Genomic DNA, 52,126 nt, shown 5'->3' on the forward strand with positions numbered 1-52,126 from the left:
TTACTTTTTCTTTATTTCTCTACTTGCACAAATAAGATCACCATTGCACAGCAGCAATGTCACACCAAGATATGAACCAAGATGTGGATACGCGTACGCGTACATATACATTCTATCAAAACATTTCTACACTTTTACAGTACATCTTATGCGGGTTTACTACAAATGAAATGTATCACAAGATAGGTTACGGCGTAGATCGGATCGTCTTAAAGGCGTGGTAAGAGACGACAGCCGCGTAGAGTTCGTTCAGCATGGCCATGGGTCGAAGGAGAATACCAATTACTAAGCCAACCTTTTCTCGAAAGAACAACCTCTCCACGGGCCATGTATCCTTCTCAAGGCTATCCGCTACCCACTCTACCGCCGAGGCCATCCCGGTGTAGACCAAGAGCACCAGGGTCCAGCGAACCTGGGCGGGGCCGGTAATCACCTGCCTCTGAACCAGCAACAGGAATGACGTCATAAGCCACGCCCTCACCATTTCGTACAGAGAAAAGAATATGGCAAAGGAGGCAAGGGCGACGTCTTCCGCCAGGTTGGAAGATCGAAAAAGAATCCCGATCGCAGAGATGAGACGGAAGATGGCCAGGGCGAAGACTCCGAAGAGAGATATGAGTAGGACGATGTCGTCGCCACCCAGGAAGGACGAGAGCGTGGACGATCCCGACGGGGTGATGACGCTGTCACAGTCCCGTGTGAGGCGTTGCTGATGGAGACAGACTACGACCACGGGGAGATAGAAGAGCATAGTACAACACCACTGGATGTATACCAGCGACTCGTTACGTTGCTCGCCGGCACTTCCCCTGCCGCCTTCCTTCGCAGAACTATCCCTTAGGAGGACATAGGAACAGATGAAGTAAGCTAAACCTGCTACAAAGGATAGGGTGTAAGTGCGCTTGAGAACCACCGGTAAGAGTGTATCCATGTCCCGCTGGTCACGGGAAAGAAGTCGAGTATGCTCATCGGGATCTGCATCACTCTTCATGAACCAGCCTGTGAATATTCCTCTCAGACTCTTCTTGATGGACAGGCTCTTCGGTGACCCGGAAGTAATAAAAGACTGAAACTCCGGGCAACCCTGGTCGAAGCGAACGAGGTGACTGGGTACTATGGATGTCCAGATAGTCCACATAATGGCCGCTCCGATTATACCACACTCCACGTAGAAATGAGTCATCGAGGAATCTGTAAGAAACAAGTATTAAGAATATTATCTTAAATCCTTTTTGTTCCAGGGATGTTGGATATTGTCCTGCTGGAGAAAATACAGTGTCGCACAGTGTTTTCACAATGTGTTCACATAGTCGTGAAAATGCTGGAATGCAACAGTGTGACGATGATTTTCACACTGTGATGTAGGCTTTCACAGAGAGTTCGCACAGCAATGCTCTGTTGCACATTGTAAATTAGTGATTTACAACGTGTTCAAAATGTTAAAACGCTCGAATTTAACAGTGTGAAGAAATTTCACTAAGTGTGCACAGTGTGTCCACACTGTTTTTTCACGTTGTCACGTTGTGGGACGCTGTGGTCTTTCCTGCACTGTGTGCACACATTTTTTTGTTTGTTTGTTTGTTTGTTTATTTATTTGTTTGAATTGTTTTGAGGGGGTTGTTTTGTTTAGTTTTTGTGTTGTTGGTTTTTTTTTTGGGGGGGTGCTAAAAGCTACTTAAAGCACAAAAAGGGAATAAAGACAAGGCGTGGGATACCATGCAATGAGAATGGTCAGACTTGGGTATGATATTCGAGAATAACTGTAGCTAATAGAGTCCACCTATGTCACTCTATGTAAGTACACACACAGCCCAAGAGTCTTAACTCAACTAGAGTGGAACCATATTATACCGACATTATCGAACTTATTGTTGGCAGGGATTTCTATCTTATAGCAGGTCTCTACAGGACATTAAGTACCTTGCTTTGATATCATTTATGACACCACTCATAACAAGCATCATTTTATTAATAGTATTGTCATCTCAAAGATACCTACCAGCACAACAAAATGAAAACGTCGTAGTCCATTAAAATATACAAGTCATAATTAAGCGGATAGGAGTCACATTTATGATTTATATAATGGATAAATTCCATAACAGGTATGATTCATATCATGTTTGCCCCTTTATGAATAAAGATCACAGGCATATTGTTAATATTTAATGGGTACGCATTTCAACAGCAAAGATAGATAGGCAGAAGTCATTTTCATCCCGGTGGCCCCCTAGAGACCTAATTGCGTGAGGATACCGAGGGAGTGGGAAAGGTTGACCTGGACCGGATAAATTCAAGAATCCCTTTTAGAGGGGAATACAGCTTAATCACTGATATTTGTCATATACACACAGGCGAATAACCTTGATTGGAGTTGTTCGATGAACGTACTCTTCAATACACATTTTCTTCGCTGACCGCTGCTATTCGTAGTTATTAATGTACCCAAGTGGGCAGCGTATGATTCTGACGATGACCATGAACCCCCACGCTATTTGGTCTTTAACGTGTTCCTATTAAAATAACATGAATTTGTCTGCGTGTTTGAGTATGTGTGTGTGTGTGTGAGAGAGAGAGAGAGAGTTTGTGTCTATGTGTATGTTTGCCTCTATAGACAACGTGCATTGGCTTAAATGTACAGTGTCTTCTTAAGAGTGGAGGTCGAAGAGATACCCATTGCATTTATCGTAACTCGACACCTCTAACAGAAGGTAAAAGTCAATGAGAATATTCCTCAAACTCATGAATAGAGCCCCCTGTGCCCAACACATTTGAAACATAATGAGGTAAACATATCGTACAAAACGTCAATATCAGAGTCAAAGCATTTACTGATTTTGAGATGATCTTACAGTATTTCACCTACACCTTACTTGTAGATCGCAGGAAATTCCCAAAAGTGCCATTAAGGTTGCAGGCTGTCCATGCAACGACGAAGTTATTTCCGAGGAGTTCACCAACCGGAAGTAAAACACGGAAGGTCGCCAACCAAATGTTTCCTCCGAGGAGAAAAGCTGATGCGTAGCAATTGAGAGCAGTGTCGACGAAAATTGCGTCGTGGTACAACGCAATGCAAGCAGTACCTGCTGGGAGCAATATGAGGAAACTTATGTCGAGGATCTCCTCGAAAATTAGACCGACGTTTTGAGATTTCATCATGAGACATTCCACCGATCCCGCCAATCGAATCGGAACCCCAATGATGGCGATTACACTAAAGACGTAGAATGCAATTGCTAAGGATTGGTGTCGCCTGGATAGCTGTGACTTGTTCAGGCCGGAGTCGGGGAAAGTGCGATACTCTGTCTGGATTGTTGGCCCCTCCTCGGGACCATCCTGTGGAGAGACGTTGATGCTCCCACAGGAAGTGAGCTGCTGGTTGTGGAAATCTATGGATGAGAGCTCTGATGTGGGTGAGAAGGGTCTTGCATTTTCCTGGTTTAGATTAGAGGAACTGGGTTTGCTGAGACGTCTTCTTTGTGAAAACGAACTGGTGTTGCAGTCTTCTTCCGGTGACTTAGACCTCTCCGAGGAACTCCTGAGGGTAAGTCTAGGAGACATCGAGTCAAGCGACCTGGACTGTGAGTTCCGCCGGGAGGAGGCGGCTTGGCCTTGTGCCGTCCCCGATCCTACTGTGGCACCGGTCATTAGAGTATTGTGCAGAGACGTCTCAGCTGACGATGACGATGACGGGAGCGACGATGAAGCAGCGTTGCTATCGGATTCGACGTCGAGTAGCCCCAGCGCCTTAGCACAGTGACGACACTGTCGTGGCCAAAAGACGGTCTGTCTTCGGTGATAGTTCTTCTTGTTGCACGCGAACCAGACAAGAATACAAAACATGACAATGTTAGCCGAGCTCAGCCCCGCATGACTAACGATGCCATGGTACTTCTCTCCCCCGGCGCGCTGGGTAAGCGGCGGAAGGAAGGACAGACTGAGAAGAAAGCTGAAGAGAAGGCAAAGAAAAATAGTGCTGCAGTACCGATGTGTGTTGATGGTCAAGTCATCGCCAGCCGCCATCTTGAGCCGTTGAAGCCTTGAGTCCGAGTATACACGGACAGGGTGCTTATGGGTAATGGCGTGTGTTATAGCAAAATCAGCTTGTCCTCAATGGGTTAAGCTCAGTTGTCTCTCCAAAATAAAATCTAGTAAGACATCCGTTGACTATTACGTAAGGGAGAGAAGTGACTGAATTGCATCTCTGGCTGTACCACTTTGTAATGTAGATCTCATTTTGTCTACATAGAGCTGCAATTTTTCTCTCACCAAGTTTCAGTTTTGCACTCATCAATAGGGGCGTCATCTAAACCGATTCATTAACATACACACCTAGATGGTCTACACAAGTGAGTGTCAAGAGCAGTGACCATTATATACTTAGTGCTTTAATGTTCTATAAACAGACTGTTTTTGGTTTCGCATGCATTATAAAGAGTAGGACAAGTGCTCACTGTACACACTAATAAGTGCATCGTGACAGACAGTGAATAATGCATTTTCAGTTTTCAATCATATTCAGGCCGTAGAAATTTTAATTGATTTGATCAGTGTTCTGTTTGTGAACAATTTGAAACGTAAATTTGTCTTACAGTGACTGTTAAGGAGCGTTTAAACGTTCAGTCAAAAAGCGCCTTTCTTGTAACATCACATATTATGTGATGCAGTGTGTGAGTGTGTGTGCTGGATGTGCCCATATATACATTTCGTGTTCAAGCTATGTAACAAAATTGTATTTAGAAACCTTATAAATTGTATTAGTTTTTTTAATATCTGCTGTATAATTCATGTGGCATATGTTTGTCATTATTATGCCTTAATATTGCCATGATAATCCATTGATTATGATAATACATTATATATATAATATATTATTTTCTATTTATATATATGCAAATATACATATAGGCATTGTATATACTAGTACCGTACAATTTGTGTCATTCAAAAAAGGGTGTATGCACGTGTTTAATGTTTTGTTTTTTTTATACAATCATCATGTTTCAATAAAACGACTGAATAAAAACTTCGTCGTATTTAGTTAACAGATTAAACCAGGGAGAGAAAATAAAAGAAAAAAACGTATGGGCGCTGTTTCTGGCAGAAAAATTGTAGTAACTCCCCCCACCCTCTGAAGGAAGTAGGATAATACAACCAGCATGGAAACAGCAGTACCTACATACAGCTTCAGGAAGTACGACGGAAGGCATAATAACCACCACGGAAGGGTGCAACATATACGATACGCATAACAACCATTCTATATCATATTGCTTTTCAAAGTAACACTTTCGGCTACAGAGCAATCATCCAAAAGAAAGTTCCTCCTAGAGTCTAGTTTACCTCCCAGGTTGGCTAAGTTGTTTATTTATGCTGCTTAACAACTAGTGTTAGTTCATTTGAGTATGACAGACAAATATACAAGCCTGGTAAACATCAACCGAATGGAGGTATACTAATGACTGCAGATTTTGCGCTGATGATGTTTTGAAGGTTAATTGAGTTCTACTTGCATTGGTTCATCACTATCACGTTTATACGAAGAAGCAATAAGACCAGTTCTAATACACTGACTGTGTGTACTGAAGCCTGTTATCGGTCAAAATGGTAAGAAAAGGGATACAAGAGGTGCTTTTCAGGGGCGGCGCAGCCGTGGGGGCCGTGGGGGCTCGGGCTCCCACACTTTTTGTGCACCATACAAAGGAATACATAAGGTGCCATCACTTTGGGCTCCCACACTTTTTTCAACCCGGAAGTACGTAAGTGGCACTAAAATGGGAGGGGAGAGAATGAGGTGAGGACCTTTTTTTTTTGTTGTTGTTGTTTTTTTTTGCTTGTTAGCTGAAGAAACCCGGAAGTGGACGGCGAGAGATGAGCTGAGGACTTTTTTTCTTTGCTTGTCAGCTGAAGAAACCCGGAAGTGGACGGGGAGAGATGAGCTGAGGACCTTTTTTTTTTTTTTTTTTTTTGCTTGTTAGCTCATGAAACCCGGAAGTGGGCCCCACACTTTTGAAAACACTGCGCCGGTCCTGCTTTTAGAACACAAAAATGCAATACAGGGAGAATTGACACTACAACAACCAGAAACCGTGTGAAAATATGCACATTGAATCATTACAGACAGATATTACGGCGGTTTTAAAGTTTACGTCCATTTTTAATTAACCTTATCAAAAAATGCGAAAAACAGTTTCTGATAGTAGCGAGACAGTGGAGCAGAACTGAGTCAAAGAAATGAGATTTGAGCTTCCCATTCTATCGCAGAATCTTGGTAAGAGATAATGACAAGCATAAAATTGTGGGATGGTATAACATTGTAATAATGTTATGATGCTATATTCTTATAATCATATATCTTTTATGTTTGCCATGATAATTGTTGCAAAATTCTGATAATATCGAAACTCTTGCCCTTTTTGAATCCATTTTAATTCCTTTTGACAGGGCTTTTAAGTTGTTGATTTGGTAACGTTTTCCAAAAATTTTCTTTAAAATTGTGTTAGGAATTGATCCATAATGACACTTCTTTTGGATAACTTATTTAAGATAGTGTGTGCTTTCTTTTAGTATCATACCTGGCTGTATAAGAATATGTACTCACTGAAAGACAATTAATGCTATATAACTTCCATGGTCTTACAAAATTAGATTACAAATCCTTTGTAGACTATGTCATATCAATATTTATTGTGACTTTGGTTTTGACTGTGCTAACTTAGTATTGTACACTGACTCGGGGCTCCCCTATAAAACAGGCCTTTACGGCTCTGAACTTGATTATTTTGCTAAAGAAATTAATGAAGAAATAAATTCAAACCTAAAAGTGGCGAAAAGGGGAAAATATACTTTAAGTATATATTTTAATGCTTATGTATCGCTGTAAAGTGTTTGCTTTGAAGAAGTGTATACCTCCCAAATGTTTATCAAACTAACTTTAGGAAAGATTCGGCAAGGTAACTTGCACTGAACAATAGAGGGCGTACGCATTTTGTCATTGTACCCGCAGATGGAGACTATGGATTATATGACGACTTTGGGGTATTGGAAGATAGTGATTCGTCATCTACCTTATCGAATAGCATTCATTTTCCTTTGCAAATATTTTCGCTTGACGATAGAGGGCGTACGTGTTTCAGCATTATTCTCGCAGATACGACGATCTGGGATCTTGAAAGATAATACTTCGTCATTTAGACCATCTGATCAAATTACGTTCATTTTTCTTTGCGAAATATTTTCACTAAGTTAGTGTAAATAAACTGATCAAAAGTGAATACCGTGTATTTTTTCCCTAATATTCATTAGATGAAAAGTCAGCATTTTTATAACCCTCATTAGCACCCTAATCAGTAATACATGACAACATCATCACTAACAGCCTCCAAACCAAAACATCAAAAGTGCGTTCACCCTGTCTGTGCCTGGGAATTTAGACAGTGTGTACATACAAACCTAATGGTTTCCTGACGTTGCCACGATGCATATGTACTGCCAATATAGGCCCGCAACGACCCACAAATCATTACATTCCACTGTACGGCTTCCATTGTTAATGCACCCCTACCATGTTTACACGTTAGGCCTATGAATTTCATGACTCTTTACACACAGAGACTCTATGAATGTATAATCAAAATGGCAAACCAATCAGCGGTAGATGATGTGTGCTTTTCTCTGTAATTGCATCAATATGAGCACTTGATGTTTTGAATTTAATCTGTGCTATACTGAGTTCTGAAATCCCCATAGGGCTAGGCTACATAGGCCTATATAAATTAACAGGATTCCGTATGAAACGGGTTAATAGAACAGTCCTTTTCTCCAACATGAATGTACCCGGTACATTTCATATGCCTATTATTGATTACACATGAATTAATTGGCCAGTTAACTGTATTATATCCTTTCTGTCATGAAATGACCTTTATATACATATATATTTTTTTTTTTTTTTTTTTTTTTGCTGTTACAAATGAAACGGCTGGTGCAGAGACTAACCAGCAAAAGAATGTGTTCGGGAAGTTTGGCAGTTCGCCAAGAGTGAACCCAGATTTCTTCTTGTTTTTGACCTTTTACAGCTATGAAGGTATGTTGAGATTTGTACCATCTAAGCTTTGTTAGATATAGAATATGTAAGATGACTGGCATTGCATAAATGTGGGTAGTATTCAAGACATTCTTTCCTAAACTGGTATTCACCTACAAGTTTGTACACTGTATCGTTACAGTTTGTGTCACACAGTTTGTGTATGTGAAAATGATTGAGAGTGGTTTGTTTTCACATGGGTTTCCAGAGACTCCAACTCTCCCGTTTTCGACGGGAGATCCCGCCGAAAACCCATTTTTGCAAAATCTCCCGTTCTCCCGTTTGAGATTTAATTTCTCCCGCCCTGGCTCTGTGTCTCCCGTTGGAAAGGATTTCTTACTTATTGCTATCGTATGTTAAAAAAATAAGCCTTAGATCGCACCAGAGAGCATCTAGAACCCTAGGAACTTCGCGCTTCGCACACATTAACTTGGAGTCTCCCGTTTGGTAGGGGTTTCAGGCGGGAGAATCTCCAGATCAGAAGGTGCTTGGGGTTGGAGTCTCTGGGTTTCGTGATCTGTATCGACATTATAACTCATTGTATTCCTTTGTTTAACCAAAAAAAAAAGGAATTGTGTAGAAATGTTGAGGAAAGTAATGATAATATAGTTAAAATGGTTGTTATAGTTCTGAAAGTGACTGAATTATCGATGATTTAACGAACTTGTTTTTAGTAGTAGCGTATGAATATTGTGTGGAAATGTTGGGGCCACACCACCGAACTAAAACATAGTGGAATGCGTGTCCCTATTCCCAACATACACGAGACCGTGCAGCCAAATTACCGTGTTGCGTCGCCATCTTGTTCGGTCAATTTTTCCTTATATGGAGTACATGCTTAGGCGCGGTCAGACTGGGCCACTGGTACGCGCGCAAGCAGGAGTACGCCGTCCAGTGGCTAGTGATTATGACGTAACAATGCACGTTTGTACATGACAATGGTATTGCGCTTCGGAGACACAGCCCGCACTCCATATAAGGAAAAATTGACCTAACAAAATGGCGGTGGTAGCAAGTTTTTGGTGGCTGCGTATTTCCTGGGTGCGTGTTTTTTTTAGACGGCACAGATTGGGGAAACTAAAAATCTATCGGGGACCCTATCCCTAAACCTAACCCTAATCCTAATCCTAACCCTAACCATCAAACCCTAACCCTAACCCTAACCCTAACCCTAACCCCAACCCTAACCCTAACCCTAACCATAACCATAACCAAAAACCCTAACCCAACGTTTTTCCCATAGGTTTAACACGCGCCATGCCCCAATCTGTGCCGTCTTAAAAAAAAAAACGCTTCCTGGGTGAACACGCATTCCACTATGTTTTAGTTTGGTGGGCCACACATGGGTGCATGTAAAACTCACAGGCGGATGGATATTTTAGTTTGAGTAGTGTGATAGGACTCGATCTGTTTGTGTGTTCGAACACTTTCTCATTACTCCTCTGTAGGGCTTTGTACGGTTGCTCATTATTGTAGGCAGGCTGTTACGTAAGACAAGACTACACACAGTTGTGGTCTGTTGATATATTATGTATGTATAATGTAATGAGAGTTGAAGTGTAAACTAGTGGGAATAGTATAGGGAAATTTCTGCACAGCCTACAGTTGAAGCAACAAAGGAGTAAGACATTTGTTTTTGTTATATTTGAGGAAATTTTGCGAAACAAAATACAACAAACAAGCTGATCTGTATTATTGTTAGGGATTATTACTCACCTGCATGTATTGCATTATAGGGAATACTATTGCTCTAATTGTTGTTGAGGAAGGAAACAAATATCACATTGTTGTTATAAATATAAAGTAAGGTTTAGGAAGGATTTTCCGAGAGTTGCGAATTACAACTGAGTTTTTCAATGAAACATTCATTTAGTTGTGTTTGCTATATCATATTTGTAGGGACACATAACTTCTAGTTCAAGTTCACGAATGATTATTTTCATCCAAGTAAATGTATGAATAACAAAATACAAAGTATACACATTGTGTTCTTTGATCAGAATGTATGTGAACTTCAATACTGATCATTGTGCTCCATTTTTGTTTTAATCGCATCCAGAAATCTCAACACTGTTGTTGAATCTACTCATGACCGGCACATCACTGTTATAGTAACCACAGAATAAACAGGAAACAATCAAAGTTTAAATACGCTTCCTTCTCCTGTGTTTGAACGGTGCGCTCGGTCTATTGCAGCAACGTGGAAATTAGTTACACTCCCGATCACACAACACTTTCATCGAATATAAACTACCGACTGAGCTTTGAAAAAGACAAGCACACACACACACACACACACACACACACACTGACACACAAACACATAATAACAACACCTAAATAAGGATAGGCTAGGATTATTAAGATTCAAAATCAATATTTTGAATAACGATACACAAGAACAACTTATTCTTCGCGACAGCAAGAAAGCGAATGTGCCTATACTGTAATGTTTGTCATTTCCTGCGTTATTCTTCCACAGGGCCTACTTCCTTCCCCTTTCAAAATACATCATAATATTCCTGCGATTTAAGCGAAGGAACCACACGTGTACGTCTACCTTTACGTCATTGATAGAAACGATTACAAATATTTTCCCCTTGTCAAAGGTTATCGGAAATCCTTGGTTGTTGTGCAAACGCGATTGAGCCTATAAGGTCGATAGTTCTCATTACAGAAACGCAAGGCGAACTGACACACACACACACACACACTCGGGCATCGCGTATCAATGATAACGGAATTCGCAATTTTATGCACGTCCTAAAATTACACCTCAATTTAGAAGGCCGTGTGGTGTCTCTCGTGTTTTGAAATATTAGCTGCCTCCGCAGGTATAGTTCGACAGTATGTAGCATGATACGTATTTACGACAACTTTGGCGCACACTAAACGTGGCTCAAGCGGGAGATCATTTTATTACAGCTTCTCTTTGCGGGTAGAAGCTGCAGCTGCATCCGTAGCCGCCGCTTGGTATACACAGAGTACGGTACGTAATCTTGTTTATGGCTAGGATGGATGGGTGTGTATCTGTGTGTGTACACAAAATCGTACACGTGACGCGTGTGTTGAAGATGTGTGAGCTGGCTAATTTACCGATGTATTATGTGTACAGGTACAGATGTATTATCAATTCATCGCAGCCTTATAATCTTGAAAATAATACTCTGCTAGAACACAGAAGATATGGAGAGGAAATTATGTTTATTTTCCTCATACGAGGCAAGCCTTCCATTGCTGAATTGCATTACAGACTGACAGACGTATCAAAGAATGATATTATTAAAGGATGTGTACAGTTCAGGTCGCGGTGAGGATTTAGCTTTGCGGGATATTTAGAAACCACTCTATGAGATGTCAAAGAGCATGCAATTCTAAAGGGGCATCAAAAGTTTATTTGATGAAAATCGGTTTTGAAATTACTGAGATCTCCATAAACAAGGTGAAACAAAGAGATCCTAATAAAAGGCGTAGCCTGTAGTCTTTTATTATTATCACGTTTTTTGATATCTCATCCATGTGAAAACCAATTTTCATCAAATAAACGTTGAATCCTTCTTAAAATTACATACTCTTTCATATTTCATAAGAGGTTTCTCGTTATCTCACTTTAATAGGAATGTAAAAAACATGAATCCCCACCTCAACCAGTACTGTACAGCCCCTTTAATGTAATAAGACGTATTGTGACAAAATTGGTATAGAGACACCCCTCTCAAGATAATGTACCAACCCAGGGTGTGCAGTGTGTGTGCACACGAAAGTGTGTACGGGGTATAGACGATGTCAAGGGACACACGCAGCGGGTACAAAGGTCTAAGTGCAAGAGGACCGGTGTAAAAGGACCCTGCTCGGAGAGGGAAGAGTTAGATAGATAGTTGGAGAGTTAGAGTTAGAGTAGTAGATAGTGAAAGTAGATAGCCAAAGAGCTGTAGGGAGAAGGGCTCTGCCCTGGGGTGTAGATAGAGCTGTTTGGGAGATATGTTTTCCAAACTTTCTGGTGGCTTGGCTTGCTATCGCACACATTGCTTGTATCTTTGCTTGTAATACCGCCTTCTCGGAGGACGACTGCACAGGCTCTGCTTAATAAACACACAGTAACGGTATGTTATTCTCCATGACTCAGTCTTTGATGTCAACTTTGTAGTTGTAAGCACTGTCGCTGATTGTCTGCTGTGCGATGTTTGTGATGGGTGTTTATGGTTAGTGATGTGCGGAGTGCAGAGTGAGGGTGTGATGGTAATGTGCAAGATCACAATATATTTTTGTGAAAACGAGCCTACAATCAACCCCGTAAGGCCAAAATTCGCTACAAATGGTGGCAGCGGTGGGATCTTGATACATTACTGATATACCTCAGCTCATCTCGACCAGGATATGATATGGAATTGGAAGTGCTCAGAAGTGAAGCAAAGTGCTCTGAAAGATGCCTATAGATGGCTCTAATTGATGCAATATCACAAGCGGTGTGTAGAGTGAGCTACCCCAGCGTCAGAGCTCGGTTTGTGAGCTAACTCATTTGAATAGCTCAAAGTGCAAGAGTGATAATTTGTGAGCTCATTTGGCAGCTCAATTTGTGAGCTGGAGGGATTAGCTCAAATGGTAAGCTCATTTCGCAGCTCCAATTGTGATCTCATTTTGCAGCTCAAACCGTGAGCTCATTTTGCAGCTCAAATTGTGAGCTCATTTCACAGCTCAAATTATGAGCTCATTTCGCAGCTCAAATTGTGAGTTCATTTTGCAGCTCAAATTGTGAGCAGGATCCTATAGCTCAAAATTTGAGCTGGCTCAATTTGTGAGCTGGATGGCAAAGCTCAATATGCAAGCTCAATTTGTCTGCTCGTTTTGACAAGCTCAATTTGTGAGCTCGATTTGTGAGCTTGATCAAGGAGTTCGACTTGCGAGCTCAATTTGCGAGCTCAATTTGCGAGCTCAATTTGCGAGCTCAATTTGTCAGCTTGATTTGCGAGCTGAAATAGGGAGCTGGAATTATGAGCTCGATTTGCTAGCTCATTGCGCAAGCTTGATTTTCAATTTTGGTTTACAGAATCTAATTACTGACAGCTTGTTATCTAGTGAGTAGTGTGCAAAGTGTGGTGCGCTAAATCCCCTCATGGACACCAATGAATTTGGAAGTGTTGATATATGTTTCGATTATTGGATGGATGCCAAAATGCGTTTATCAATGTAAGTCGGTAAAAGTGGACACTGTGTGATAGCCAATAATTTACTTGCTTGATGTGTTTCAAAGCTATACATGTTGTAAAGTTCATATGAATTGAAACAAACATTGACAAGAAAACGGGGCATATGGAGGAGCTTGAGAGGGAATTGGCTGAACTAAAAGAAAAGATCAGTGTCGACTTGAAAAAGAACTGCTGGAGTGGTAGAAAGTGCAAGCTCAGGAGGAGTTGGGAAGGAAAGGTGGTACTGAAATGAACCCAGAGTGTTCAGGAGGAACCGTGGGAAGTCCACGAAGGCCTGACACGTTGACACAGGTCCAGTGTCATGACACGGACTCTGAGGTTAGATTCAATGTACCTGGTACTCCCAATGCTCAAAGAGAAACTGTTGGACTTGATTCAAATGCGTCGACAGTTCCAATGGGTAGGAATGTTAATTTTGCACCACAGCAACAGCAGTTCCCTATTTCATCGACTCTCCAGGATTTGCATGTAGCGCAATTGGACCTGAACAAATCAATGCTACCAGAATTCAATCCGCACCCAATGTCGGCCATGATGTCACATGCTCCACATGGCATGCAAGGACATGTTAAACCACAGTGACCTCTCTTGGTACCAGATAGGTACAACGGAAAAGCGGCATGGATGGATTACCAACATCACTTCGAAGCGTAAAAGGAAGTGAATGGATGGAATGATTTCGAGGCAGCCTCATTTTTGATGGCAAGTCTGCAGGGCGAGGCTCTCCGATGTGTTAGTGGTGTGGACAGTAGAGTGAGATGTTCATACCATGAGTTGCTGCGAATACTGGGTCGCAGATTTGGCACAGGTCAGCAAGCCGAGAATTTCTTAGCCGAACTAAGACATCGAAGGCAAGGCGCAAGAGAAACCTTGCAAGAACTGGGATAGGCAATACATGAACTTGCCATAAAAGCATACCCAGAACTTCCAGCAAACTCGACAGAAAGGTTGGAGAGAAACCACTATATTGACGCGGTGGAAAGTCAAACAATCCGCGAAGGAATCCACAGAGCGCGACCATTCATTCATTCATTCATTCATTTATTTTTCATTTCCAACAAAAACATATAAATATATTACAAAAATTGAATACAGTGCATAAATTTCATCACACAAAGTAAAGGATAAATTTACAGAAAACTTGTAGGTATAGGAAAATGTTGGAAATGGGGAGGAATGCTAAAAAGCTGAGCTTGTAGGCTGCATTCCCCCCACACGTAATACAAGAAATTATATGATCGATAGACTGATAAGCATTGAAAATGGATGAAACAAAGAAACTAAGACAAAAAGACCTATAACCTAACTTATCCGAAACAAAAACCCTGAACAAATCCCTACACTAAGTCATCTAATTTAGATGAAGCCATCCAAGCAGCGCTTGAAACTGAGAATTTTGAAAGGATTGAAATGCAAAGGAGGAACGAGCGTCTCAGGTCTGGAAGATATACCCGAGGCCTGGGAAATGAGGAAGATGTACACCTTCAGCAATTGGAGGAGATGATGATGCAGCGGATGAATCGCATGCAAGATCAAATAATGGGATTGTTTGCCAATGTGAACTTGAACGCCCCACAGAAGAGGGCAGGAACCAAGCAGCCACCCTCCCCTTCTACTAAACGGAAAGTCGGATAACCTCCAGTGGGGAGAAGGGAGGAGATGCTTTAAGTGTGGAGAGATAGGGCATCTCATTTGCTACTGTCCTCATAAGAAAAGAATAGACAAGACACAGGGAAACGGAGAACAGCCCGCCGGGAGGCCCGATGGCAGGCTAGAAAACCCTCAGGGCCAGCAGAAAACAAACCCAACAAAGGAAAACAACCAATAAACAAAGATCCAAGTAACATGATCCCAAACATAGTGTCTGGTGCAAAGCAGGGATTGTATGTCAGCGGAACAATAAGGTCAACGAAATGCAGGTTCTTGATTGATACCGGTTCTACAGACACTATCATAAGTGCCTGCATTTACTATCAAATGGACAAGAAATGCCAGCCAGAGCTTTTTCCATTCACAGGAAGAATCCAGCAAGTGGATGGGAGTGCACTACATGTTTTGGGTTCTGCATGGGTAGATATCAGAATCGGAACAACGATCCAATCAGTCAAAGTGTTATTTGCAGACATTAAGAGCGAAGGAATCCTGGGGATGGATTTCCTCCTTCCATCTCAAGGTATCTTGGACTTCAATCGACGCATCCTTCAAATACACGGTGAAGAGATACAATGCACCACGCAGAGAGGCGAAACCTTTGTTGCACGAGTCAAAGTGGCAAGCACCACAACCATCCCTGCAGGACATGAGGCCATTGTCCCTGGACGGATAATTGATAAAGGTTTGAATATGGCAGGAACGGCTGTTATTGAACCATTGGAGAATGGTGGAGAAGTCGCATCGAAGGGAGTGATAATTGGCAGGACCCTGGTGGATGCAGGGAAAGATGTCATTCCGGTAAGAGTTTTCAATCCCGGGGACTCAACGTGTGAAGTCCAAGAAGGACTTACAGTTGGAATGATCTGCGGATGTGGAACATGTGCAAACCCAAGGCTGTGACTCTGATGAACTTCCTCCCCATGTACAGGACCTCTATGAGCGAAGTATCGAAAATTTAGATCCACAATACCATCAGCAAGTGAAAATGTGTCTTGTGGAGAATGCAGACGTGTTCTCAAAGAACAGTCAGGACATCGGTCGCACGGACATTGTGCAACACAGTATCAAAACGTGGGACGCAAAGCCAGTGAAACAGAAACCAAGGAGGTTCCCGCTGTGCAACCAGTAGGAAATAGAAAGACAAGTGCAAGACCTGTTAGACCGTGGCGTGATTGAGCCATCAGAGAGTCCTTGGGCAGCGAACATCGTACTAGTAAAGAAGAAGGATGGATCAAAAAGGTTGTGTGTCGACTACCGCGATTTGAACGAAGTGACGATCAAAGACGACTATCCTATACCCCGAATAGACGAAACATTGGATGCATTAGGCTCCGCCAAGTGGTTCTCTACACTTGACCTACCTGCAGGGTACTGGCAGGTAGCGCTAGACCCAGATGCACAAGACAAGACATCATTCATTGTACGAAATGGACTGTATAAGTGGAAGGTGATGTCGTTCGGGCTCACCGCACAACGGTGTATAACCCCAAATCTGATGGCATGATTGAACGCTTTAATCGCACTCTGGTCAACATGCTAGCAATCTCAATCGAGCAGACTACTCTCAGAGAACATGGGATGTGCAACTGCCTTATGCAACATCTGCGTACCGTTCTCGGCCTCATGAAACAACCGGTGAGAGCCCCAACATGATTATGTTGGGAAGGGAAGCAAGATTTCCCATCGACCTCACCACCATCACAGTGGGAGATGAGGATGAAGAGGAACCAGAGGATTATGCAGCTGCACTGCGCAGACGAATGAAGAGAGCTCATGACCGTGCAGAAGCATGCACGGGCAAAAGTGCAGTGCGTCAGAAAAGAAACTATGACCGAAGAACCAACTCCCCTGGACTAAAGGAGGGTGAATTTGTTTGGCTGTACGATCCTTCCAAAAGAAAAGGTGTTTCACCTAAGCTACAACTGCGCTGGAAAGGTCCATTTCTGATAATTACTCAGTTATCTGATGTAGTTTTTCGTATACAATCCTCCCCACGAGCAAAACCTTTAGTGGTTCACAGCGACCGACTCAAACCATATGAAGGTGAGAAACTGACTGCATGGACTTTGGAAAGGCCTCAATCCGCCACTGAAAGAGACGAAGACAGGTCAGCGTCATCACCCCAACATGAGCTGGACGCTGCCACTGAGATTCCAGAGGCCAATGAGATTCCAGAGGCCAATGAGATTCCAGAACTGTTGCCATCAAATACAGTCGACATTCCCTCTCACGCTCCTTCCCAACCGAACAATGGCAATGTTGATGAAAATCGTCGCTATCCAAAACGCCTCAGAAGAAGGCCGGAATATTTTAATACGAACGTAGACCAGTAATGTGAGCTATGTGCAAAATAGATTTTGTAAAATAGTAGGTTAAAGCCTTTGCAGTGACTGGCTAGTGACTGGAAGGAATTATTATTTCTTTATCCCTGTCAGATGGCTGACTATAATGATCGCCGCCACATCGGGAGGGTGATTACCTGTCGCAAATGCGATAAAGTGTGCCGGAACAGGGAGGATTTGTATCGTCATTTGCGGCAAAGCCACCATAATAAGGGTGGATATGACTGCCGTCAATGTAATTATTCATCAACTAAGTCCAGTAATCTAAGGAGGCACATCCACCATGTGCATGAAGGTCTCCACAGCCGAGGCAGGAGCAGGTCCCCCCAATCACCACGGCGGACGCAACGACCAACCACCACCAGATTGCCAAGTGAGAAACAGAACAGCCCGGTATCAATCTCTGTGGACTGCTCCCCCATTTCGACGTCGCCACCACTGACGGGAAAACCCCTAGCAATGATGCTTCACGAATTAAGTAGTGTGGAACCAGACTCAGGCAGCTCTTCCGATGAGGATGGTTCCCCACCACCAGCCCTACCCAAGCCCACCGTCGACGACTCAACCAGCAACCAAATACCAGGTACAGATTCCTCGCCAGAACTAGATGATCGCCATGACAACGGGAAAGCCGATGAAAATGCGTGTGAGAATAAAATTTTAGTATCCATTTTCGAACACAAAACGATCAAGTATTTTTCTGGCAATATTTGTATTAAGCGATTTGAAACAACTCATACATATCCAGTATATGTACCAGCCGACTGGGATAAGTCAGTCCCATGCAATTATGGAATGAAAGATTAAGGGAATATTTTCTTGTTTTCTTGGTTGCATATAGTGATAAGGTCAGCAATCAGTTGGTAATACATTTCTTAATATTTCAAGGAAGATAAGCACAAACAATGCTTGATGAGGTAGGTAAATTAATCAAGAGTGCTTTTGTTTCATTATCATTACATACGATCATGAAGAGAAAAAAAGAAGAAGAAGAAACAAATAAAATTGTATTCATGCGTATATGTTATATCAATATACTGGTACGACTATCCAAGTGTGATAGGTACTATATGAATGACTTTTGCCAAAGGAGGCTATAGTGACAAGGAAATAGACATTATCACTTATTTTGTATAAATTTTAGGTTAATGAATGAAGTATGTTAATGTATACTTCAGCATTTTGCTTGTTTTGATATGATTAAATTTATATGTGATTTCGCTTTAAAAACCTTGATGTTGTTTTCCGTGAAAGAGACCAAATATGATATTATACTGTGTTTTGATATATTTAAGATTAAGGTGTTATGCTGTTGGGACGCATTCCTCGACAGTAAACGCAGGCAATTCACCTTACTGACACAGTGTGTGATTCAAACCATGGTATTCAATTTACGCCATTATACAGTACACAAAACTCTATGACCAAAGTTCATTTGCAGCTTATGATGATTTAATTGTATTTTTCCGCTGTAAGACTGATAGACCGCTTGCGGTATATCTTTGCATGGAAAGTACGGCATTTTGCCTATTTTTATAACAAATTGAAGTGAAATATTTCATTTAGGTAATCTGTGAACTTGATCTTGCCTTTGGTTGTTATGACAATCGAAAAAAAATGCAATAACAGATGCTACTTGCCGTAAAGGTTTACTAAACATTCAACTTTGTAACCGCGACAGTATTAAGATTAAGAGACATGTTACTTCAGATGTTCATAATTGCTGTCTTCATTATGTAAATAGATGAGTTCGAGTTTCTGTTGTCATTGTGTTGTTTAATAAGTAACATGAGTAGTTATACCTACTTTTGCTTATTACCTCTTTTTCATGTAATCAATCGTACGTATAATGTAACAGGAATTGTATTCGAAGAGGAACGAGATGAAGGAAATTGCCCTTCGTATTGATTTGCATGTCAGTACCTTTCTATAGAAATATAGAAATGGATAATGTTTGTGTCTGTGTATGTTATAATATATGCTATCGTCTATTACACGTTCAGGTTATATGCTGCACGACACCTGTATTTGTTTTTCAAAACTGCCAATGCTTTTGTATTATTTGGTGCCTTATAAGTGTAACTTTTAATGCACGATGATATAAGTTTAGAAACCTTGCCAAAGACATTTTAAGCCTCAGAGTACTTGCCATTATATTCGTCGATTTTGGAGATGGTATAGATTATATAACTTTTACTTATCAGTTTACAGATAAGAAGTGTGGAAGAAAGGAGACATAAATAGCCTTTTGTTTTCTTCCCTTTTGTTCCGTATAACGTTCTCACACGTTCTCAATTGAGTATATGAATATAAGAACGACCCAAGTCCATGGAAGACCATTTCGAGTAAACTAAAAAAAAACTTCATATCTTTTTTGTTTGTCCAATAATATTCTATTTAACTGTGATGGGAAGGCAACATTGTATATACAAATTAGAACATATATCATTATGACAATTAACATTAACATTAATTGTGGAGACGCCATTTTGTGTGATGGACTTGGGTCGTTCTTTGATTCATATGGACTTGGGTCGTTCTTTGATTCATATACATGAAATTCTGCTATAGAGATGAGAGAAGGACGAGAGAGGGCGCTATAATATGAATGTAAGAATGACCCAAGTCCTTCATTCTTACATTCATATAAGATTTAACTCATTTATTTCAGGCACTTCCGGGGGTAATTAGGATTTATCATTTGTACACAAGATGAGTCCATGCACAAGCTACAATTTCCCATGTCAAACTGAATTTGGCCAAAAATTGGACTTGGGTCGTTCTTATATTCATATACTCAATTTTGTCTTTAATAATTTTTGTATTTCTTTGAAACGGGGACGTTTCAAACTTGGTTGGGGGTAATGTGACAAAATTGGTATAGAGACACCCCTCTCAAGATAATGTACCAACCCAGGGTGTGCAGTGTGTGCGCACACGAAAGTGTGTACGGGGTATAGACGATTGAAGACGATTGAAGACGATTGAAGACCCCAAATGGGGTCACCCTGACCCAATTCATGACTCTGAATGGGTCATATCTGAACCCATTCCTCGTCATTTCTGACCCGGAACTGTGTGTGACCCCAACGGACCCAGTTCCGGGTCAGTTCTGACTCGGATGTTTTAAGAGTAATGAATGCTGATCGAGTGGATTCTTGCTTAAGAAACCTAACTGGTGGGAGCAGGTAAATAAAACAGGACGTACGCCTTACTTGGCTGTAGGAAACGAAACACACATTAATTGATACGTTGATTATAGACACGGGTAGACAAAATCATTACAATAATTATATTGTATTCATAATGACACAGCAGACTGAGACAAAAGAAAAAAAGTTTGATAGGCAAAGTTTACTGGTATGATTGGTTTTGTTTTGTTTTGTTTTTCTTTTTTTCTCGATTTCAGTGACAGATTAAGCTTAATTACTCCCAAACGCGCTGATCATATTTGTTTGGAAGACCTTGAGTGGTCATCATGGGGTCACGGTTAGGAACACAGCCACCGCTTCCGGAGGTAGACCTTAGCGGGAAAACCTCGATCGTTACCGGAGCAAACACGGGTAAGTCAATATTGATCCTCTGTGCACCTTGTTTATTTCCTAGTAAGCTTACAATAGATATAATGTGTGTTAAATTTGTGCACGTTTGATTCATTGGCAAGGGGTTACACACCGCAGCCTTCTTCACTCCGGAAACTTTAACGCCTCGGTATCATGGGGTACCATGCAATCCAGAAGGCTGGCCCGATTCAAATACATGCAAAAACATCGGTGTTAGAGTGAACACCATGGGTGTTAAATCTAACACCGATCAAGGGTCAATAGAGGACCACACCCACAGGTGTAGGAAGTATATTGTGATTGTGTTGAAGTGTTCACCTGACACTTCGTGGTGTTGAATTGACACTGTAGCTAGTGATATTTTGACACTGCGCAGGTGTTAAGTCAACAATGACACCGCATGGTGTTGATTTGATATTGCTGGTGTTAATGTCAATGGTATAACACCCATCCAGCTTCAATATGAGACCACATCAACTGGTGTTACTATGGTGTAAAGGCGTTCACGCTTTTTTTCAAAAATCAAGTACTTTATCGGAAAATTCTTGATCGTCTTGTTGAGGTTCAAAATCAACAACAAGAATAGTATCCAAGGAGCTATTCAAAAACACAATTCGGTATTTTTAAATGACACTCGGAGTTGTAAATCTAACACTATAAAAGAGCCCCGGAAATTTAACACCAGCTCGGTGTTTCATATTCAACACCGAACTTTTTGCATTGTACATTTGGGAATCCCGTTACGAATTTTGTACTAATATCTAATCTTCATAGACCTATATTTAAGTAGGCTTATACACACAAAAACATCTTAATCTCTTTCTTCGAAACATCCTACTTTTCTTAATTTTGATCACCATTTGTTCAAACTTTCACTATCGGCTTCCTCAAGTTTTTCTGCTTCTTTTCACAAGAACTAAGTGTTGTTTTTTTTAGGATGGACTTCCCCTTTAGACCTATGTCAGAGCATCACACAGCCTGGACCCTCTAAAGTCTCCGGATAATGATGAGCTAAAATGTATTATGGGAACTGACTGCAATATTCCGTGACCACGTTGCCTTTACTCATAATCGGGTGCATGTCACGAGTCATACAGCCCACGTGTCATACAGCCCCCAAGTCATACAGCTCACAAGTCATACAGCCCATGAAATATACAACTCACGAGTCATACAGTTCGACACTAAGCTAACAAGGCCAACGAGAGAGACACATTAAGCTCCGCGTTGTATCTGTTGAACTCGTGGGCTCTTTTACCTAGTGTCGAACTCCTGGGCTGTATGACTCGTGAGCTGTATGACTCAAGGACCTGTTGTCAATGTCGACCTCGAGGGCTGTATAACCCGTTGGTGTTGGTCTAGTGGGATGACCCCATATCTTTGGCTACCGGAGTCACCTACCTGATCCTCACCAAAGAAATATTCCCCCCCCCCCCCCCCCCCCCCCCGTAGTCTCATGTTTAAACGACGAATCCCGTGTGCATAAACGTGTGAGGTTTACAGGGAAGCTGTACGGGAAAGCCGGATGCAGTGGGTATGAAGATGTTGCCACGGTAAATTTCCCTCGGCGGTATTACACACCGTACAGCCACTTCTACACTTTTTTTCTTCAACTTGGTGTTTTATTTCGATCTTATTCGTTCTTTTATATTCCACTCGAATGATTGAATTAACAAAATGAAAGGACGAAACATGATATTTCCTGTCGAGTAGACCTATACACTTGAATCATTCTTCCTGAATACCCAACTTAACACATAAGCATACAGATATCCATAATATATATATATATATATATATATATATATATATATACATTATATATATATATATACATATATATATATGATATATATATTTCATACATATTATATAGTATATAACGAGAAACGGGCTTGGCCTCGTACGTGGGTGGTGCTACATTATTGGGTATATGTGTGACGGGCAATGACTTGCAGTTTACACGTTGATAGATATGTATATTATATAAATTATATATATATATATATATATATATATATACACGTATTATACATAATATACCTCCCAACAAGGAATACACCTAAATAATTCTTTTTGAACGTACTCGTATGTATATAAACGTATAGCGATTTTTTTTTTTTTTACACACACAACACATATCCACATTTCACATACGTAGGCGCATATACACGTGCTATACAATTGGACATGGCTGCAAATGATATGTGATATTTAATTTCATTTTCTTCTCATTTCCGTTTAGGCATAGAGTATCATATGTGTGCATGAGAAGAGAAGGAGAAGGAAAAATAGTGCAGTAAATTGTTGTATATGTACTGGAGTATCATTACAAACTCGTGCAAAAGTATGTAATTCATAAGCTTGCAAAATATGTTGTGTGTTTGTTTTTTCTACTCAATTTCAGGAATAGGCTACGAAACAGCGAAGGCTTTAGCTCAACTAGGGTCAAAGGTCATCATTGCTTGTAGGTCTGAAAGCAAGGCTAACGAGGTAAGCATCGATCACAAAAAAAAATATAATCACGAAATACAATACTAGTATTGGGAAAATACAATGAGTAAATAAAACACAATCTGATCGAGGAAATGATCATCGGCATGAGGGTTCAAGGCCAATAAGAGATTAAAATCATACCAATGAAACACAAGAGGAGTGTTTGTTTGATAGGCTAACCGAAAGGTGTGAAGAGTAATAACAACGTTTCTGCATGGATTGCATTATCAGATAGGGCGAAAAACGCCCAAAACTTGATAACAACATAACAACGTCCCAACCCTTCACCCTTTAGACTTTCTTTAAACCAGTACTCAGTCTCTGCTTAATATAGGGTAAAGTCGTTCAGATCATTTCTTATCCGATTATCAAAGTGGAGTGCCCGATTGTGCGGCACCCGAATATGCGGAGACTATAGTATGTACTCAGACTGATATCTGAATGAAAGCTTTGAGAAGAACGAAAAGTCGAAGGAATTTTAAGGTGATAGGTTTTTAGCGGGAACATTGTTCGCCTTGAGGTTTTATAATACTCGTAATTCTATGTGCAGTCTGCTCAGGCCTGTATAACAATTTCTATCCTTTGGAAGCATGGTCGTGGAGCTTTTTGATACCGATGTCCGATTACAGCAAACTTCTTATTTCTAACAGAAAGAAAAGGTCCCAACAGCATGTCTGAAAAGGGCTTTCAGGATTAGGAGATTCAACGCAATGATCTTTGTCTCAAGCTTCTTTTGCCTACGAACCAAAGAGCTTTTTCCCGAGTAACAGTGGAGAGGAGAAAATTTTCGCCTTTGCTACGAACCTATTTCTTAATCTATCGCTCACAATTCGAAGGATCTTTAGATATTGTTTTCTTGCCGGCAGCCTGTATTCAGCCGCTGTTATGTTTTTTTTTTCTCTCAATCATGTTGGATGTTTACATGTAGTGTTTTGCTTTCGTTTTTCTCGTCAACATCCCTCCAGGCAATGGAACGAATGAGGACGGAACACAATGAAGAGAAGGCAGACAAGGCAAAGGCTAAGGTGCACATTAAGGTATTAATTGAATAATAATGTTCTTTACATAAAGCGTACAACCTATGAAATTTTTTTTTTCTTTCGCTGAAAGCACTTCTAGTATGCTTAACAGTAATGTACAGTAATTTTTTTTGAAGTGTTTTGTCTTAATTTAAAGAATGCTATGCATTTGGGGGTTTCCTGCTTTCTAATGGCTCGGCCTCTGAGTGTTATTTTTCTTGTACATGTTTGGATTCATAGAAGATGGGTGTTTTCAGAGGAGCGCAGATTTTGAGTGTGTTTGTGAGTGGTTCAGTAACAGATAGGAACCCCACCAATGGTTGTCTTGTAGGCTTATCAATCAGCAATATCTTAAATGACATTCGTTGGAGAATTGAACACTAATGCATAGCCTTTTTCACAAGGGGGTGATCCTTGAAAATCTAGATTTACAACAGATCAGTCTCGAATAGACAAACACGAAACATATCACATACTCATAGGCCCGAATTCACGAAGGTGGGACAATCTTTTTCCATGGTTTAAACCATAGTCAAAGACCGTGGTTTTGTATGGGGCGCCAAGTGTCGCATGGCCAATCTCGTTACAAAATGTTAACATTTCGTCAACGAAATGACTGATTTCGTAACTAAATAGGCCATGCGACACTTGGCGCCCCAAACAAAACTACGGTCTTTTTGTCCGTCGTCCGTGGTTTGTACTATCTTCGTGAATTCGGGCCATATTGTACATGTAATAATTCGTCCGAACTGTGCCTATTAACCTTCCACAAATATGTTACACCACACCACAACGTAGGACAGGAATAACACATTGTATATTGGCCTAGTCTTCCCAGTGTGTGGATGTAATGAAGATTTGTGTGTAGACATTTAAATTCTTTATAGTCGAACACATAATGCAATGGTTAATTATTTAAAGACTTTTCTATTCTATTTATCCCTTTTGGGCCTAAATTATCACTAACTTTTCAATGTCAGTAAATTCATAGTATGCTTGTCTTTACATTTAATGTAAACGAGCAGGTGATGGCCCAGTATACCACATGTACGATACGATGTTATGTCTTTTTATTATACGATTAATATCTGAGAGAATATTTTCAACAATACTAGTTTCTGAAGTAGCAGTTCTTCCATTGTCCAATAACACATTACGTCCCCCCCCCCCCGAAAAATGCAATCGGATTTTCACATTGATAACACCCAATATGATTAAACCGTCTACAATGCTACTTCAGGGTCTTTAAACATAACATCTTATCTCTATTTTGCGGAAAATCCCATTCACCTTGGTTAAGTGGTCATAAGGAAGTGCGGATTGTTGTAAAGCATGTCATGAGTATGACTTTTCCAAGTTTAGAACTTGAATGCTCTTGGAACGGCATAATAATGTGTGAACACTAGAGACAGAACTACAAGGGAAGGGATTCCTGACATGCTCTACAAAATTCCTCATTTCTCTTTGACCACTGAAGCAAATTGAATGGGGTTTTCTGTAAGATGTGGGCAATTAGTTATAGTTTCACACCCTGAAATCGTATTTGGATTGATTCGATATTTTTAAAGTTATCGTTGAGGAGTGTACCCTTGTAATTCTTTCTTCTTCTTTTTTGAGGGGGACATACGGTACATAATAGATTCAACTCCCATTTAATAAAGAAGTCCTTGTGACCTAAACTTCCCTTTCGTAATGTTGCAGTTTGTTATCAACGAACAAAAAAGTATTACAGATGCACAATGATTAAGTGTAGGACTCAGAGTTTTACTTCGTTTTAACGAAAATTTTGATGTACTCATGTTTGTTGTAACGGGAGTGCACTGTATACTATAAAGTGACGTTTTCGTCTTAATATCCTTATTTGGTTAATGACAGGTGGATGAATTGGACCTAGAGTTCATGACCCTTGACCTCGGGTCACTGGCTGCAACGATGACCTTTGTGGAGGCGTTTAAAACGAAGGATCTCCAACTGCACATCCTGGTCTGCAATGCTGGAGTCATGTGGGCGCATGACGGTAAATAAAAAATGAATGATCATTTTTTTTTTTTGTGAGGGGTTGCTTTAGAGACTACAGAAAATTGGTAATGGCTCTTTACTTTAGGTTTACACTGCGTCAAATTCCTTGAATGTAAGTCGGATAATCGTATTTATATTCGCGTTAGTGGGCAGGGGGTGATGTAAACTATTTTGGTCCGTTGAGATTCATAGCTAGACAGAAAGATGGACGAATGGATAGATAGATTGATCGCTAGATGGATCGATTGATAGATAGGCTGATAGCTACATACATAAAATACGTGCACATACATGAAGAGATAAATTCAAATCAAACAAAATTCAAATGAAATATGAATTTCATTTGATTGAATAAAAAAATAATAAATAATCCAAACTGTCCATAGAGTAAGTTTTAATGTACGTATTTGAATTTCATTTGATTGAATAAAAAAATAATAAATAATCCAAACTGTCAATAGAGTAAGTTTTAATGTACGTATTAATCCTGGAATAAAATGGGAAAGGGCATGTTCCAATCAATATCCCACCCTAAAGATAAGAGAAAAAAATACCAAAGACGAAAGAGGTATCCAACGTGTGAAAAAAATTATCATTCATGAGTATGATACGAGTATACGGAATTACGTGTGTATAATGATAAAGTCAACAGTTAAAATATTTTTTCACAACTATGTATCTATTACAGGCTTATATGATGCATGTATTGACATAACACGTGTATTTATATGACAGGGGGAGGCAGGGAGAGAAAGAGATGAGGATATAGATATTATGTGATATGATTGATTACAGTAAATTACAATGTAGTCATATATACTTACCGTGATTTCACTGTATCAGATTAAGAGGTCGTTTTCTACGATGTTTTCCCCATTATAATGGCAGACCTCACCCCAGACGGATATGAGGCACATTTTCAGGTGAACTATCTGTCCCACTTCCTGCTCATACTTCATTTACTTCCGGTTTTAAAGTCCTCTGGGCCCGACTCACGTGTCGTTCTGGTGTCGTCACTGGCCTATCGCTTTTCCTCTTGGAACGAAACGGACATCCAGTGTAAGAACAAAGACAGAGGCGATCGGTATTCCAACTCCAAGCTCTACCAGGTTTATATCATCATCATATTTCCTCCTATTTTTCCCTCTTTTGTTGCCGCATTCGCTTTCAAACTTGCTGAAGTAATTCCCTTGTGTTATTCCAAATTGTCCCCATATCACTGCAGTTTTAATCCGATATCAATAGCAATCTTATTGTCTATCAAAGTTAAATCCGCCAAAACTGTCACCATAGTTGTGTTCCTTCGTTAGATTTATCTTGATTTTTGTCCTCAACTCTATATGAGGTGATATTTCCGTTTGCGTTGAAATCATTTCATTGTCTTTTTGAACGCTTTTAAAGATTTTTTTTTTCGTCTGATTGATTTAGTACGATGCAATAACAGTGATTCCGATTCATAACTGAAGAGAAATAAGATGGACTTTCATTGTGATGTCACTTCATATATCAGTAGCAATGGATTGAAGTTGAAATTCTACTTCAAGTTCAAACTGACATGTATGAATAGAGCAGTAGGAATGAACAGAAGAGATAGTACGATATTCATGTTTTTCTATGGTAATGTCAGCAACAAGCACAGATCAAAGATAGGGTGATGACATCACTTTCGATTAATTTTTCTTAAACATAGGATAAAGTAACCCTTTAACACTCTGTGGGCTTTGAGTGCGGTTTATAGAAAATCACATAGCATAGTCTATACTGTCCAAGCAAAGAATAGGTTATATAAAAAAAGTTTGTAATGAATTCTTCTCTGCATAGATTATGCAAATGTTCTCATTGGCGGAACGACTAGAGGGGTCAGGGGTCAACGTGTTTTCGCTGCACCCCGGCGTCGTGGACACAAAACTGTTTCAACGTGAGAATCAACCCATCCCGTCCGTAACGAAATTCTTCCTCAGAGCGGGAGAGTCGATGAGTAAGTCTGCTTCAAACTGCAATTTTGTTAACACCTATGCACACATATTGAAGCGCATAAGACATCGAAGCTGATTTAGTGGATTTTTTTTTGTGGGCTATCTCCTTCTTTCCAGTCTCAGTTCCTTATTTACTTCAGTTTCTTTAGATTTTTAGGCTGTCACTCAATTTCAGTGACCTCTTTTCTATTTCTCTCTCATCACCTTCATTGATGTTCATTCCTTTCCTATTCCTATATTCATCCATTTCACCCCACACCTGATCCTTTTGTTCAACATTCCAAGTTCTCACCTCAGCTTGTTACCACTTTCATCCAGGTTGTGTTCATTAAGTGAATAAACTTCTTACATTTTAGTCGGCCTCTTCCATTCATTTTACTTTTATTGGTCTTCTTAGTTAATTTTAATATGTAAATACAATTCATGCAAATTATGATCATTATGTTGAGCTTTGAAGAAGGCAAATCAGCCCACAATATAATAAACCAGTGTATCTCGGGACTTGGAGCGTGAAAGGACTCATGTTTAAGATCTGCGTACAATATATATGTAGCTCTCCACCTGCTAGCAGCATCACAGACGATAGGATATGGTTTACCTTATCATACAATCACGCGCTCGCACACAAACATGTAAACATGCCAACACACAGAATTGCGTACATGTTCTTTTTCATCATCTGTATAGACATGTAGGTCCTATGCAAACATATATATATATATATATATATATTAAAAACATATGCACAGATACACCCGCAAGGAAATGCAAACGCATTTTTTTACTTTCTCTATTTTATATTTTCTCATTTTCTACGTTTGAGTATTTATAGGACTTATGTTGTAGACGCTGCATGGTTGCAGTGTAAGTAAAGTTTGTAAACAAGTGTGAACTTTTAAGATGTTCATCACATGATGATTATGGAATGTTCACCGCTTGAGATGTTGTATTGATCAATATTTTTTTTTCAGAGTTGAATAAAATGTATACCAGTCGAGAATAAAATGGTGGGTTTTCTTTTAATTCTTGTTCCATGTTCCATATTTCGTATAAGTATTATATTCCATAATATCACTAAGAATACGTTTGATAGAAAAGTCAATTTACAATGAAATTGCACAAAAAGTATGAGGAGATATTGATGTGTAAAATGAGTAACCTCCTAAAAAGCAAAGCTTGTGGGTTTACGTTTCAAAGTTATAATATAAGCGTTTATAACAATATACAAATTACGAAAAATGACGAGACATGCAATTATGAAATATGTCGAAAATAATTATAATATATACGGAATGAGCACGATTTTATGTAATGTCTATTATCAAACTTTTAAGTATCAATGCTGAATACAGTCGCAATTTAATCAAAATTTCCAGTGGTATTATTAATGTATGTATGATTGCACAATCTTGAGTTAGTAATTCGTAACATAAACCAGCATGTTCATTGATTCTCTAGAGTAAAGTATAAGCAAAATAGACTGATATTCTTGCGTATCTGCTTAGCCCCTTCCCCTGCGAAATACTGATAGGGCGCCCTCTCAATGATTGTGGTCACAGGCAATTTACATAACCCATCCTCTATAGGAAGTTTATATGTTTTGTTTGTTTGTTTGTTTGTTCATTTCCATCTGAGAAGATGGCTAGATAGCCCATATTCAGCTATATTCGTTAAGCTGGTCTTCTATGGGGTCCGGTTGGATGTGAGGTGGGACACTTCGTCGGGTTAAACACCCTGCTCTTTGCGATGAATGAATGACGCGGGATCTTTTACGTGCATGAGTTGTGACTTTCTCACACACGGGACCTCCATTTTAATATATCCTATCCGAGGGACAGAATATTTTGCCTCTTGCTAAAGGGGACGGTATGCTTACACACAACATTGCTCAGTCCAGACTCGGGTTCGAACCCGGGCTCTTAGAATCGTGAGGCATGCAGACGCGCCACCGACTGAGCCAATTCATTGCTGGTCTTCTATGGGGTCCGGTTGGATGTGAGGTGGGACACTTCGTCGGGTTAAACACCCTGCTCTTTGCGATGAATGAATGACGCGGGATCTTTTACGTGCATGAGTTGTGACTTTCTCACACACGGGACCTCCATTTTAATATATCCTATCCGAGGGACAGAATATTTTGCCTCTTGCTAAAGGGGACGGTATGCTTACACACAACATTGCTCAGTCCAGACTCGGGTTCGAACCCGGGCTCTTAGAATCGTGAGGCATGCAGACGCGCCACCGACTGAGCCAATTCATTGCCCTTGTTGTTAAGATGTTAACATCTTTGGCTGATTTTCATTCTCTTGAAGAAATCTTGAGGACGCCATTCACCGGGGCCCTGACGTCACTGCACGCTGCGGCTAATCCTGAGTACAACGGGAAGACGGCCATCTACTTCGAGAGTTCCCGCCCTCACAGTGTGACGTCACAAGCCCGGTAGGCGTGGTGTGGGTTTTAGACAGTTTCCAAAGTTAAACGAGAGCATCCAGTTTTCACTGATCCACGAAAATGGCCTGAGCATCTTCATCCGGTATACAAAATGTTTGGGGCCGTAAAATACATGAAATTCGCCATTTTGCCTCATTATGTGTCCGGTACACCGACAACATTTTACGTTCGGATTTTACCGGACGCATGACTCAGTGTGAATCTGCTCAGTAGAAATCAAGGCATAATGATTGAAAAATCAGATTAGAGATTCTAAAGCCCATTATTTTTATAATGTATGATACTACTGACTATACGTCTACGGTATCGTATAGAGCTTTATATGTTTCCCACATGGAGTCACATTCTATCATAGGCGAAAGAGGTTACATAGAGGAAAGAGGTCGCAGTGAAAATATTCTTTTTAATCTTTGAGATTAAACTGTTGTGTTCATTACATCATGTCGCTAAGTATCTCACCAGTGGTGATTCTGAGGAAAACAACAAAAGGTTCAGGCGTGTACCAAGCTTTTATTTCTGTCAAGGAGATATTAATCATATCAAAAGATTTTGTATCTTATATTCGAGTTCCATCTGCTTCGTCCTTCTCTTTGGACAATAGGAAAGGCTGGTTATAATACTGATAAAATATATAAAATTAGCTTAGCTGTTATGGTGATTTAAATGGTATAGGAAAATAAACAATCTTGCGAATACAGAATAAGTCAAAATCTTGCCAGACAGAAGAAATTATTCACAGAATGGTATTTACAATGAATTCCTAAGGTCTCAACGTTATAGTTGGAAGCTAAACTAGCTTCTTCACTTTTATGTTCATATAACTTTGATATCCATTAATCCGACGTTTTTTATGATCCTGTTCAGTTGTGACCTATAAATTCTTCTGCGTTCCTTCACTCTAAAAAAAAAAAAAAAAAAAACCCGAGTCAGAACTGACACGGAACTGGGTCCATTGGGGTCAAAATGACTTGGAATATGGTCATGAAGACCCCGAATGGGGTCACCCTGACCCAATTCATGACTCTGAATGGATCATATCTGACCCCATTCCTTGTCATTTCTGACCCGGAACGGTGTGTGACCCCAACGGACCAAGTTCCGGATCAGTTCTGACTCGGATGTTTTAAGAGTGTTATAATTGTTTTAACCTTTATGTTCTGTCCAATGAACAAAAGTATTTGGATTTGCATTTTAGTATACTATTTTTTTTTCCTTTGCTACAGCTGTCTCCGAGCAGAGTTATTTCCTTCTTCTTTGTTTTTCTTAAAGGGGATTCGATAAGAGTTACAAGTCTGGAATGAACATTCTATGAAACCACAGCCGTGAAAATTCGTTCCAACTTGGATTAACAATAAAGAAGTTATGAAATTTCGAACATTCGCTAATTTTAACAAAGCAGTCCTCGAACAGTTGATATGAATGTGCAAATACAATGTCGAGCTAATGATGACATCACCTCATGCAATTTATCATGGTCATTTCCAAAAATAAAAATAAAAAATCAATCAATTCTCCATCTTTAAATGTGTCAAAAATAATGCTATTCCTCCCTGAATAATTTCAAAATACAGAGATGAATTAGAATTTTTGACTGCAGGGCATAATAAACAAAGCAACTGCAAATTTAAAGATCTAATGTTTTAACTACCAATTTCTAAGGTTATCGCATCATTAACTCACTACATAATATTATATTTGCATATTCATGTCAAAAAAAAAATTGAAGTTACCGAAACCTCAGAATTCATAGCTTCCCTAATTTTTACCCGATTTTGCGCATATGTTGCCCTGTTGCGTTTGTAAATCTTTAGCTATTTGTTTTCACATCATTAAAAGAATAAAGTAGAGAAAGAAACAGCAATGCGAATAATGCGATGTTTTATGATTTCCTTTTCTTTCACAGAAACAAAGAAAAGCAAGAAATCCTGTGGAAATACTCACTGGAATGTTTGAAGGATTACGTAACAGAGGAGACACTCAAGGAATTGATAACCACGTGATGAATAACTTAGGGAGCTTCTTTTGGCACTGTGTGCTTGTGCCTTTGATATAGAACTATGTGACGATATCTGCAGTGTACAACAACTCAGTAAAGGTTAATATGTTGCAGTTCTGATTGTTGTTATCAAATATATTTCTGATCAAAATTGAGTACAACTTTAAACATAGTGTTGAATTTAAAGTGACGCGCTACAGGAATGGTTGATAACGTCGTAAAACTCAGAAATCGTCGATTCAAGCATGGACCTGACTATTAAATGCGGACACATACGGAGGGGAAGCAAGGTAATCCTTGCCATTAATCAATGTGCCAGCCCGTAGTATCACAATGATACAGCACAAGAAACGTCTTCTATAAACTATGTATGTATATATCTTCTCTGTCTATTGTTCATTCTCTCTCTCCATATATCTATTATGTGTATGTGTATCTGTCATCTCCCTCTCTCTCTCTCTCTCCCTCTCTCTCGACACTTCTAGCTTTTGTAGAAAGAAAAACTAAACTCCTCTGCCTCAATATATACTGAAAACACATACAAGTAATATTTTACGGGATGATTGAATGTTTGCATAATTCTTTTGCTGTTGTTGTTTCGCCCAACATGCAAGCCTATACCTATGATTTTACCCGGAAGAAAAAAAGAGCAAACTTCACATATTGATCCGAAGCACGTCTGAGCGGGATAGATAGGCCTTCCTGGCCTCATAAAAAGAACTACCACAATGACAATAAGTCAACACAATAATGTCATAAACTGTTTAATGTTTATCTGATTTCATGACCTGCTGGGGTAATTTCCTTCTTGAATTGCTCGCAAGAGTCAAACACTCTGAATAATGTCCATTTTATGGACTGAGGTAAACACAAAATTACACCAACAACGCTTTCCACTGTCGTTGCAGAACACTGCACAGCTATAGCAGACGGGAAGGATATGGTGGATTATTTGTTGTACTAAAATGTGGAGTCTATGTTCTTTCCGGCAAGAGACACTCGAATTCTTAGCTGTTTCCGCATTCCATTTGTTTCACCTGAGACTGCAACACTCTGTTTGATGTGAAATGTCCGGAATGCTGGTGTTTTATTTAAGCCGAATGCCCTCTGTGCGACCTGAACCAACGAGCTGGTGCGACCTGTACGGGGCGCCAAGTGTCGCATGGCCTATTTCACGACATCAGTCATTTCGTCGACGAAATAGACCATGCGACACTTGGCGCCCCCATACAGCTCGCAGCTTCAGGTCGCACAGTGGGCATTCGGCTTTATTAGTGAACAATTTCAATTTCAGTTCAGTTCAGTTCAAATTTATTTCATATTTCCATTTTCTCAATGATGACATTACAAAATCATTGACAACAAAACAAGAGTACAAAATATATACAATCATGTCTTTTGATTGTAGAAGAAAAAGAAAAAGAATACTTGACACAAATGTACATGGTCACATCGTATGAAAATGTCACTAGTAAGTATAAGAAATATGATGGGGCCTACATAAAAGCTTTAAAGCTTGTAAAATTGTAGGTTCCCGAGTTCATAGGCATATAATTTTACACGGAGAACGGATATGTTTGTCTTGACCAACTAAAATTACAGCAGTACAAAAAATCGATGAGTAATAAACTAATGAACCACATAGATATCGCACAAACCAGACTGCATACAAATCTCGCAGTGTTTGAATAACAAAAATGCTATATTATTAAAAGATGTATCGGTACCATGAAATCACTTGAATAACTTGGTGCTGCGAACAAGGACAAAAGACTGGGAGCATAAAAAGGTTGCTAAAGGCTTGGTAGTGTGTATCCACTAAGTAATAACTGTTTTAATTTGCGTTTGAAGGTGAATAATGATAAGGAAGAAGTGATATCTAGAGGGAGATCATTCCAATATCTGGGTCCAGTAAATATAATTGTCTTCTTTGCAAAAATAGTGCGAGTACGGGGAACGTGATAGGCGTCACTCTGGCGAGTGGGATAACAGTGGATAGAACGATTCCTTTTGAACATGTGGATAAAAACAGATGGTAATTCATTAGTTGTTAGTTTATACATGAAAATTCCGAGATTATAATAAAATAAGTCTGAAATTTTCAGAATTCTGTTTTGATGGAAAAAACAATTGGTATGGGCAAAATATCCGGCGTGGTTTATGATTCTTATTGCACGCTTTTGAATATACGCTTTTGAATTTCGAGACATAATCCTTTTGAGTCTATGTTTATGTTACAGGGTATGTTGAAAATTTTTCAGAGTTTCAAAGAAAAAAATGAAATATGCTTTGCATGGTTCTATATGCTACATGACCAAAGTCTCGGGTAAAACGTAAAATTAAGCCATGAAAACAGACACTAAGAATTAAGAGTTTCATTGCAATCGAGCTATTGCCATTCCTGTTAACTTGAGTCGTGTGCGATTAAACCTGAAAGAAAAATGACAGCAAAATAATGTATTATTTCAATCATGACTTCAAGAATATTCCTTGTTATTGTTTACAGTTGCAAAGTGAGGTATCAATGGAAAAAGTTCCTTTTAAATCTTTCTAACTCCCGATGTTGAACTTACGTTAATATATTTTGAAATGGCGCTTAGCCATTGAATATATTTTGATATTTTGAAAAGGCACTAAGCCATTGAATGTATTGCGATGGGACTCTTCATATAGATAGTAGTGTAAGAAATAACCATTCAGAAAATTGGTTATACAATTACAGAGTGAGTGGCATTTGTACATATAGCCCAAGGACAAAAACACCGCAATTCTTACAGCCTTTGTATAGCAGAGGTTATTTTTTCAGCTGATTATCATCATAGGCCTACAGGTTATATTTCAAATTTCAATATTTTCTGATATTCCTTTGAACCACTTCAATTCTAAATTGAAAATTCCAAATTTCATAAATCGACCGCTATATTATGTTTTATATATTTGCAATATTCTCCTAGCTGGACACCATGTTTTTCATTTAATTTTTTACATTTCATCATTTTTTCATCGAGAAATATGAAAATAAAATTGAAATTGAAATGAAATTGGATACTATAAGTACGTATGGGTAGAAACCACTGAATTATTGTGTGCCTTATTGCAACTGACCATTGGATATTATCAATGTATAGTGTTCGGAAAATAAAAACTCAACAATGTATTGTATCAATATCATTCGGTGCTTTCTTACTTGCCTGCGAGTGAGTTGGGTCAGCTGCTGCTGCTGTCTCTTGTTGTGGAGGTTTACCTGACGAGTCGGATTAGGTTACACTGAACCGGCTAAGTTCAGGAGTGGGTCGATTCAACACCAACATGCACCGTTGGGCCCTGCGCGCTGCGAACCGCAGCCTCTCCGTGCGGTTCCGCACAACATGCGGCCCAACATATCATCATCGAGTGCCCTAGAATTGCCCCACCCACCAACCTGCATCTCGACAACCCCTGTTGTATATTTATTATTGCTGTGACGGGGGAAGAAAGGCTGCTAGCAGACATTGCAGTAGCCTACTTGTATTTGTTGCAGTAGCTGAAGATACAGTTGCAGTACCTGAAGGATATCACAAATATTAGAATTATTTTCCTGCTTTTTCAGTAGATTTTTCAGTTTTCAAGTTGATGACGCTTGATATCTATTGCAGAATTTGCAGTTAAACTGTTTATTGATTTAAAATCTTATCGTCATGCAGAAAGTTTTAAATCGTTTTGGTGATGATTCCAAATATTTTGTTCCATCTCTGACGCGTCTTTCTCGTTGTCCTTTAAGTATCGGTTTGTTTGTTAGTTTGTTTGTTTCTCTGTTTGTTTATTTGTTTGTTTGAAACTTTGTTTTTGGAGGGAGAGTAGAGGTGTCCTTAGCGGGATATGTTCTTGCTTCTAATAACATCGCGTTTCAAGAATAAGGTGTGAATGGTAAAATATTCCAATTCAACCTTTTGATTGCAGCGGGTGCAGCTGCCCTCCGCGATAAACTGTGCACAATTGGCTAAGATTATAACACCACAAATACGTATTACAATGGTGAATAAACATTTCTTTTTTTTCCTTAAATCTCAGTCCACTTGTAGATAAAGAGTCTGAATTTAATGACCAATTTTCCTTACATAGTATTTTACATATTCCTGTACTTCTCTCTGATTCTTCTCCTTGAACCAACTTAAGGTACATGTTAAATATATTAATATGATTGACTGTTTGTCTGTTTTTTCCCGCTCTCTCATCTTTGTACATATGATTTTTTCTTCCCTACCAGGGCAATTCCTCCCCCCCCCCCCCCCCCCCCCCCCGCCCCCGGGCAACCGGCCCCCAGATAAATACTGGTTAGTGACAAGGTTAGAGTAAAGATTAGAGTTAGGTTTAGGTTTAAGGTTTTTGAGTTTGGATTTGGGTTAGGATTAGGGTAAGGGTCAGGGGAAGGGTCAGGGGTATTTGCCCAGGGGGTAATTGCCAACGACCCGAATTCTCTTCAAGCGTCATAAGCAAAGAAGAGACTTGTCCGCTGTATCAGTAGCTGTTATTATCATCACCATCATCATCATTACCATTGAGACTTTCCATGTTGTTTTTAGCAGATAGATAATAATCTGCTTCGTAGCACCATGTGGTAAGGTCAGCTTCTGATAATGAAACTGGATAATCATGTACATAGATGGTCGTCACAGAATCTGATCTTCCAGGTCAAAGATCCGAAACCTTCGGCAGCATTATGGCGCCCTCTGCGTTGGAAAAGGATCTTAACTACATTGTATTATTTTTTGCTCTCACCTTCGGATACAGTAGCCATAGACCCGTGGCCTGCGATATTAGTTTTCTGTATGGTTGGTGGCAATTAACCCTCTTCGTACCATGTAAATTATCTATTCTTGTGTACGTGTGGGAAATTTGTGTATATTTTACTTTTCAGCATGAGAAGGCTTAAGCTTAAACATTTCACATGACTCAGTAAAATAGCCAAAATATTGTTGTAAATACAAACTAACGAGTGGTAAGGAAAAAGGTACAGCTTCACACGAACAACATATCCCCCCCAAAAAAAAAACAACAAACAAACAAACAAACAAACAAACAAACAAACAAACAAACAAACAAACAAACACACGATGAGATTCACTGAGATTCACTGAACTATTCATACCCAACTCATTACTCAGTAGAATCGTACCGTACTCGTGACTCTTCGCCCTCTACGGCAAGTGGCATCTTACCCTTCTGTAATTATGTGTGGAATGTAGGCCTGCTAGTAATCGAAGATGGGTTACTAGTTCATGATCAATCACGGCCATCTGCTTGGAAGAGGGAGGGGCGTAGTCTGGAAGGGGGAGGGGTGTAGCCTTCGTCGTAGCATCATCATTAAACATGAACCCTGATGTAGGAGCAATTAAAGGGATGCTATAGTATTGGTTCAGGTGGGAATGCAGCTTTTGACCCTTTGCGAGATACAGTAGGAACCACGACGTTTTTATGAAATTCAAATTCAAATTCAAACTTTATTTTTACTTTTTTTCAGCAGAATGTACAAGAAACAATTATGTTAAATTTGACATGCGAGTCTTTGAAAGTATGCATAACCAGACAGGGATAACAACATGGTCATGTCTACATGATCAGTACAAAAAAGAAACATACACTCTCTATACACTATGCGAAAAAAAAAAAAGTGGAGGTACCACTCAAACGACTATGCTTGTAAGTTCCTCTGAAGGAAAGGGGGAAATAAGGGGGGATGAAAAGCTTACAACTATAAATATGATTGAAGAGCATTGAATAAAGAAGAATTCAAAGATTATTTGACGAAAATCTGATGTTAAAGGGCTATATCCAAAAACGAACAAACAAACTTTTAGTATTATAGGATAACTTTGTTTTGGATGTCACAGCCATATCAATATTAATTTTCATCAACTTCCAGATTCCCCTTAAACATACATTATGCTCTTTCTTGTTTCATAAGGCATGTAATTTGAATTCAAAACTAGCCACTTGCATTCATTACGTGCGTAGACAAACACTTTCGAGTGCATTTTATCTATAATCAATAGCTTATTGCGAAATTCGCGATAGTTTCATGCAAAAAAAAGAGGAAAATTAGTAAAGATAGAGAAACTGGTTTTTACAGTGGAGTGGTTATCAAATCATGTTCGATTGAACCCCGGTGGGAATCTAATGAATCAGGCCACCCATGAATACACACGCAGCCTATACCGGGTCTTTGGTGTCAATCGCAGCGCAGTGAATATCTAAGGTTTATTATAAATATCACAGTCAGTTCTATTATCTTCTTTTTTATGAATGAAATGAAGTATGAATAAAATTTCATAGCATTTTCACATAAAGTAATATAAGCAATCTTTGGACACTCATTAGAAGTATATGATTATGTGAAAATACTTATAAGCATATTTCATGAGTATGTATCTTAAAGGTCCAGTTTACCTTTGGGAGCAGTGATTTCAAAAATGTTCTATAGACATCACATATGACAATGTATGCTGCATATGTGTAGGTCTGTTGTATCACAAAACATCCTACCATATAAGATTTTCGCAATAAAGCCTAAAATATTAGGAGATATCAGTGTTTTTCTCAATAAAACGTAACTGTAGACGGTTTAGTCTGGAAACATTCTTATTATAACTATTGTTCACATTTTGTGCATAAATTATAACAACACTTAACATCGATCATGTCGATTATACGGATTCAAATTTTTAGAGTGGTTGTTTCTATCCCTAACTCACATTTTAGGACTATTTTAAAGCACGAATGGTGGGTTTTTGTTTCATCTGCAAATGGTAAATTATGCCTTTAAAATAAACAGGTGGACATGGGTGGGGTAGACCCTTATTAACCCCCTCGGTGCCCATGAATGAAGTGTGCACAAATTCACACACAAACCTATGGACAGGGAATTAATGTATAGTACGCTGAGGATAAGGGACATTTTGGTTGATTCTTGCCCGTGGACATTATACTTTGTGGCAGTTTTCTTTTCTTTTTTATTTGAAGGAATAAAATAACATGCAGAATGAACGACATGAACTTAACATTTATTTCTACTTGCATTGATTGTTATTTGACGAGAAACGCGAAATGTTTTTCTTCTTCTTCTTCTTCTTCTTCTTCTTCCTCTTCGTCTTCTTTTTAGTGAGTTCAAGGGTCAAAATGTTGTGTCCACCCCCGTTTGCCTGATCTCTGGCTGAGGAGCCATTTGAAAGAATAAAAAAAGGGACAGCCCACACCCTTTCTGCGTTCCCTGTTTGATTCTCAGTTTCTATATATTAAAAAAAAATGAAAAAAAAAAAGCCGCTCAACAAAGGCGCAATACTAAATGGCGTAACCCACGATTTACCTCAAGGTAATTTCAACGTTTGCAAAAACTGTCCGGACTACTCATAACCAACAAACAATGGCAGAAAAGCGTCTTGCAAGGCTTCTTTTGTTTTATTTTGTGTTGTTCTGTTTTGATTGTTTGAGTGTTTTCTTGGAAAATTAATTTCATCCAAACTCGGGATTGGCTAAGCAGGGAGCTACTCCGGGCGTGGGGAACCACTCCACGGCTAAAGCGAAGCCCCCACTGACTTTACTGACCAATCAGAATTCAACACACAAATTGCTGAGCACAATACTCTCTGTAAGGCTGTTTTATGAAAATATTGCCTAACAACAATGTCATTGAATTTTTCCATAGTCTTCTATCAGTTACATAATATTCACTTTAAATACATGAATCATACCAGAATCATCACCGATTATACTACATGATTATAATCGATTGAATTGGTGATAATGCAACTTTGGTTTTAATTCAATTTGTTTTTGTTATGCGTAGTATTGTTAACTTCAAGTATTTTTCTTTGTTACTATACATTGTATTGATATTGTGCTATTTTGTGTATGAAAATGTGCTACATCGTTGGAAATTAAATAAACGAAATGAATGAAAATGAACGATGATCGATCGATCGGTTGATGATGATGATGGTGATGATGGTGATCATGATGATGATGATGACAATGAAGAAGAAATATGATGATGGTTGAAAAGGGAAGATAAACAGGGAAGGGAAGATAGTGGGGGCGCTGTGGCATAGTGGATAAGACTCCCGACTCCCGAACGGAGGACCGTGAGTTCGAATCCCGCCCAGTGCTTACATCCTTGGACGAGATGTTTTTACCCACAATGTCCCTCTCGACCCAGCTGTATAAATGGGTACCTGGCAACGCTAGGGTAATAATAATAGCAGGGCCCTCTGGTAGAGCAGTGGCAACACTGAAGAGGCTACCCTGGGTAAATAAGACCTTATTATTATTATTATTATTATTATTATTATTATTATTATTATTATTATTATAAACACTAAGAAACACTGATTGTTCAACACTTTGTAATTGGTAGAGACTGCCGCTATGTCAGGCAAGGATGCTTTCTGGTAATGTAGACGGTGTTGTGAATGTTGATTGGGTACTGCCAATAAATGACGTCACTAAGGCATGATGGCCGCTAGTGAAGCGCAAATTTTATATTGATTTTAAGTTGTTGCTATATCAAGCAAGGTTTCTAGTATAACTATATGAACAGTTTAAAGGGAACCTCCAGATAATTTTCAGACTTTTACATTTAAACACCTGTAACACTGAGTACAGAGTGTCAGAATTTATAGTGATTGGAATGAGAAATGAGAATGTTTTCAAAATTTTAACAAATTAGATTAGTAGATGAATAAAATCGTGATGAATAGGGAGATAGACAGCCAGTAGTTCCCATGCACCCTCTCCTGCTCTACCCCCCCCCCCCCCCGCCGAAAAGGGGGGAGGGGGAGTATATGGGATGGTTGAAGGAAACTGTTATAAAAGCAATAATACTATAGTATAGTAAGAGTGCATTAGTAAAGTTTGAAAAGAGTCAGACAATCGTTGGACAAGGAGACTCCTACATTTCATGATGCTATTTAGGACTACATTGTGAATGAGATAAAGGGCGAATTACACATAATTTAATTTTCATGAATATTACACATTCCATCAGCATCCTTATATTTTCTTTATAATGTGTCCGTAATGACGACGTGAAGTGTAGTTGTCTCTTTATCCAGCGATGACCGTACCGAAAATTTAAAAGATTCATAACTGTTGAATCAATTGTCCGAGTTTGCTCAAATTGTCGCGGAGTGAAACTTTTACTAATATTCCTGATTCCATTCAATCCATATTCATATTTTGGCTTTGGTTTCCTTTCATCGATACATTAAATTCATGACTTTTTTTATTCGTGAATGAAACTTGGCTCTCGTACATGTTCATATTCAGAAAGGCTATATGACTATTCACCTGTTCTTCTCTTTCTTATTAACATACATTATATTTGCTTTCGAATTGTCTTTTTCACGAAACATGAAAATGAACACTTTATGCTTGAGTACTTCTTGTGACGTGTTGGTAGAGTTGCCGAGCCTGCGAGTACCCACAATACTTAATATTTATTTTGTCAAAAGTAATTTTGTAGTGTTAGAATAACACAAAATATGAAATAAACAGAAATATATAATTGACACAACAAATTTACAAAGTAATATTTTAAAATTGTAATTTTAGATAAAATATTCGACTCGTAATTACCTAAACCATGCCATGCATGCCATACCATAAATTGAGACGCCACTGGAACTGCACGCGTGCGTGCACGCAGTAATTTCTATATTGGATGCATCGTGCTGCAGAAATCAAGTGGTACACATTCATCGTGCGTGCGTGGCTAGTGAGAGGAAAAGTGCCGAGATCAACAACACATCGTAAGTATGTTGACATTTAAATCTTACTTTCCTGAGTTGTCGACAATATTACTGTCTTTGCTTGGTGATTATTTATTTGGCAGTCATGTGCTTTGATCACACTTTTTCGGGATATGCGATAGTACTAATCAGTGAAATCTGTATTAAGGAAGTAACTGGATATCTCATCGCCAATCGCTTTTGAAGCCAAGAGCGGCCATTTTCCACGCGTATCGCCTACGCACAAACTTGGTGTGTAGGGAGTTCGCCACGCGGCCACCACGTTTTCTGAACAAGATGTTAACAATTACAGTACTACACTACTGCTGGGAAGAGCGTATGCTTGCTACAAGAGTATGCGCGTGGTAGCAGTTGTTTGTGCATTATGAATTGGCCAAAGAGATATCCAGACATTTTACTATAAAAGAGAACAGTGACCCAGTAGTTGGGTACTACATAGGAATTCGATTACACCTACATTGCATTGTATACCATGCCCCTTCGGCCACGCCGCGTGGTTTGAACGCACGTGTTCTGGTAGTTGTGCGTGACGCGGGACCTGTGCACTACGTGGATTGGATCGGGACGTGCAGTTCAGTGCGAAACCATGCACGGAGCGGAGGGAGGGAGGTGGGATAACTTTAAAGTTGGCTCCCTGGACAATCTCGACGTAACTCGATACTCTGGTGGTTAACCAGGAAGATGTCAACCTAAAGATTTGGAATGAATGGGAATTATATCTCGGCGCTAGTGTGCTTTCGCAACTGTTTTAAAACGAACTCCGAATATGCACAAACTCACCCTATTTTCTAGTTACTAACTTTGACATAAAAATGAAATAGTTGTATCTGATGAGTTCGACTTCTAGTCAGAGATCAGTACTTCTACTTCTACGTGGATACTCAGCAACGTCCAAAACTGGATATATTACGCCGAGGTGTAACTTGAGTGCATGTGAAGTCGGTGGTGCATAATATGTACAAGTGCAAGTAAAAAACCATCCCTTGGAGCTAGTTGGATGAGATGAGTGCCCTGAAGACGTCCACGGATGGAGCTGTGATGACGTCTACCGGCAAATCATTCCACAGCCTTACAGCTGTAGGCATGAAAGAGTATTTAAACACATCTTTGGTAGAGTATGTTGTTAGAGGCTGAAATCTAGCTGGATGATAACTTCTCAATCTCGTGTTGGACATTGGAGAGAGATAGTTGTCTTTATTGATTGCAATGAGGTTGTGTGATATCTTGTAGAGCATGATTTTGATGGCGTTTTCTCTTCTGGATTGGAGCAGAGCCCATTGTAGTACCTACTTGTATCTATCTGTATGGTTTAGTCTGTATGGTTTAGAGCCCATTGTAGTACCTACTTGTATCTATCTGTATGGTTTAGTCAGCAAAATGTCCAGGAAGACACATCCACGCTAACTTGTACATGTATACAAAATTGTTATTTTCACGTACAAATCATATAAATACTGATATTATCGGGAATGAGAAGCTGACAAACATTATCGCCAGATGTTTCCGCGAATTGACACCGACGCTATCATTAAGAAAAAGGCACAATTTATCCTAGCATATTGTGATATTTTAGAGTTGTTAAATTCGCGATCCCACGCGAAAGTAATTATCTTACCAGTTATTGCACATTATCTCTACTGTCCTTGGCTACATTTCCCTTGAAAATATCGAAAGAGGGAGAGAGAGAGAGAGAGATTAGAAAAACTAAAACTAAAAACTTCCGCAATTCCGTCTCTTATCTTTAGGTCACCATGCGCTCATCAAAATACACGCGATTGTCCCACGGATCTCTATAGAAACATTCCCATAGAGATCAGTGTGGATAGTACGCACACACACACACACACACACACACACACACACACACAACACACGCCTCCCCTGCGTGCGTGGACCTCGATGAATGAGTATCTGGATATCTCATCTAACCCGTACAAACGATGGCGTTTACCAGGCACACTCTAATCTATGGGGATTTGTACCACTGACTTATTTTATATATTCTGGATATCTCGGAGGCCAATCGCATTGAAGCCAACTGGGTCCGCATTTTATCACTATCACGCACATTGCCCGTACGCACGTTTGTTGTGTTTTACTGTGTTGTACGTCTGATAACATGATCTTGGTGGCAGTCTCGCCTCCGGTGTATGGTGGTGCATGGTGAAGGGCATGCGTGCTGGTGTACGTCCCCATAGAGTGTCGCTGGTATTTAAACGGCGGCGCTGCGGTTCAGTTCTTTTGACATTGTGAATGGGACAATGAGAGATGTACTGTACACTGCAATCAATAGACACACACACACAAAGACACACACACACACACACACGCCTTGCCTCCGTGGCGTGGTTTGCTGCGGTGCGGCGAATGACTGGGGTATTTAATACTACAGGACAATAGGATGGCTTCGTTAATAGTCAACGGAATGCAGTAGCTCATAGAGACACAATACCTACTGGAAAGGAAACACGTGGGCGAAATTGAAGCCGCTGGGCGCCATCTTTAATCTGGATCAACTGTAACAGGAAGGTCCCTCGCGCTGTGTTTCCACGCTCAAAACGTGTTAATACTGTTATTACCATAGAGTCTCTTCATCCCAGTTAGTGCTGGTCGTTCGGGTTCATTCTAATAACTATCAAAGATTTAAATACGACCAGACATATACAGTGAAAACCAAAATTTGCAATGCGCAAATAAAAAGACAAAATGTTGAAATCTCACTAATCATAATTATATATTACTAGACAATATAATATGTAGTAAATCTTGGAAAGTTTCAAGTTCAAGTTTCAAGTTTATTCAAAGTTTCCACAGTATGAAAATTACATAAGAACAATAATATGTAACAAGGAATACATTGTTGAATATATGCGATTAAAACAATTTGCAGAATATTTGAATATAAATTGACAATGCATATATACTATGCATATAAATGTAAAGTGGAGGGGTCTTAGAAAAGCAAGCTTGTATAATAAGACCCCTGAAAACCCTAACAAAAAAGTCCTGTGGTACTCCCTGTGGTACTTATCGGTACCACACAATGTACCACACACTTGTAATGTTACCACAGGAACTGTGTGGTACTGTACCACAGGCTTGTAGGGTACTCCCTGTGGTACTTGTCAGTACCACACAATGTACCACATAAATAAATGTTACCACAGGAACTGTGTGGTACTGTTTTACAGGCTCATGTGGTACTCCCTGTGGTACTGGTTGGTACCACACAATGTACCACACAAATATATGTTAACACAGTAACTGTGTGGTACTGTGTCACAGGCTCGTGTGGTACTCTGGGATGTACCACAGGGCAGTACCACAGGACATTACCACAGGAAAGTACCACAGGACAGTACCACAAGACAGTATACACACAAATTGTCCTGTGGTATTTTGGGACGTATACCACAGGACAGTACCACAGGACAGTACCGCATGAATTGTCCTGTGGTATTTTGGGACGTACCACAGGAGAGTACAACAGGAAAGTACCACAGGATAAGATACCACAGGACAGTAGGCCTACCACACGACTTGTTCTGTGGTATTTTAGGACGAACCACAGGACAGTACCACAGGAAAGTACCACAGGATAGTACCACAGGACAGTACCACAGGAATTATCCTGTGGTATTTTAGGACATACCACAGGACAGTACCACAGGACAGTACCACAGGATAGTACCACAGGACAGTACCTCACGACTTGTCCTGTGGTATTTTGGGACGTACCACAGGACAGTACCACAGGACAGTACCACAGGGCAGTACCACAGGACAGTACCACAGAGCAGTACCACAGGACAGTAACACAGGAAAGTACCACAGGATAGTACCACAGGACAGTACCACACGACTTGTCCTGTGGTATTTTGGGACGTACCACAGGACAGTACCACAGGGCAATACCACAGGAAAGTACCACAGGATAGTACCACAGGACAGTACCACACGACTTGTCCTGTGGTATTTTGGGACATACCACAGGACAGTACCACAGGAATTGTCCTGTGGTATTTTGGGACGTACCACAGGACTGTACCACAGAATATTACCACAGGACAGTACCTCACGACTTGTCCTGTGGTATTTTGGGACGTACCACAGGACAGTACCACAGGGCAGTACCACAGGACAGTACTACAGGGCAGTACCACAGGACAGTACCACAGGAAAGTACCACAGGATAGTACCACAGGACAGTACCACACGACTTGTCCTGTGGTATTTTGGGACGTACCACAGGGCAGTACCACAGGACAGTACCACAGGATAGTACCACAGGACAGTACCACACGACTTGTCCTGTGGTATTTTGGGACATACCACAGGACAGTACCACAGGAATTGTCCTGTGGTATTTTGGGACGTACCACAGGACAGTACCACAGGGCAGTACCACAGGACAGTACCACAGGATAGTACCACAGGACAGTATCACACGACTTGTCCTGTGGTATTTTGGGACGTACCACAGGATAGTACCACAGGACAGTACCACATGACTTGTCCTGTGGTGTTTTGGGACGTACCACAGGACAGTACCACAGGAATTGTCCTGTGGAATTTTGGGACGTACCACAGGACAATACGACAGGAATTCCTGTGGTAATTTTCGATGTATACCACAGGAGAGTACCACAGGAACTGTCCAAAATCCCACAGGAAAATCATAACATGGTGCTATTCCACACAGAAGTACCACACAGCAAATTAAATTTGTAAGTACCACAGAAAAAGGCTACAGGATATTCTTTTTTTTTTCCTTAACATTTTACACCAGAGGACTATCACATCAGGAGAATATCAAACAGTAGTACCACACAGGAGTACCACACAGGAAATTTGTAAGGCAGAATCTACTGAAATTTATTATAAAAATACAAACAGAAAAGCACATATTAATATTCCTCAATTAATTGATAGATGAGTTATGCTGTGAATTATAGCAATTGATTTGCCATTACTTATCCTGTCCTATACTCCTACAGTATTACCTATCTAGTGAAAGTGCTGATGTAAAGCATGAGAATTTTCATAAGGACTTCTGTGGTACGGTACTCCTGTGGTACTCCTGTGGTACTCCTGTGGTACTCCTGTGGTACAAATTTTTACATAGCTCATGAATATTCATAAAAAGCACTCTAGATTTTAGAAAATACATATATGACTTAAAAAGTCAAAGTATTAATGATGGAACTTACTTTGAACTTTATGAAAGATTGTCTAATTATGTTATGTTATTCCCAATATCATAGATATTGTTATGAAAGTTTAATTTCATATCTTGATAATAAAGTATAATCGAGTTAGTAACCATGCCTTAATGCTTTACGGATAGACGGCCATATATATATGTACTGATACGGTCGATGGCTACCTAGGAATAGAATATGACTATATAGCTCTATTATAGGACTAGATTGGCACTTGGCCATTAGACTCGTTTGAGGTTATATGTTAGGAGTAGGACAGGTTATTAAGTAGGGCCATGTTTGTCCTGAAATCCATCACTCACCTATCAGGAATATTCCTTGATATGTGACTAAAATTCTCCCAGATTTTTTTTTTGATCTATCCTGTGTGGTACTCTCCTGTGGTACCATGGAAATGCTGTGTGGTACTGCCCTGTGGTAATGCTGTGTGGTAATGATCGACCTGTGGTACTGTCCTGTGGTACTGTCCCAAAATACCACAGGACAGTTCCTGTGGTACTAGTCCTGTGGTACTGCCCTGTGGTACGTCCCAAAATACCACAGGATTTCCTGTGGTACTGCCCTGTGGTACGTCCCAAAATACCACAGGAATTCCTGTGGTACTGTCCTGTGGTACTGTTCTGTGGTACCGGTCCTGTGGTACTTTCCTGTGGTACTGCCCTGTGGTACGTCCCAAAATACCACAGGAATTCCTGTGGTACTGTCCTGTGGTATGTCCCAATATACCACAGGACAATTCCTGTGGTACTGTCCTGTGGTACTTTCCTGTGGTACTGTCCTGTGGTACTGTCCTGTGGTACCGTCCTGTGGTAATTACCACAGGAGTACCACAGGACTTTTTCGTAAGGGAAGGCAAGTTAAGACATGTAATATAACAATTCACTACTAGTACTATATACAAACATATTAAAGCCATAGAATAATTCTAGTGGAATCCCTCAAGAAGCACAGCAACCACACCCCAGAGACCATAAGGTCATATTGTACTGCTGCAAAAGAGCAGAAAGAGAAACATAGAAAAAAAAAACACGAGAAAAGCTAGAGTTTGTAGGAATTGCAAGCTTCCAAAGGAAATTTATGATCCATGTGCTTTGACAAAAGAGAGTATCAATAATAGAGATTACAGCTGTAGCCCTCTCACATGAAAAACTTGCCCTTCTACAGTTCGCTCTCTCTCTCTTTCATGATAGCAACGTTGATTTTTGTGCCTTCGAGCAGCGAATCAAAAACCGACAATTTTAGTAGAAAACGAATGAGAAGCACGCTGGAGCACGTTTTCACAGAGTTTTATTATATAAAAGATCAAAATATTCCAGGTTGAAAGATAAAAAACTAACATGCCGAAATGTGCGTATCATAAAAAATAATAGGTGTTAAAGCTAGAAGACCTAGTTTTCATATCATTTCGCTTTGCGCATTGCGAACGAAGAAACTAGAAATACCTGTAGGCCTATGTGTATACTTATGATATTGAATTCTTTTCTGAACTGTTATCATTTCATTTTATCATTTTAATGAAAGATTTACGGTGAGATGATTTATAGCTCGTAATGACGAGTGAAAAGCGTTCGTCGATTCCAAACTTCGTCGAGCGAATACTTATTGCGCATGTTGGATAACCCACAATTAAAACATTTGTGGTTACACCAAATCTGTTGCTGACATTGCAAAAACCTGCCTGATATCCGCCATTAGCCTGCTGATAGCGACTCCCATTGTGACGTCACGCAATCCTCGGGACCCGGGCAGTTTTCTTTCGTGGTGTATGTCAATTGATCCGAACAAGTAAAGTGTGAAAACTGCATGTTTACCATTGCAACCAGTGGTTTACAAAATGACCGATATGTCAGATTTGATGCATAATCTTTGTGTAGGTCAGTTGTATTAACTATCACAAAACATCCTACGATATAAAAATAAATCCCATTACAATTTCACCTCACTGAACCATAACTGTAGAAACATTTTTATTTTAACTATTGTTTTACAATTTGTACATTATACTGAATCAAATTTTTGCATGGGTTGTTTCTATTCGTCACTCACATTTTGGAACTGTTTTGAAGCACTAAAGCTGAATCTTTTTGTTTCATATGCAAACGGTAAATATGCATTTAATTTTGAAGGTACATCATGGTTATTATGGGTCCTGTATTTTACTTCGTTGCATCCAGTTTCATCCAATACTGCCCTTGAACTTATACCCCAACACACATGCTTTAAAAGTAAAACTAAAGTGCTTAAATGCACTTTCCTACTAAACCTTTCAATGGTGTTTTGCTGAATTATCAATTTGATGATGATTTACACTTTCTTGTGTAAATAAAAAGATACAAATTTGATATTTCAGCCGATTCAGGCAATAATTTACTTTCAAATCGCGATCGCATATTTTTCATTTACTGTGCATTTTATCTAGTCAGTCCCAAATCCAAATGTTCGAACTGTATACAGTATGCTTTTGTCAATAGATCGTGTGTAAAATAATTTTACATCAGCTGAGCTATAGTCACGATCAAGGCATGAGGTTCACACTGACGCAATTTAGATCGACAGTTTAATCTCGGGATTTTTTTTTTTCACCTGTGGACATTACCAATCTCATTAAATGGCGCGATCAGCTTTACGATTCAAATCCAAAGAACTCTTGGGATTTTTCAAAAAATAGCGGGATAATTCGCACTAAGGCGAGTTCATGAAAGCTGGATTGAAAAAATACCAAATCCTTCACTATAACAGTTATTTCACACCATCATATTTAAGCCAGAGGCGGATCCAGGTGGGGCACACCAGGCGCGTGCTCCTCTTTATTTTATTTACTTATTATTATTATATATATATATATTTCTTTTCTTTCTTTCTTTCTTTTTTTTGTTTTTTTTTTTGGGGGGGGGGTTAGAAGAAAAGAAATAAAGAGAAAAATACGGGAGCGGGATACCCCCTTTAAGTTTGTATAAAGGCCCACCCCCCCCCCCCCCCTTACGGAATTCCTGGATCCGCCCTGGTGAACCCAAGGGCAAGCCAGATCGAGGTTCCACTTTGAACATGAACAGGAAAAGGTCATCTGTACCTGCAGAGCATGTTGGCCTTTGAATTAACTGAGATAAGCATCTGTGATCTATAGGCCTGATTATTATTCAATACGTGTTGCTTGTCAACACATCCACCTGACAGCAAAAGCGGTACATGTACAATATTTGACAATATCAATAGAAAAAAAAAAAGTATTGGTGGAATACACTCGGGTCGAAATAATGAAATGGATGCTTTCCAAAGTGTCTGTTGATAAATCACATTCGTAATGCTGAAAATGTTGATAGGTTCAAGTCATTGTTTAAAACTTAACTGTTTACTCAACCTTAATTCTATTGTTGTTGCGGTCATTATGTACATAATGCTGTATTTTACCTCCATGTCATGTTTTTTCCCGAATTGATGCGTTTAGAAACATCAGTATTAAGCGTTATATTTATAAATGTTATCCACTATCACTATCATTATCATTCTGGTCACTTATATAGGTCTCCTTTAAGTGTATACACAATTGTATAACATAAATATTGTAACAATATCAAGTTAATGCAAAAACACTCTTACTTGTGTGAGGATTTTTTGTTTTGTTGTTAATGTTTATTTGCTTGCTCGTTTTGTTTTGTTCTTTCAGAGATAACAAAAAGTGCATTGTCCAAGGTTGGCGAGAAGAAGTCTGCACAGAATGGAACCATCTGTAAATGGAACGGAAGCTCTTAGTAAAGGTAAAGAAAAGATGAATGCAAGAATGAGTGAATAAATAAATTAAGTGATTAAATGAATAAATGCATATTAAAAAAAGTGAATACTAGTAAACAAATCATTAAGTGAATAAATGAAGTAATTAATAGATTCATATGTATTAATTAATGAATAAATAAATAAGAGTATTCATAATTCTATAACTACAAGCTGTATGATTAATAACATAGAGATGAAACTAAGTGAGTATGATCAATAATGATCTATGCTGAATAATGATCTACATTGTATGCTGAATTAGTGAATAGTAATCTTGTGGAAATGAAATAAAGGAATGAATGAATGATGAAAACAAAGATAATTTTAGTGATATGACCATATTGAAATATGAATTTATTTTCATTAAACAAAAAAAAGGTCCGATCATAAGTATACAGTCAGAGTAAATGCCGACTATTGGGGATGTGCCTGTGTGAAAAAAAAAACATTAACTTTTATTATAAGAGCACTAAATTCAAACATGGTAGTAAATAGGAATGAAGGAAAAATAAAGAAATTGATGAATTATCTATTCATATTGAA

The 52,126-nt window shown here is 39.4% G+C and overlaps 1 protein-coding gene across 2 annotated transcripts; it reads left to right on the forward strand.

Annotated features, from left to right (window-relative positions):
• Positions 1 to 12,033: 12,033 nt before the first annotated feature.
• Positions 12,034 to 32,812, forward strand: LOC139728700 (retinol dehydrogenase 12-like). Of its 2 annotated transcripts, XM_071639643.1 has the most exons (9): positions 12,034 to 12,189; positions 20,698 to 20,851; positions 23,259 to 23,344; positions 24,313 to 24,384; positions 26,242 to 26,383; positions 27,274 to 27,494; positions 28,207 to 28,363; positions 30,674 to 30,800; positions 32,716 to 32,812. In XM_071639643.1, the coding sequence occupies exons 2-9, from the start codon at positions 20,767 to 20,769 to the stop codon at positions 32,810 to 32,812; spliced, it is 987 nt and encodes a 328-aa protein (XP_071495744.1). In that variant the 5' UTR covers positions 12,034 to 12,189; positions 20,698 to 20,766. The 2 variants fall into 2 exon arrangements, with proteins under 2 accessions (XP_071495744.1, XP_071495743.1); XM_071639642.1 differs by lacking the exon at positions 23,259 to 23,344 and having other exon boundaries at positions 20,704 to 20,851.
• The last annotated feature ends 19,314 nt before the right edge of the window (positions 32,813 to 52,126 follow it).

Source organism: Diadema antillarum, unplaced genomic scaffold, assembly GCF_040938485.1.
Source record: "Diadema antillarum isolate AM-2024a unplaced genomic scaffold, OU_Dant_1.0 seq00000193_RagTag, whole genome shotgun sequence".
Classification (NCBI taxonomy): Eukaryota; Metazoa; Echinodermata; class Echinoidea; order Diadematoida; family Diadematidae; genus Diadema; species Diadema antillarum.

Coding starts and splice junctions, on each gene's coding strand:
- LOC139728700 (XM_071639643.1), top strand. CDS start 20,767: ATGGGGTCACGGTTAGGAACACAGCCACCGCTTCCGGAGGTAGACCTT. Junction 27,495..28,206: donor CCAACTCCAAGCTCTACCAG/GTTTATATCATC, acceptor TTCTCTGCATAG/ATTATGCAAATGTTCTCATT. Junction 28,364..30,673: donor CAGAGCGGGAGAGTCGATGA/GTAAGTCTGCTT, acceptor ATTCTCTTGAAG/AAATCTTGAGGACGCCATTC.